The sequence below is a fragment of the Salvia splendens genome, chromosome 6 (assembly GCF_004379255.2).
Source record: "Salvia splendens isolate huo1 chromosome 6, SspV2, whole genome shotgun sequence".
NCBI lineage: Eukaryota > Viridiplantae > Streptophyta > Magnoliopsida > Lamiales > Lamiaceae > Salvia > Salvia splendens.
The window spans coordinates 26268342-26339868 of NC_056037.1; the positions used below are offsets into that span (position 1 = coordinate 26268342).

The window sequence follows — 71527 nt, forward strand, 5'->3', positions numbered from 1 at the left end:
TCTAACAGTGAACAAATGATAAAAGAAATAAAGTAGGGGCATGCATTCCTATAAGTATGTGAATTTCTCGAGTCTTATTAGTACGTTGTTTGTTTTCAAAAGGCTATCTCCGTGAGTTAAGGGTGGAGTCAGGAAAATTCAAGTTAAAGAAACTAAACGATTAAGGTGAGCTTTCTTATACTAAAAATACAAATCGCATATTATGAAAACACGAACACATGTTCGTGATTTTTAAAGATGTTGTCTTGCCATAAATGTTTTTGTACGATGCCTATCTGTTTGGCTAAGGTCAAAGGAATTATGAATGATGATATAAGTCGAATTCGGGTCCCAGTGAGGGTGGTGTCCCCGCTCGGACTAGTGTACACAAGCTACCTCTGACATGTTGAGCAGAGCAGGTGACCGAGGAAGGTGGCCACTTTCCCGGCACAAGGATAGACATGATGGGCAGAGAAGGTGACCGTGCGAGAACACCATCTCGACGGCACAATGTGATCAGATATGGCTAAGTACAGGAAAAAGGACCCAATGTGATATTTTTAGTAAGCTCGGGTCTTTTCAACAACACCCCGAGTGTTACTGTGATGATGGCTTGACAATATTTTCAAATTTATATGTGTAATTTTCGGCAATGTGTTCACTGAGTACTTTTTGTACTCAGCCATGCATATATTTCTAAATGTGCAGGTTGAGCAGCGAAGTGGTGGAGGAAGTGCTATTGAGACAAGAAATTTAATTCAGTCAGATTTTGACTCTCGGAGGTTCATGTCTTCATACATGGAACCGCGTTCATTTGTTTCCGTTGTGCATCTTAAAAGACTCAGGTCTATTTTGTTCAAAACTCTGATTTTATTTCGAGTTTTTCCCATTTGTTTGGAGCTATGGTCGAGTTGTGTTGTTTTTCCCCTTTCTTCCCCGCTTCTTTAGTCCTCCCCTAGTCGCGATCAACCGTGTTTTCTATCCTTAGAAAATGCGGTCGTGACAGAGCCTCTATTTTATGTTTACAAATATTTATGTTTAGGGGAGTTGATACGCTTGGATTTTACACTGTTTTAAGGCGCCCTTATTTGGTCCATTTTGAGTGTCAAGGTTGCATTACATGTCCATTATTTGCATATTTTATCAATTTTGGTATTTTGACGTGTTTTGTGAGAAATGTACAAAATATAGCTGAAAATAAGCATAAAAGGTCAAAATATGGAAGCTAGAGAAGAAGCGTAACCCAGCGGCCTGTTGGACCCAATCCAGTGGTCGCTGATACGAATCCAGAGAGTTCTGACTCTTTTCAGCAGCCCGCTGGGCCCGGTTGCGCGCTGCAGTCTCTGTTCAAACCTTTTTTTCTGGCGATTATGAAATCCGATCAAGGATTTCTATACACTATTCTCTTATACTTCGCAAGTGCTTTGCGATGGTACTTTGAACATCTCAATCGGAGTTCTGTGGAGAAAGTAATGACCATTGTACGAAGGTCGTGCAATATTGTCAAGTGCTGAATTTAGGCATAAATTCAAGGAATGAAAGAAACTATTATCTTGTGAAGCCAAATCTATTCCTTAACCTATGAAGCATGAAATTTACCATGTTTAAACATTTTTCAAGCCTATATATTCCCCATAACCTAATTCATAATATTCACCAATTTATAGCCTTCCTTTAGAGTGTCCACTATGGGTGGACACGGGCTCGCTATAGGGGAGGACAGGGGCAACCGGGGCGGGGGTGGGGGGTAGGATGAGTCCGCACCGGGAATGGGAAGTGGTCAGTCCAAGGCGGCAATCGCCGCGTTAATTTTTTAATTTTTTTCAATTTTTTCCATTTTTTTATAAATACCCCAGATTTCACTCTCATTCACACACATCTACGCCCTTTGTCACTCTCTATATTTTGGTTGTCTCAATATGCAAGGTGGAGATAGCGATTCTCCCAGGATCGGAGACTCGGGATACGACAACTATCCTCATTCCCAGCCCTGGAGATCGAGTCCCACTCCCTCTCCATCCCCGTCGTGGAAACATTCACCCCAATATCGGGGTCAGCCCTCCTCTCATCAGAGGAACATGGGTCGTCCCTAATCGGCGTTCGCAGATTACCGACCCAACATAAACGCGATTTACTATCTTTGTCCTGATACTCCTTCTCACAACTTTCAACCCACTCAATCTCATCTGTCTAATTTTGATACATTCGCGTTCGAGCATCTGATGGATATGAGTCCTGGCGTACCGGAGACCCCGTCTTCCGTCCCAGTCCAGGGACATGTTGAGGTGCAAATTCCCACGCGAGTCGACAATGGAAGCCGAGGCAGCGGCGGCGGCCGCCCTAGGAGAGGAGATGGTGTCGGGTCAGTGGGAGAGGCAGCGATGAGGGTGACTGCGAGGGTAGCGATGTTGGGTCGTCCGTGTTTTACTCACTAGAGGAGTCCATTGCCGTCGCAAAAGCCTGGGACTCCATCACGTCGGATGTCGTGGTTGGCACGAATCAGACAGAGCTAGGCTTCTGGAACCGCGTTGTAGTGGCCTACAATGACTTAAAGCCAAGGCACGTCACGATCAATAGCCCGAACCAGCTCCGCAAAAGTTCGGGAGGATTTTGAAAGCTGTCAAGGCTTTTGTGGGCATATACCAGAACAACCTCCGCACAGTTGAGAGCGGCCGCAGCGAAGCTGACATAAAGGCGTTTTCGATAAAGATGTATCACGCAGCTGGGACCCTAAGTTCAACTCCAGTGAAGAATTTCTCGTTCTTCAGGACTCCCCGACGTTCGGGGCCATCTGCGAGCAAGAGCGTGTTCCTAGAGCGAAGCGGACAAGACTCGGCGTAGCCGGGAGCTACAGCAGCAGCGGCTCACGCTTTATCGACCTCAACGATGAGGTTTTGGAGAAGCCCCCTCCACACTAACCTTGCGCCAACGTCCCCAGGGCTAGCAGACGACTATCCGAGACGCTAGAGCTTCCTCTAGCCTCTCTGCGGCCCCGTCTGGATCACCCACGATGATGAGTACCCCGGTCTCAGTGTTAAACAAGAACCTGGAGGTGCAGATGATGAAGCAACTTCAGCAGAACAGTGTCTTGTACCAGACCGCGACCGACCTGGTCACCAAGGGGTGTTCTTCGAGCTCATATAGAGGCTGAGTGAGTAACTGGGGTTGATGGGGAGGGGGGGTGGGGGAGGGCGACGGCGACTGCGATGAACTGGAGAGGAAGCGGCGGATTCTGATGACGCCACCGAGTAGGCGGTGGCTGTGTTTTTTAGGTGTTTTTATAAAATTTTCGTTGTATAATTTTCCCCTATCTATAATACAATGAAGATTTGGTTTGAATTTTTCTTTATGTTAAATTATGTGTTTTTTCTAATTATTATCTTCCGATAATGTTTAATCAAATTTAACAAAAATATTCCAACAATTGATAAAATATTGTGATTTGTGGCTATAGACATATCTATTATAGGGTTGGACAACTGTTTTTGTGGCTATGGTCAACTTTTTCTTGTTGTGGACAACTTTTGGTGGTTGTGCTACCATCCATGTCCACTCCATAGTAGACACTCTTAGGGAGCCTCCAAGACTCCTCCCTCTCTACTCTATATTTTAATTATTCCATCATTCTTGGAGATTGAAGCAAGGCAAGATAAGCATGAAGACTTCAAGATTTAACCTTGGGTTTTGTTTGTTTATTCCATGGCTCGTACTTTAATTATTGTTTTAATTCATCTGTCTATGGATTGCTAAACAGTACTCCCTTCGTTTTTTAAAAATGGCAACTATTTCCATTTTGGGTCGTTCTTTAAAAATAGAAACTTTAGAATCTTTCTATTTTAGGACATGGACCCCACAATCCACTAACTATACTTTCACTATTTTTTCTCTTCATCTCTCTTACGTTACTCATTTTTCTTTTCATCTCTCTTACTTTACCAATTTTTCTCACTTACTTTACGAATTGTGCATTAAAACTCGTGCCATTTCAAATGTTTCTATTTTTAGAAAACGGAGGGAGTATAATTTTGAGGATTGATAGTAATTGACCTTCATGTAGTTCTTTTTATGTTTAATGTTCAGAACTCGTTGCACTTGATTATTCCGAGCTTTTGTTCGATTAATTGGCTGTTACCTTGATTATTGTCAATCTCTGATTGGTGATAGCTTTGATTGGTTTATCTGATGTGTTCGTACAATAATTGTGACATGAGTATTGATGCATGATAGGGAGAAATTGTGGTAAAACTTGAGTTAGTGAAATCATTATCCTTGAAATTCATCTATTTGTCCGATTCTATCTTATTTATTTTTGTATTTTGTTTCTTTTACTTTATTTATTTTTGTTTAGTTTAAAACCCAAAATAATTGTGTCTTTAGATATTATATGACGCTTAGTACATGATAGCCAGTTGCAATTCTTTTTCCTGAGTTCGATATCTCGGTACCGACCTTTTGCTATACTATTTCTGCCTTATATACTTTTTTTTCTGTCTTATATACTTGCAAGTATTTATAATGCTTAAAAATAGTGCATCATAACACTCAAACGAGAAGCGCGTAAAAATGTGAGTAAAATAACATAGAGAAGGAAAAAATGTGGTTTAAGTATGAGAGATGGAGAAAATCTATACATATATAAAGGGGGAGTTTTGGGGGTATTTATGGAATAACAATTAGAGTTTTAAGGGTATTTATGGAATAAGGATTTAGCTTTGTGAAATGAAAAGTTTTTTTTGAAGGTTATAAGACATTATAGATTTTTAATAAAATTATGAATGTGAAAAGTTTTATTTTTATGGGAAGGGACTTGAAAAGACTAGAAGATGAAGAAATATATTATGGGAAGGGATTTTGAAGAGACTGGGAAGCAAGCAATAGTCGTTTCTCAAAGTTATTTTTATTTTTATTTATTTGTTTGTTTTTTTATTATTAATAATTAAAGAAATGAAAAGGTTTTTATATAGATCAATATGAAACAAATCTTTTTTTACTATAGTAAATAAAAAGAATCTATTTAGCAATACTATTAAAAAATATGGTTTTGATTAATTTAATTTGACATACGTGTGAAGTGTTCCTCTATAAATTTTCTTGAATTTCTTGAATATTGTTGGGCATCTAACAAAAGCGTTCAAAGAAATTAATTAAGACAAAAAATTTAAACATGGGACGTTAGTGGGTCATGGGAAGTCTTTGCCTCTTCACCTCTTTTGTAACTCTCATTCCATTACCATCGTTTTGCGGTTTATGGTGTATTAATTTTATGGCCTCCCATGTCTTTGTTTTATGGCTATAAAAAGACATAGAGTTGTAGATGAATTACATAACAATAAAAGCATACTCGATTTTTGGAGCTTTATCAAGATTGTCGGTGTCTAGCGGGTTGGAGATGCTTCAACACACTAGGAGGAAGTCGTTTTATATCTGTGAACAATACATTAATCCGAGAGCAATAGATGCGACGTAATTTTAAGCCATATAGATATTACTTAAATTTTTAAAATTTTAATTAATATAAAAATAAATTAATGTTCATGCAAATAATATAAATAAAAGATCATTTTTAAAGTTGTGGATTAATTGAATGAAATGAGAACTACGAATCACAAACTGCACATTTTTATTAGACTATTAAAATTATAAAAGTAAATAAATTTTGAATTATATATATCACATTTCATTGAAACGTTTTTACATTTCTATAACAGATAGAGTAGCATATTATTAAAAACACATATGCAATTAAATACTAATACACCATTAATGTGAATTAACCATGAAAAACTCTTTTATATATGTATATAGATTTGCACAATTTTTTTAAAAAAAATAGAATGGCATCATGTTTTTTTAATTAAAATTGCACTTTCTTGATATGAGCATATAATCAGATTTACATCCAAGATTCAGGTAAAAAAAACCTCTACTATTAGTAAGGATTATCAAGTAGGCTGACCCATTGTAAGATATCGAATAAAGATCTAAAACCCTCAAAATAGAATAAGTGATCAACAAAGTAAAATTGAACTGGGGCGGATGGAGAATTTTATTGATATTTGGCTAATTTGTTGGTCATGATGAGTATATTTTAAAGTTAAAGGTTTATGATTTAGGTTTCAAGGTTTGGGTTTTTAGTGTATAGTGTCACTATATTGCAATGAAATGAAGCTCGACTAAGAAGTGTCTCACTAGTGCAATCTTAAATTATTGCAACGTAAACTTGCTCCTGCAGTTATAACTAAACGGTTAATTCATATTTTCACTGAATTAAAATGCTTTTTAATTTTAAGTCTAATATTCAAAAGTCAACACAAATAAGTGTTGAAATTTTAATGTGATCGTATTGACATTTTAAAGAAAATTTAGCATTTAAACGCACTCTTGTGGCCATGTAGGGTTATTTTGATTGAAAAAGTATAATCCAAAGTAAGAGGATGTCGAATATTCTTTTGTTTATCATTTCACAAATTTTATTTCGCATAATGAAATAAATATGAAGAAATTAAAATGATCTGTGCATCGTACGGACGTGATACTAGTATGAATAAAGTATAAGAGAGAAACTTTTCATTTTAAAAAAATATGACTCTTTTTTTCTGGACATCATAAATAGTGGACTGGAGGGAGAAACGTTTTGTCCTTAGTGATCAAGCCATTGTGAGATATAGGAGACCTAAATTTGAAACTTAGTGTCAATATTTATTTCAGTTTCACCATATCTTTCTTTGGTTTTCTTATTTTTTCACCATATCTTTCTTTGATTTTCTTATTTTCGTGTGTTTTTAAAATTTAATTTTATAGTACTGAATTTTTTTCTAATTTTACTCTTTTATATTTTCAATTTGTTAAATAGCGATTTGATTTTTTTAGTGTTTTTATTATTATTTTATTGTTATATTGATTTAATTTTTAATATCAATTAAGCTAATAAATTTAATTAATTGATAATATTGGCGTGATTGACGTTTTTCCTCGGACTGGGGTTTTAGGGCATCAGTAACCCCGTCCCCATTTCCGGCCCCAAGTCCCCTCCACGTCATCATTCCTCTACAGTTGCGGCCCAGGCCACAACTGCTGTAACCCTGCAGGTTGCGGCCCGGGCCGCAACTAATAAATGACACTATTCACAACTCCAACCCTAATAAATGAAGACTATCACAACCCTGTGATAGTCCTCACGAACACGGGCCATCGAGGGTAGATCCCGTCTGCCAGATAGTACCCCATACTATACCGACGGTGGTTGGCCGTGAACTCTACGTTCGGTGCTCGCCCAGCACACAAGTCGTTGAACAATGGAGACTCGTTCAACACATTGAGGTCGTTGTTGGACCCCGCGACACCAAAGTAGGCATGCCAGATCCACAATCTGCAATCGGCAACGGCCTCCAACACAATCGTGGGATGTGTGCCCTTGTGCCCGCTAGTGTATTGTCCTCTCCAAGCCGTTGGACAATTCTTCCACTGCCAGTGCATACAGTCGATGCTTCCAAGCATCCCCGGGAAGCCGTGGGCCCGCTCGTGCATGTCGACCAACTTGCTAACGTCGTCGGTCGTTGGCTTTCTCAAGTACGTATCCTTGAATGCTTCGACGACTGCCCGACAGAATCTAGCGAGGGACTCCCGTCCAGTAGGCTCGCTTACATGGAGATACTCATCGAACATATCTGATGTAGTTCCGTAAGCGAGTTGACGAATGGCAGACGTGCATTTCTGCAACGTCGATATACTTTCCCGGCCCACAGCATCGGTAGTTTGGCAGAAATACGGGTCACGAGCTACAACGGCGTTGACAATGCGTATGAACAAAGGCCTCCGCATCCGGAACCGGCGACGGAACATCTGATCACTCCATCGCGGATCTCTAGAGAAATAATCAGTGAAAAGCCGCAAGGCAGCTTGTTCACGGTCTCGGTGAATATACATCCGGGTACGTGGTACCCGGGTTCGTTGTTCGTTCGCAGCTTGGAAGCGTTCAACTTCGTTGTTCATTTCTTCTTGGATTGCCGGTACCGCCTCTCCTAACACTCGGGTCAATTGATCTTCGAATATTCTTTGACGAGGAGGCATTTTTTCGAATTTTAGGAAGAGATTTGAAGTTGAATGTGAAGTTGAATGTGTATGAAAATGGTGTAGTATTTATAGAAAAAAATTTCGAATTTAAAATAAAAAAAAATATATTTGGTTGCGGCCCGGCCCGTCACCGTGCAACGCTGGGCCGGGACGCGGGACTTGCGGCCCGTCTCCGTGCAACCCCGTCCCGGGCCGGGACGCGGGACGCTCCCCAGGCCGGTCACGCGTCACCGGGACGGTCCTGAGCCGTGCCGCACTTCCGTGTAATGCATGGGACGGGCCGGGACTCGCAATTTGCGGCCCGGCCCCAAGCGTTACGCATGCTCTTAGGGTTTAAAGAATTCTCTCACACCCATTTCTCCAATCTCCTTCACTCTTTATCATGTTTGCTAAGTGTTTGATCTGAAAATCTGGAATTTCGACAAACAGTATGTGGGCGATTCGAAGAACCTCCATTCATCTCAAGTAATTCACCAATTTCTCAATTTTCTCCCCATACATATAACTGTTTTTATTTATCAGAGGGAGGGAGTTAGCACCTGAAATTCTAGTTTATTTGAATTCTGATGTGGTTAGTTTGGTGAAATTTCTCATTTTTCTGAATGAAGCAGTAAAAATTTTATGCATTTCTCGGAGAAACTTTTTGCCATTGCTGCGTTCTTGTTCAATTGCTGCTATTTTTGTGCCCCAATTAAAAATTGAAGCATTCAAATTTTATGTGAATTTTTTCCCTTTCCAGAAGCCGCGCTTTAAATTCAAGCACCTCCCGAGTTAGATATGTGAATTCGGAGATATCAGGTTGTTGCTTTGAGAGTTGCAATGGTGAATCTCGAGGGAAATTATTGGATGCATCAATGTGCTCAAAAAGATTGTGCAACACATTTGTTCCTTCAAAATCGTGCTTGAAAGCTCACACCTTTTGTTCCCATGCTGGTGCTGAGCATGATGATGTTTTTCCTGTGCTTCGAGCTCAACAAGGTGCAGTCGAGGAGGCTGCATCTGGAGTTGAGATGGATGATGCGTTGATTCTCGAGCCAGAGATTACACTGGGTGAGAGTCTTGTTGATGATACCGAGGCTGATGTCGGGAAAGAGAAAACTCATAAAATTAAAGCCCCTTCTGGCATGACTAGGGCTATACTTGCTGATACGAGATTACCGGTGAGCAGGGCTTTGGAGAAGTGGGTTGAAGCTGGGAATGAGGTGACCCTTGCAGAAGTATCAACAAACATATTGTATTTTCGGAAAAGGAGAATGTTCAGCCAGGCCTTGCAGGTTCCTGTTCTCGTTTTCGTGCTATTTTCATTGACAACAATGTGCTCTTGGTAGTCAACTACTGGTTTTTATAGGGCTGTTCAAAGATTCTATAGTCTTTCTTTGAGAATATTCGTTTCCCCATATTTCTCAGCCGCTGCTGTTAACTTCTACTTGTCTTGTACAATGAAGTTTGTTTTATGGCTAAGATCTTGCCTACCATCATATATTTGTTAAGTCTTAGTGCTTAATTTCATACTAGTTGGATAAGATTTTCTACATATTACTTACTTGACCTAGCTTTCACTTGGATATTCCTTACTGAATGTAAGCAGTCTAATAAAGCCAAAGATTAGAGAATTTTGATGCGAGTTTTTGGTTGGGATATAAGGCCATCCGATTAGCTTCGCTTTCTTTCTGCAACAAAAAAAGACGGTTTTACTTTTAGTTTTCAGTAGGGAAATGTGGCAGTTTGATTATCTGATCTTAAATTTTTGAACCTAGAATCATAGTTTCTTTTTATGCGTGTCACGGTGAATTTTCTACATATTACTTACATGACCTGGCTTGCATTTTCTATGTCCTTGTGGTTTGAAGGAGCTGTCTCATTTTCACTTCTTATACTGCAGCTCTCCGAGTGGTTGGAGTCAAGCAAGATTACTGAGTTAACAGAAAGCAATTATGCTTCTCGTGTTGATTTAATAGCCAAGGTGCGTGGGATAGTCGAGGCAGAAAAGTACATTCAGCAGATTATTCCCAAATCTCTAAGAACTGAAGTTGTCTACCGAACTCTATTGGCAGCTTGTGTCACTGCAGTTGATGTGAACAAGGCTGAGGAGCTTTTCAGTAAAATGAAGGAGTTGTTCCCCATTTCATGCTTTTCGTGTGACCAGTTGCTACTTCTGTACAAGAGGACGAACCGGAACAAAATCGCTGATGTCTTGTCATTGATGAAGAGAGAAAATATCAAACTGTCCAGTTTCACTTACAAGATTTTGATTGACGCGAAGTGGCAGTCTGGTCATATTAGTGGGATTGAGCGGCTTTTAGAAGAAATGAAGTCCGACGGTTTAGAACCTAGTATGCACATTCTGGCGTCTGTGGCCAAGTCTTATCTCGACAGCGGCCTGAAAGCTAAGGCCGAGGCTGTATTGAAGGATATGGAAGGGGGCGATTTGACTGAGAATCGTTGGGCTTGTCGGTTTCTGCTTCCCATTTACGGTTCCCTTGGAAGGGCAGACGAAGTTGAGAGAATCTGGAGAGAATGTGAGTCCAATCCCGATATGGCGGAGTGCATAGCTGGCATCCAAGCATGGGGGCGGCTCAACAGAATCGAAGATGCTGAGGCGGTCTTCAGCAAATTGCTGAGAGTTGTGAGGAGGCCCTCTTCAAAGCATTATTCTCTGATGCTAAACATGTATGCAGACAACAAGATGCTGGATAAAGGGGAGGAGGTCGTGAAACGTATGACCGAGAGCGGCGTCACGATCACGCCACCGGCCTGGCACGCGCTTGTGAACCTCTATGCTCGAGGTGGAGAAGTGGGAAGAGCCGAATCGATTCTTCAGAAGGGCCTTGGCGGTAGAAGGGGAATGCATCTTCTTGGTGCTTTCTTGAGTATCTTGGATGCCTATGCAGAAAAAGGGGATGTGCAAAATGCAGAGAGGATGTTTCTCAAGATGAAACGGACCGGCTTCACGTCGTCAGCCAGGCCTTATCGGTCCCTCCTCTATGCGTACATCAACGCTAAAGTGCCGGCGTATGGGTTGAGGGAGAGGATGAAGTCTGATAACATAATCCCAGATCAAAAACTAGCTGGTTTATTGGCTCGAGCAAGTAAATTGGATGGTTTAGGAGTGAACAAGGACATTTGATGGTTGTAAAATATGACTAGTGAATGAATAACTATGAGATCGTTTACTTATTACTATAGCCAAATTTGAGTTTCAGGATTTCATTGTAATCAGCTAGGAGGTTGCCTTATTTATTTATTATGTTTCATTGTTTGGTGTGTTTAGAGCATTTACAATGGGGCGGAGGATATAGCCTGCCCGATACCCCCATCCTCCGTGGACGATCGGCCGATTTTTGCATCATCCGGCCTATCATCCGCCCCATTGCGGGGGTCAGGACAATAGGTCCAGAGGATAGCACGCTTTTTCATTTTTTTATTTTTTTTATTTCTTTTATATATCACTACATTTTTACTTCATTTCACACCTTTCACTCCACTGTCTTCCCCCATCTCAATTTCTCTTCAAATTGAAGAATGAGTCCCGACACTTGTTTTTTTATTTCCACTCTTCCTATTGTAGTAACTTATTTTTTTTAATCAAGTAAATGAATGGTTTGCCTTTAATTTGTGGTGTTTTTATATTTATTTTGCTAATTAACATAATTGCAAGCATAAAAATTAAAAACTAAATACAATATTATACTCCCTTCATCCCAAGTTACTTGAGTCGTATTCCATTTTGGGTTATCCAAAGTTACTTGAGTCATTTCTTTTTTTTTTCTGAAAACAAAACATCAAATGTCACCTACTTTATTTATTCTTTTACTTTACTCTCTGTTTTTTCTCTTACTTTATTCTCTTATCTACTTTATTTAACTCACTAATACAACTTTCTTAAATCCCGTACCGAAAAGAAACGCTTCAAGTAACGTGGGACGGATGGAGTAGTTAACAAAGATAGGGCGGGCTATAAGGCACCCCATTGCAAGTGAATGGGGCGGAGGATAAAATGCTAACGTGACGGATTATAGGGTGGGCTATAGGTGCCCCATTGTGGATGCTCTTACTCTATTTCTATAATTCATAACTAGTTCCAATTATATTTAGGCCATTCACAATGGTGGAAGATAAACCTGCTTTATAAATTAGTCCATCTCCATTTTATTCCCACCACGCCACATTGTATCTTCCAACTCATACCCCTAGAATAGCGGAAGGGATTACCTCATACATTTGCATACTATATTTTATAATATACCATTAAATAGTTGACAAGTGGATCCTAATTAATGCTTAAAAAAGTTATTTCTAAAAATTATTTCCTTCACTTTCTTGCTACCATATTTAATCAAAATAATTTTGTTAACTCTTAAAATAATATTATAGGTCAAATTTTACTTTTTTAAAAAGATTTATATAAAAGAGTGTACATTTACGTATTCTAAAAAATATAAAAATGTCAAAATTTCCCTTTTATTTTTTATTTTATTTTATTATGATTATTTACTTTTTAAAAAGATTTATATAAAAAGAACGTCTCTCTTATATAAAATAAACTAAAGCTTGACCAAATTTTATGTTTTATATAGCTATTATCTTAATATAAATAATATAAATATATATTCTATAAAAATAATTGTAAAATTTTATTAAGTTAAAAAAGTTGACATAATTAGTTGACTATATTTTTTTAAATCCGGTCTCATTATACTAGAATCAACCAATTATGTCAAACTTTTTTTTAATTAATTAAAATTTTGCAATTATTTTTATGGAGTACTATATTTTGTATATTATTTTGTATTTCGACAATAGCTATATAAAATATGAAATTTGGTCAAATTCTAGTATATTACATTTTTATATAAAATCGACATCATTTACAGATATTAAAAATTATATAATCTCAATAAAATTAGAAAATAAATAGTAATAAATAAATTTTTAAATTTTTTGGAATACATGAATATTTAATCTTTTTATATAAATATTATGAAGTAAATAAAGTTTGACTTATTAAATATTTTTAACAACAGTTACGTAACTTCTTTGATTAAATATAATAAGCAAAAGTGCATGAAATAACAAAACTACTTTGATTAAAATATGGTAATAAGAAAGTGAAGGAAATAATTTTTAGTAATAACTTTTTTACCATAAAATGGGATACACTTGTCAAATATTTAGTAGTGTATTATAAAATGTAGTATGCAAATATATGAGGTGATCCCTTCCGCTAGACTAGTCCGCCCTATAAATCTGTCTATCTCCATTTTTCACGTCACCACTATTTGTATCTTTTTAAAAATTTTATGTTATCAAATGAATTAAAAACAAAAATGAAACAAATTAAAAGCAAAACCAAAACATACTTATTTTTTTTAAATTACAACGCAAAAAAATACCTAGAACATGGGTGTTCCATCGGGTTTTGTCGGGCTAGGCCAACTGCCGAGATTCATTTTTAGAGAGAGAAATATGTAGATGAGAAAAAGAGAATGGACTTAGGGGTAAAATGAAGAAAAAAAGAGTGTATTTATAGAGGGTATAATAAACAAAAAAAATCACAAATCGTTTTTGATCAGCAGTTTTATCGTCGGTTGGCCCGCAATAGGCGCCTATCGACAGTCGATCTCTTAGAAACGAAATCTATTTCCTTTTTGGCCCGTCACCTAAAACTTGAAACTTTATATTTTAGAAAATCTCTTTCTCTTTAATAAGGTGTGATCCATTCTCCACCAACTCACTTTTCTTTCTATCTTTCTCTTAAAACTCGTGCCGTTTCAAAAGTTCCTATTTTTAGGAGACGGAAGAGTATTAAAAAATTTTTATATTCCCAACCAATGACATTTATGTTATTATCCCCAAAACTTTCCTTTTATGTATGTTAGATTTTATAAAACTCCCTCCGTCCCGGCTAAAATGACACATTTCTTAGCCGGCACGGGATTTTAGGAGTTATTGGTTAATGTATTTAATTGGAGAGAGAAAATGTAGGTGTAAGTATTAAAATAGAGAGATAAAGAGAGATGAATATTTTAATTGGAGTGGGAAAAAGTGGTTGGATGTATTAATTGGAGAGAGAAAGTTTCCAAAAAAGGAAATGTCACATCTTACTTGGGACAAACTAAAATGGAAAACGTGTCATCTTAAGTGGGACGGGGGGAGTAATTATGAGTGAAATGAGTTAATGTCACCATTCCTTCTTCTTTCAGAGGGTTTATCCGAAAGAGAATTCACTATATATCATGATCGTAAATATTTGAACTGATTTGGTTGTTGTTCAAGAACTATTGTTTGGGTAGTTCTTATCATCCATGTATAGCGTTTGATCTAAGATTTAATTCGTCTGTGTTTCATTAATGACATACTATTATGATTGGTACATTGAAAAGCATATTTTGAGCATGTGCAAGGACAGAATTGTTTGTATACAATATACTCTACAATCCACTTTTAACCCAAGGCGAGAAGAAGCAGTTTTATCGCATTGGTGTTTGTTTATGCATTCATAAGATGTTTCTCAAACATTTAAATGTATAAGAAGCAAATATATCTAATTCTTCTACATAGTAGACTAGTTGTGAACAAGGTTCACAAAAGGTGACGCAGTCGGTCCTTTGTAGAAGAGAAATAGAATTTCACAACCTAGATTGACTACCTGTCGTGAAAAGTTGCAGTGTCGGTCCGCATGTTTTCTTACCTTAGGAAATAAACGACACTGATGTGGTATAGCACTGAAGGATCTAAGAGTTGAGATAAATCTTTCTTGCTATTACTAAAAGACGAGGTCTCGGTGATTGTTATTTCTTAATCATTGTTGACATAAAGTTGAGCATACGATATTGATTATGCACTACTTTGATTTATCAAATGTTGCAGATTTTTCGTAATTCAAGAATCCTGTATCTTGGGTAGTGGTGATCAATGTCTAGAGATACTAATATTGTTATTGCAATGAATTATGTGCTGGGTGAGTCCAGTTTGGTAATATCCTCAAGAGTTGTTGAAAAATGTTTTATTATTCAAAAACTCGGCCGGTTGGAATTTATTCCAGAATAATAAATAAAGATTTTGAATTAGACAACCCTTGAAAAAAATATATTAATTAATTAAAGTCAAATAGCAGATTTAAATTAATTAATGGATATTCATATCTTAAACATGAGAAATAATAAATTAAAGAGGTAAAACTCAGATTACTCGTAATTTGAGATTGGACTGGCAGTCAATATTATTATACTATAGTGGATGATAATAATATTCTATTGGACTTGTTGGGGTTCAATTTAATTAGTAAAACTCCAACAGGTTTGGCTCAAGTCCAACCTCCATGAATCCCTAATCTGGCCCATCATAACTCTATATAAGATGATATTAGAAAGGAGATTTAATGTAAATTAACACATAATTTTCGTGCTCCCCTCTGGGAGTGGACGAAAAATCGGTATTTGACAGAACTGATACTCTGTCTTCTTTTTAGTCAAACCCTTTTTTATTCTAACAAGTTTTTCCCACCCAAAAGTCATTATCTGAGTTCGGGGTACAGATTAGAATGTTCGTGGTTGATTATGAAGAACATCACGTGGAGAAGGCGCAAGCAATCGTCGATTCTTCGGAGAATCTGTTCGGTAATCCTGAACCGTAGAATATCATGAATTAGGGTTTTAATTCCTTAAGCATGATTTATGTGTGTTCTTATATGCAATTGTTTGTTTAACATGTGAATCACTTAATACCATAATCAAATAAATATAAAAATACCAAAAATTAAAGGCAAACTCTATTGTTAGTATTTATTTTTTATTTTTTTATATTTTATGTTTGCGTCGGAATTCATTCTTGAATTTAGGGGAAAATTGAGATGGGGAAGAGAGTGGAATGAAAGATGTGAAATGAAGTAAAAAAAATGGTGATATATATTGAAGAAAATATAAAAAAATATAAAAAAAGGAAAATGTGTTGCATCGTCCGGACCTATCGTCCGGACCCCCGCAATGGGGCGGAAGATATGCTGGAGGATGCGAAAATTGGCTGATAGGGCGCGGACGATGGATAGGGTGCGGAGGATAGGAGGAGCATCGTCTGCCCACCTACAGTGGCGGACGATAGGGCGGAGGATGCATCGGGCGGGCTATCCTCCGCCCCACTGTGGATGCTCTAATAATAAAAGATAGTCAAGATATAAACAAAGATGATGAAAATCTATCATATAGTTACAAATGATGACTTTTATCCCACATTGAAAGAAAGAGCAACACATCCAAGAACATGTAGCTATAAAAGAGGTCCAGAGCTTTTGTCCTAGCGACAATGAGCTTAGACATTATTGTATGAGGTGCCGAGTTCGAGCCCTCTTGACATCAGTTGCAATTTCCTCCTTTATATAGAGGTTAATTTTTTAAACAAATGTAGCTTTAAAAGAGAATCATCCAATACACTCTCTTCCAACTCAAACGCTCAAGTTCAACATTAAGTGTAAATTGTTACTATAAGTTGTGACTTGTAGTCTCGTTGAAATAAAGACTAAAAAAATTAAATAAAAATTGAACCGCCGAACTGGCAGTTTTGAACCTCCTCATGAACCGCCGATTTTTGAACCGGAACCGGAACCGCCTAGAACCTTGGCGCACCGGTTCAGATTCAATGAAATTTTGAACCGTGAACCGCCGATTCCGGAAAATTATTGAACCATGTGCATGCCTAGTTGTCCCACTTATTGAATTGCGTACAAATCAACGCAGAAAATAGTCACTAAGCTCGCAAGTGAATACCCATGGTAATTATCAAAAAAAATTTGTAAAATATTCTTTTGCACATGGAGTAGTATTATTATTTACAAAATTCTATCTTGTAGATTTATATAATAATAATAATAAATTAAATATTCTACGTGTTGACTTATCTAATAGTTTTGTCTTTGTTTTTCAGTTTAGATTTCTATTGTTTTGCATAATAATCTTTTTTAGTTATATTATTATGTACTTCTATAGTATATTATAGATTTGTATTATATGATGAAATAGAATATTCTACATATTGACTTATTTGGTAAAAATTGAAATTTTTGATAAGTAAATATTTATACTCCGATAAAGATTTAATGTTTAAATATATCATATAATATAAAGTAAGATCAAATGTAAATATATCATATAATATACTCATTTTGTCCATTGTTAAGTGATTTATATACTTTTTTGGATGTCCCAAGCTAAATAAGTCATTTCATTTTTTAATACTCTTTCTTACTTTTTCTTTCATTTTTAAAATTTGTGCCCAACAATAATATGACAGTTAGTGAAGGATGGATGAAGCTAATAAGTAAAATGAATCGAAAGTCATTCTTATTATATTAAAAAAAATATGAAGAAGTATTTATTACACATCTTTTAATCTTTCTCACAATTTATCCATATTTATTGCAATTTTCTATCACATATGTTCTAGTATCTTTTGGCGAAACTAACATCGAAAAATATCCAAGATTTAATGTCCCCAACATAAAATTCGGCTTCGCCATTGGGTCCACCTCCCAACGGAAATTATTTTATAAAAGAAAGAAAAAAAAAGTAAAAAGAAAAAAAAGATAAAACACTTGAAAAAAAATGAAGAAAAATGAAGAAAAAAGAAATTATATGTTTGGTACCGTTTAATTGAAGTTTCTAAAAATACTTTTCCCGGCCAAAAAGGTACACCTAGATTATTTTTATCGCGAGGTACAAAAATACTAAAAATAAAAATAAAAACACTATTTTTATGCAAAACTAAAAATGTCACGTGTTTATAAGTTTACTCTATTTAAAATAACCCTTTTTGTTTTCCCAAATTGTCGAAAACCAGTTAAATGAACGGAGTAATAGCAGTAAGAGCATCTGCAACGGCGGACGTCCGACCGGCATGCCGGAAGTCCGTTCGGGGCGTCCGCCATTATGCAGCAGGGAGGCGGACGCGGACGTGCGTTGCGAACACCGGAGTTCTGCGGTATTCTGGGGACGTTCGTAGTGACGTCCGCCATTGCGGTGCCACGATGGACGTCCCGATTTTTAATTAAAAAAAAAACTCTATATATACGGCTCGTTGAACTTCATTTCATTCGCACCACTTGTTTTAACGAGTTTCTCTCTCTCTACTTTTATTTCTTTTGAAGATAAATGGAGCACCACGATAGTGATTCCCCCGCCACGTGCGAGTCACAAACGCCAACTTTTCCCATTAGAGTTGGGGGAAATGCCGGCGGAAGTGCACCGATGTCCGGGATGATGCCCGGAATGGCGCCGATGATGACCCAACCCCAAATGGCGGACGAAGATCAACGCCTCCGGGGAGTACAGCAGCAGTGCCGTTCCCACGAACTCCCTAACGCCGAGGCAGAGTTTCCGACCCCTCAATCGTCTTCCCGCTGCCGTCCCCCTGTTGGGCAAAAGACTGCGATGCGGATGGCAAGGGGAAGCGCCAGCGGGTCCCCGAGGTCCAATCGGCACCTCCTTCCCAGATCGATCCCGAGCTCCTCTCACTCGCCCGCATACAGCAGCATGAGACCCTGATACACACCATGGAGAAGTGGTATGCAGCGACTGACCCCTTATACAAGTTGATGCTGAAGGATGTCATCGACAGTATGCAGCGCGATTTGGGGATGCCATCCCTGCCCGTGAGTGATGTCGGGACCGGCCACGGGCATGACGGGACTGGCGGCGGGGATGACGAGGAGTGAGACGGGGGCCGCATTTGTCGAAGCTTGAGGTTGTTTTTTTAACTAAGTATTTTTTTGTAATAATTATGTTTTTTTTGTTTTAAATAAAGTGGTTGCATTTTCTCCGTATTCATGTCGAAATTTTAATTCCGTAAATAGTTTAATTCTGTAAATTGTTTAATTTGGTGAATTTGTGAATTTTTATTATTGTGGATGTCCTTCGGGATGTCCGCCATTGTGCAGTGGGATGTCCTTATGACGTGGCGGTGCAATGGGATGTCCTTATGATGTGGCAGGATGTGTTTTCGGGAAGTCTGTCGGGATGTCCGTGCTCTTGCCAACGGCGGGCATCCGTCCGGGCGGAACCACTTTTACTCCATGCTCTTAGGCAAGAGCACAACACCCACATCCGTGCTCTTCCGCAAGGACAAGCTCAAGGGTCCCACCATTCTATTATTCAATTTAAATAAAAACAATTCCATAAAATTAAAATGCATTAAAAATATCCGGAATACTATTACAAATTACAAAAAAAAATAAAAATTACATAATTAAAACCCTAAAATTTAAAAAAGTACATAATTAAAATCCTAAAAATTAAAAATTACATAATTTAATTCATAAAATTAAAAAAATCCACTACTCGTGGCCGAATTTCACCCAAATGTGTTTGATTAGGTCTTCTTGTAGCTCAATGTGGGCTCGGGTATCGCGCATTGTGTTCCTTGTTTCTATCCTCTCGCCCACCGTCGTATGCACACCTCGGCGTGGGGAGACCTCGCGGTTGAGCTTCCGGCTTCATCCTCGTCGTAAAAGCTAGCCGCCATCGGTCCTTCGTCAGCTATAATCATGTTGTGCAAGATAATACACGTGTACATGATGTCAGTGATATTTTTCACGTACCACAGCCGAGACGGGGCCTTCACAATATTGAATCGGGCTTGAAGGACCCCAAAAGCTCTTTCGACGTCTTTCCGAGCGGACTCTTGACGTTGCGCAAAAAGAACCCGTCTCGGAGGAGGGGCGGGGGTATTCGCGGCGACATATGCTTCATAGGCGGCACAATATTGTTCGTAGTATTCTTGTTCTTCGCGCTCCGCTTCCGCAATGAGATGGGTGAAATCCATTTGAGAGAGTTTGAGTGAGAAAGGAAGATGTAGATAAGTTGTATGAAAAAATATGAATGAGAGATGAATGGGAGATGATTTGATGTGAATAATGGATGATGAATGTGTGTATTTATAGATGATTTTGGGAATAAAAATAAAATAAAAAATACCAGAAAAACGGTAAAAAAACGGCCATATTTTTGGGAATCTGAAAATATTTTTTTTTTAAATTTTTGGTATTATTTTCGATTTAAAAAAATGAATTTCCAACGAAAATGCCGTTGGCTAAACAGGAGCCGCCAGGTCAGCTGCTCACTGGCACGGACGTGCTCTTAACTAAGAGCAGCGCCGCGCCAGCGCCAACGGACGGACGACCTTCTGCTCACCGCTGCGGATGGATTCTGCTCACCGCTACGGATGCTCTAAAAGAATGAACAAATTTCCACAAGCTTTATTTTATTTATAATAATCTGTGTATCTAGGTTTTCAGGAACTGAAAATCACAACAGCATCGCACGACTTAAAATAGCTCATTTCGCCTTCGAATCGAAACCCTTTTATATTTTTCAATACAGTGAAAAACCGCTTCGTGGTAAAGATTTTTCCTTGCTTGTGTGATTGTCTTCCGAAATTCATTTTCTAGTGGAGTTCTCTCGTGGGTCACTTGGAAAAACCCCTAATTTATAGAAATTTATCGGCTGACTTTACTAATTTTGCCCAATTTTATCTGGAGTTGTTCCCAATTGTTGTTGAAACCATAATCTGTGCTGAATTTCTCCTAAAACCTATTGTTTTTTTCCGCCCAATTTTCATCTGATGTCTTAAATTCGATACCTTTTTTTTTCACGGGCGGAATTGGGTGAATTCGTTGGGATTATTTTGGGTCTGGCTTGATTTTGATGTGAATTTCTGTGTGAAAATGGGGAATCATAGCAACAGCAACAGTAGTACTCAAGAAGATGGGATTAAGAACTCATCAACGGTTTCTAAAGGGAGTGGGGGTTTAGGTGGACCCACCAGGTCATGGGGCACCACCGTCTCCGGCGGTCAATCCAAGTCAACTAGCGGTAGTGTGGGGTCGCCTTCGAGCCGGAGTGAGGCTGCTATGGCTACTACTGTCAGCGATAGTGCGATAATGCGGATGAACAATCTTGATATCCAAGGAGATGATGCAGGGTCTCAGGGGGCTGCTGGGTGAGACGTTGACCCCTCTTACTTTTTGTTTGTGGTTTGTAGATTTTTGCATTGAATTTTGTTGGTTATTGGCAGTTTGAATTGGTTGCTGTTTTTTTAGGCTAGGGTTCAAGTGAATAGGGTGATCTTGCTTGTTTGGGAGTGTTATTCAAGGTGGAGATAAGGCTATTTATGTGATTTTGATGCGATGTAGGACTACTTCGTTAGTATGAGATTTCTAGTGTTTGGGGAACTTAATCATGTGAAATAATGTTATTGTCCTAGCTGGTGGTAGTTTTGGTGGGATGAAGTAAGACAATGAACTGATAGACATTGTTATTTATAAGATAACACCGAGCACAGTTTGTAATCCATGGCATTCTCTATTTGAGATGTCATATTAAACATCCATAACATGAGTTTGAAGGACTACTGGATCTAAAGGCCATTTTGTGAATTTGATGCTGTTACTCAAAGATGATTGTTATGTGTCGATTATGTAAATAAGGTTTCAATCGTGTTAGCTGATGGTCGTTTTGGTGGGATGAGGTAAGAATATTTGTAAGACAAGGAACTGATAGACATTGTATAACAGGCGTAGTCTGAGATGCATGCCCTTTTTAATTGGAGATATCTTATTAAAATCCAGAAAATGAGTTTGAAAGCCTGCTATAGTTCTGTTTATCTCTCTGCAATTGTAACTTTCTGTAATTTTAACAGGAACAGGAAGAAAAAGAGAGGACAGCGTGCAGTTGGAGGTGATAAGAGTGGTCGTGGGCTTCGTCAGTTCAGCATGAAAGGTTGCTATTTATTTACATCTCCTTCTTTTGCGTACTTAATAAGTATGATTACTGAAAGTTAGCTAGTATGCTTAGAATATTAAGTTTAAGGCGTATTCTCCTGCGCTCGTGCACACACACGAACACATATATGTATATACGAGATTGCTTAAAAATAACTAATTTTATTAATAACATATATCCATTTTAAGCCATTTGATTTTTTTAGCCAGTACACTAGAAATTGCCATGTGGCAATAAATAATTTCAATCATTATATAAATTTAATAAGAAAGGGTATTTATGTAATCTAAATTTCTATTTGTTTATGGAAAGTATGGAAGTAATCTAAGTTACGCTTTCTATAATTTCCGGTATGCAATGATTTTATTCCCTTTTGATATTATTTTCTTAATTAATATTATTATAACAATACCTTATTTCGTTCACAGATATATTTGGATCATAACAATATGTAATCTGCATTACACATAAGCTCGCCTCGTTTTTGAAAATTTTAGACATGATTGTTATTTTTGGTTATTTCTGAATCAGACTCCCTCTGTCCCGCCATAAGCGAGGCGCATGTTTTGGACACGGGATTTATGAAATTGGTATTTAAAGAGTTAAATGGAGAGAGTAAAGTGTGAGAGAAAAAAAGTAGAGGAGTAAGAGAGAACAAAGTAGGTAAGCGAATAAAGTAAGAGTGAGGAAATATATTATTTTTGCTAAAAAGGGAAATGACTCACTTATGGTGGGACCACCCAAAAAAGAAAAGTGACTCGCTTATGGTGGCCGGAGGGAGTACTTTTACCAATAATTATTTCTCAACTAGGTAAATGTCGATTTTGCCTAATTTTCAATAGATATGACATTAAGTTCTTAATTAATACTCCCTCCGTCCCACCACAAGTGATCAATTTCCTTTTTGAGCTAAAAAAAATATCTGCAACCCTCTCTTACTTTATTCTCTCTTTATCTCTCTTACTTCCTTTCATACTTTACTCTCTCCACCTTAACTCAATATATATCATTTTCTTAAATCCCATGTCCAAAAGAAATCCATCACTTGTAGTGGGACGGAGGTAGTATTAGTATAGCATTTTCTTATTTCGTCACAAGAGTATTTGCATCAAAACAATATATAATTTGCGTTACACAAACTCGTTAAGCTTTGTATACACTAACATATTGCATTGCAACATTAGACATTCTGCATTACATATACTTTGTTATTGCATTAATCATGAACTTACTATCATTATAACATATAATATATACGGTATTACATAGAATCTGATATTTGGATAGAAAAACACATCGAATTTCATCCATGTCATATAAATGAAACAAACATGTGAGTTATATAAAGTATGCAGTACACGGGAATTGATATTGCATTAGTACATGATATTTTCTGAGAAGAGAAGATCCAACAGACGCATATGAGTGATACAAAGCATGCAATATATACACCAACACATTACAGTACAACGTTATAAAGTATGCATGACGTATGAACTTTTATCAATTTTTGGTATAGATTTGATATAATTAATGCCGCCTTAAATATAGGGATTTCCATATATGATTCCACCGATTTTTTCAAGGTGGAAAAATTGACCCCTGGAATGCAATACTCTTAATGGTGTAATCTATATAACACCGATACGCCACCCTGTTGCCGTATCACGTATCGGATACGTATCCGATACCGATACGCAACGGATACACCGTCGATACGTATCCTGGGCGTATCCGCGAGCTGGGCCGTATTGGGCCGGGAAACCTCAGATTCGATACGTATCCTTCGGCGTATCCGCGAGCTGGGCCGTATTGGGCCTTCATCCTCCTCTATCTGCAAAGATCTGAGGTTCTCCTCTTCGAAATCAACGTCCATCTCTGTCGAAGAACTTCGCAACTTTCAATTTACGAACTTCAATCCGATTTGGGAACAAAATTGACAGTTAATCGGATATGAAGAAGAAGAAGAAGAAGAAGAAAGGGGAGGCGCCGCTATTGCCTCAACTAGGGATTGAAGAAAATTGGAAATGGGAGAATGAATTGGGCAAGAAGTAGTCACGATGGAAAAGGAGTATATTTGGGGCTCATTTTTTGGGCCAATTTATTACTCCATTAACTTTGTCTAATTTTGTAACTATAAATAAATATTTTGATCAATATTATTGGTAATATGGATAAGTATAACCAAAAAATCGATGTGGTGTAATCGACCATAAAAGAAATTGACTTTAGCTTTTAATATTTTGTAATTTTATTATTTTTATTTGTATAATAACATTAGAATATCTATTTTGTAATTTATTATGCACTATTATTATTTATTAAAAAAATAGTTAAAACGTATCCGCGTATCGGGTTGTTTGGGAAAGAGCCGTATCCGCGTATCCGTATCCTTCGGATACTGATACGCGTATCCGTATCCGTGCCGCACATGCAATTCGTATAGGGGAAATCTAGGCCATCTAATTCAAGATCCAAGGGACCATATTAGTGGTATGTTATTACTCTAAGGGTGGAAGGACACTAGTGCTCCCCTATATATAATATACACACACACATACATACTGTATTTAGAGTTTTGTCCAAATTGCTGAGGATACCTTGTTTGACTTATTACTGTTCCCACAATTGGATCAGATACAGCGACTTCCTTTTTTCTATTCTGAAAGTTTAGATGTAAGATAAATTGAAAGGGGCATGGGCCAAATGTGTAGGATTAACGCAACTTAATATACACAATGAAGAATTTTGGTTTTTCTTATTCATTATCTTTGTGGAAAGTTCTGCGACTTCTTCATGACTTTGTGCTTTGAAATAGTGAATTGTAAGTGTCTTGGAATATGCTATCAGTAAAAATTACATGGTATTAACTTTTCATTCTTGTGGATAGTTTGCGAGAAAGTGGAAAGCAAAGGAAGAACTACATATAACGAGGTTTGATCTTTTCTATTCAATCTTTGGTTAGTAAATACCGTTCGTTTCGTTCCCTATTGCTTATGCTACAGAAGCACCATTTTTCTTAATTAATAGTAGCTACTATTTGTTTTCTTTCTTAACAATTCTGGATCCACTTTTTGATATCGGTTTATTGTATTGAGTCCAATATTAAGTATGCAGATGTTTAATATCTAATCTGACTTAAAATATGTAATGCTAGGTGGCTGATGAGCTCGTTGCCGAATTTTCTGATCCCAACAATAGTCTTGCATCTCCAGATCAGGTACTTAATCATGATCCATATGTGTTTATTGGTTTTGAAACCTATACTTGATTCCGATTGTGAAATATAGTCGCAGCAACAATATGATGAGAAAAACATTCGCCGGAGGGTTTATGATGCTTTGAATGTGCTGATGGCAATGGATATAATCTCTAAAGATAAAAAGGATATCCAGTGGAAGGGTCTTCCCCGGACTAGTTTGGACGACATTGAAGAACTGAAGGTTAGTGTTCTCTGTTCCTTTTACCATCCTTCTCTCATTCCACGTCCCGTTTATCATGTCAAAGCCAGAGTAATTTTCTACTCCTGTGAATCCAATCTCAGTTGGTGTTTGATTGATTGCAGACTGAACGCCTTGGAGTTCGAAGCCGAATTGAAAAGAAAGCAGCATATCTGGAAGAATTGGAGGAACAAGTAAGTGGCTATGATTCATGGTGTGTGTATAATATATTCTTGAGTAGTCCTATAACTAATTCTTTAATGCCCTATGTTCTGTTACAGTATGTTGGCCTTCAAAACCTCATACAGCGCAATAAGCAACTATATGGTTCAGGAAACACTCCGACTGGTGGAGTTGCATTGCCTTTTATATTGGTCCAGGTAGAGTTAAGTGATGTTTTGCAGAGATTTTCTTGCTTGCGATTTACAATAAAGACAACTGAAACTGGTGTTAGAGTGATAGTTATCTTTATAGGTATCGTACATGCATTCGAACATTACTAGTGAGCATATTTTGGAAGTGTAGCTATATCAGTTTCCGCCAAAATCCCTTCCAACCACTGAGTCAAAGAAAAGTTACATTCTTTGTTCGGTCTAAGTTTAACTCATATTTACGACTTTTAGGGAGGCATCACTTGAACTCAAACTAACCCGTAATGGTGTTTCCTGAAAGACTAAACTACTGCACTTGAACTATACTCGACCGAGCTGCATTATCTTTTCTTTCAAACCCATGAGGATGCTTGTAGTTTTTTTCCCCTAAAACTGCTAGATGATGCAGATGTTTGTACCTCCAAAAGGTGTGTTTTTCTAAGCGAATCTAATGCTTCTCATTGATTTGGTAAAACTGTAGACTCGTCCTCATGCTACCGTGGAGGTGGAAATATCAGAAGACATGCAACTGGTGCATTTTGATTTCAATAGGTAAGGAGACTCAATTATGTCACTATTGTTGGGCGGTGTGAAGTCACATTTTGGTAATTATATCTCAACTGCAGCACTCCCTTTGAGCTACACGACGATAACTATGTCCTCAAGGCAATGAAATTCGCTGAAAAGTCAAGAAACAATGGCACCGCCCAAAATATCCCTTCAGATGGAGGCGAGAGCTGCAGCATGGTGACTAGCTACCGAACTCAAGGACCTCATCCTTCCGGGTCAAGCATCTCAAGTAGGCCTCCCAACTCATCCCCACTTCCCGGAATACTGAAGGCACGTGTGAAGCACGAGCAGCATTAGGGTTGAACTCCGACGCTGAATCTTCCAGTAATATCCTCGTCACATCTGTACATATATACTACATGAAATGGGATCAGAGCAGGTGGGCGGGTTATAGCCTACCATCGCCTACAGGAACTTTTTTGCATGGCGCTGAATGGAGCGGAAAGTAGGATTTTTTGTATCCCTCAGGTAAGTATGTGTATCTTGATTACTTGGTAGATCATCTTATACATAGGCGTCTAAAATTATGCTCCCCTTTGTCTTCGTTGTGTAGAAGATGAACTTCAACTCTAGGCAAACCATATTTCTTGACTTCCTATTTTGCATAACTTCTTATTTTGCTTAGATTCAAGAATTGCTATATTTTTGCAACTTTTTTTGGCTACACTTAGCCGAAAACAGGCATTTTGGGTTGCTTGCTTCAATGATTTTAAGAAGCCATTCCCTAGGAAATAGAGTGCTCCCATTTACTATCTTATTTTTACCGGTTTTGACCCGGCCCAAGTCTAAGCCCAATTCTATAAGGAAGCAGATGCTTTCTACTTCTCCCTCCGTCCCTTTGTAGTAGAGACATTTCTTTTCGCCACGAGATTTTAGAAAAATCGTTTTAAGTGAGTTAAATAAAGAGAGAATAGTAGAAAGGAAAAAAAGTAGAGAAATAAAGAGTGAATAAAGTTCGAGAGAAGAAATGTATTATTTTTTGCTAAGAAAGGAAATGACTTAGTTACTAACTCGAAAACACCCCGAAAGGAATATGACTTAGCTACAGTGTATTGGAGGGAGGGAGTAGTAGAGAATTTAGACTAGGAACACCATTGAAAGCATGACGTAATAGTTCACGATTGTTGTACTACCTTGCCATTTCAGTTCGTGCTACAATAAGAGTCACATTTTGTCATTTTGATCTGTCTTGCAGTAAGAGTCTTATTTACTTTTACCATAAATGACATGTAGGTCACACATTGCATTAATCCACTTAACTCATATTTTATTATAATATTAGACTCATATTCTATTAACTTTTCTAACCTACTATTATAGAATGGAGTAGGTAGTAATATTCATGATGGTAGCAAGGGAAAACGTTCAAAATTTATATGGCAAAATTGCATTTGAAGTTATTAGCTTTAGCCAACTTATAATTATGAAACCTTGGGACATTGTTTTTGTCCATTTATAGATACTTTTTCTCCTCTTCTACTTCACTCCCTCTGTCCCAGCCTAAGCGGACGTTTAATTTCGTATCGGATTTGGGAAAATCATGATAAATAGTTAAAGTGGAGATAAAATTAAGAAATGTCCAAGGTAGTTGGGACATTTCTTTTGAGCACGAGATTTAAGAAATTGATTTGTTAAAGGTTAAAGTGGAGAGAGTAAAGTAAGAGAGAAAAAAATAAGAGAGATGAAGAGAGAGCAAAGTAAGAGAGGGAATAAAGTTTTTACCAAAAAATGAAATGACTAAACTAACTCGGGACAAACCAAAAAAGAATACGAGTCAATTACCTTGGAACAAAGGGAGTACTATTATTTATGTGCCTTACTACTATTTAAATATTAAAACCCCTATCTTCAATTAGTCTATTTTTATAGAATGGGAGGAATATTATTGGTGAGATGAAAAAAATGTTAATAGTTGAAGGAATGATATTAACTTCTCAAGTTTTCTCTATCAACGAAAATATAATCAATACCCCCATCAATCTGCCATTTAACTTCTCAAGTTTTTCCTGTCTATCACCGAAAATAAAATCAATACTCCATCCGTCCGCTATTTATAGTTCCATTTTGACTCGGCATGAATTTTAATAAATTGTTTGACTTTGTGAAAGAAAAAATGATAAAATGAATTAGTAGAATGTTAATTACACTCTTATATATTAGTTTTATAATAGAATGTGAGTGTAATGATTTAGTTGAATGGTGGGTCCACTTACCTAAAATTAGAGGTGTGCATTCGGGTTTCGGTTCGGTTTTTTGCCAAAATCAAAAAATTGAATTTAGTTCAAAATCCAAACTGAACCGAACCCGAAAAATCGAAACCAAAAAATCGAAAACCGAACTTAAAAAACCGAAAAATCAGAAGAAAAAAAATCCAAAAACTAGAAAAAATAAATATTAATATATATATGTAATTTATTTTATTTTATATATACTAATAGAATATTTATATATAATATAAAATTAATAATACATATAATATATATTATATAGTAGAATATATTAAAAGAATATATATTATATATAATATAATATATTAAATTAATAGAATATATATATAATTCGGTTTTTCGGTTTTTTTCTTCACCCGAACCGAACCGAAAAACTGAAATTTTTGTATTTTCAAAACCGAACCGAAAAACCGAAAAATCGAACCGAATTTTAAAATTTCGGTTTGGTTCAGTTCGGATATTCAGTTTCTGGTTTTTTGCTCACCCCTACCTAAAATGGAATAAAGTAAATGGAACTTTAAAGCAGAGACAACCTACAAAGACAAATGAGACTATAAATGCGGACAAAGTGAGTATCATGCTTTTTTCACAAAGAATAAAACGTATTATTGCAAAACGTTATTTAATTACTCCCCAAATCCCATTCTAAGTGACACTTTCTGGGATATCCCACTCAAAATGACACATTTCTAAATATAGAAACTCTCTGCTTTTTCCTTCTAGCATAGTACTTTATTCTTTCAACTTTACTAAAAAACAACACTATATAAAATCTCGTGCCGAATTAAAAATGCTCCGTCCCACCGCAAGTGATGGTTTCTTTTGGGCACGAGATTTAAGAAAATGACATATATTGAGTTAAAGTGGAGAAAATAAAGTATGAGAGAGTAAAAAGTAAGAGAGAATGAAGTAAGAAAGAGTGAATAAAGTAGGAGATAGAGAATAAAGTAAGAAATTGTGAAAAGTTTTGCATTTTGTTAGAAAAGAAAATTGATCACTTGTAGTAGGACAACCGAAAATGAAAAGTTGATCACTTGTGGTGGGACGGAAGGGAGTATTGTTCTTTGTTTCTATTATTATGAGTCATAATTTACAATTTTAGCCCACTTTTATTGTAAATAGTAGGCAGACCTCATATTCTACTAACTCATTTCACAAATATTATATTATAAAATTAATATTCCTCCTGTCCCATTAAAAATAAAATATTTTTCCTTTTGTGTTGTCCAACTAAAAATGAAACGTTCGCAAAATGAAAACGACATCTCTACTTTTCTCGCTTTCTCTCTCTTCACTTAACTCACTAAATATCACTACATAAAACCATCTTCTGAAAAATGAAAAATAAATGTTTCAGATTTATTTGAAACTAAGAAAAGTATATAAAAATGAGTTACACATTCCACAATTTTTTTGCATATGTTTTTCTTTCTACGGATTAATTTTGTAAAAGACACGCCGAACCTCAAATGAGAATCTTAATACCAGACATATAAAATATAATATAGTAATCCCTCCGTCCCACAATAACTGTCATCTTATTGTAGGCACGAGTTTTAAGAAAGGTAAAGAAAAATTGATTGGAAAAGTTAGTGGAATGTGAGACACATTCTTTTATATTGGTTTTATAATACAATGTGAGTGAAATGAGTTAGTGAAATGTGAGACCCATTCTTTTATATTGGTTTTATAATAAAATGTGAGTGAAATGAGTAGGTGGAATGTGAGACCTATTACCATTTATGCTAAAAATGAAGTGTGACAATTATTATGGGACGGAGCGAAATGAAAAAAAAAATGACAATTATTGTGTGACGGAGAGAGTATTAGCATAAAAAATAAATACTCCATCCGTTCCTAATGTGAATCTTAAGGATTCAAGACACATATGTTTGCTCCGGACTTGCTCTTGTAAATATTTCAATAACCCAAACAAACCCAACAAGAAATGAAACAATAAAAATGGTGGAAAAGGGAGAAGGTGAAGGTGTTATGATTTAGATAGATGCTTGGAACCTATGGACCTTCTACAAAACAATGAAGACAACCCAAGGCAACTTTCACCAAAGCAAGAATCTAATGGCTCCACAAAACTAGCAACACAAGAACTAGAATTGCATACCTTAACATTCAATCTAAGCCCGACAATAGATTAAAATGCAACCACAAGGGATTTTGATAAATCTTCAAAGATGAAGAGGAATGCTCACAATGGAGTCTTTGGTAGGTTTACAAAAATGTTCAAAGCTGCCAAAGAAAAACCCTAACATGTCTATTTATACTAGAAGTGAAAAAGGAAAAAAAATCAATTCTTGGTAAAAAAGACACATCCCGGACAAAATGCCCGACCGGGCGTTTCCCTAGGTTCATTTCGCCCGCCCGAGCGAAGTTTCTGGACAAAAACTGATCTCTCGACAAAAACGCCCGACTGGGTGTTTTGCATGAGGAAAAACGCCCGCCCGCGCGTTTTGTTCTGCGTTGCGCAACTTTCTTAAAGCGATCATAACTTCCTCATCCGGACTCCGATTGAGGCATGCAAGATATCCACGTGAAGCTCTTTTGACGATGGAGACAATGGAAGTCTTAGGAGAGAATTTGGACTTTATCTTAAAAGGCAAATTCTGGTTTGAATCAGACCTCCAAATCTGGATTGGCTCCTTGCCATGTCTCCACCTTGTTCTCGGACCCCAATCAACCCATGGCCCTCAATGTCGTTGTATCCTATGATTGTGAATACCCGATTCACATCATCCTCTCCTTCTTTGCGAAAGGATTTGTCCTCAAATCCGGTTCTTCGATCCTTCTTTGGGACACCCGGATTCACATCAGTTCCACTTCAAGTAAACCCATTATAATTGAACATGAGATTTTACGTAGTACTCCCTCCGTCCCACCAGAAGTGATCAACTTTCTATTTTGAGTTGTCCCACCAGAAGTGATCAATTTCCTTTTTTAGCTAAAAACAAAACTTCAACCACCTCTTACTTTGTTCCATTTCTCTTACTTTATTCTCTCTTTCTTACTTTATTCTATCTTTATCTCTTTTACTTTTTCCTCTCTCATACTTTACTCTCTACTTTAATTTAATATATCATTTTCTTAATTTTCGTGTCTAAAAAAATCCATCACTTGTAATGGGAAGAAGTGAATATTATTTTATAAGTAAAATAAAAAAATAAAAAGAAAATAGAAAGAGTGATATTTATATATTTAGAAATGTACGTTTATAATAAACAAATAAAAAAGGAAAATGTGTTTAAGACTTATAATGCGACGAAAAAGAGCATATAAGAGCATCCGCAGCGGTGCTCTCCCGGAAGGACGGCGTCCGTACCGCTAGCGCGACGGGGTGCTTTCCGCCGCTGTGCTCTTGCCGCTGGCACGACGCTGCTCGATGCATCGAGCACGTCCGTGCCGCTGAGCAGCTAACGTGGCGTCACCGGATTGGTCAACGGCAAAGCCGTTGGCATTTTCATTTTTTTTAAAAAAGTCAGATTTAATTAAAAAAATCCAAATTAAATAAAAAAAATATTTTCCCACTTCCCAATAAATTATATCCGTTTTCTCCCAACTTTTAATTTATTTTTCAATTTTTTCCCCAAAATTCACATTTTCATCTATAAATACCCCCTCTTCCACACAAAAATTTCACACCACGCTACACAATTATCATCTAAATTCTCTCATCTTCTCTTATCAATTCTCAATCTTTCACTCTTACAAAAAAAATGTCCGGCTCCGGCGATCACCTCTCTGACTCACGCGGTTAGAACCACGAATGGTTCGGCTCACAACTATTCCCTAGTCCGGAAACGCAATTCTCGGCCCCTCCTCAAACCCAATGGTCTCAAGTTTCGGTGGCTACAGGCCTTACCCGGTGGACGACCAAGATGCCCCCAATGGGCGATACGGGTGGGCACCCAAACCCAGATCGGGAGGGAGCGGCGACTCTCAAACTCCTCATCTTCCTACTCCTCGTGGTGTCCACACCCCGTGCACTCCGGCGGAGATGGATCAATTATTCAAAGCCTATGTGATTATCTCCGAAGATCCGGAGGTTGGCACGAACCAAAGTGGGGATAGGTTTTGGTGGCGCGTCTCTCGCCGGTACAATGAAAACCGATCGGCTGGAACCATCAAGCTCAATGAGAGTATGGTGCGCAATGCCATATTCAGAGCCAACGAAGAAATCCAAAAGTTCCAGGGGTATTACCTACAGGAAGAGCGGTCGGCGGGAAGCGACAGGAGCGAGCTCGACATCATCAGTGCCGCCTTGGTGACCTACCAATCCCTAAATTACAAACCATTCAAGTACCTCAGCGCTTGGCAGGAGGTGCGTGTGCATCCGAAGTATAGGTCAAATATGACCCCCGAGCAACTTGATTCACATTTGACAATGATATGGGGTCTCCGAAGAACATTGGGGATATGGTCGGAGGACTAGTCTTCCACGGGATATTTTTAGCCTTTAATTATGTATTTTTTATTTTTTAGGATTTTAATTATGTATTTTTATTTTTTTGGATTTTAATTATGTAATTTTTAATTTTTAGGATATTAAGTTTGTAATTTTTATTTTTTAAGATTTAATTATGTAATTTTTATATTTTAATATATTTTTAGTAATTGAAGTATTTAAATTAAATAATAGAATGGTGACAACTTTGAGCATATAATTGCGGAAGAGTATGAATGTGAGTGTTATGCTCTTAGAGAAGTAAATGAAGTAAAAAAGTAATAAAAGTGGGTCCAGGTGTACATCCGTGTTTTTGCCAAATATCAGGAAGGTGGATGCTCTAAGAATCATCCCATTAGTACTAGAAATAAGTGGGTGGAAACATAGCCACGTAGCCGAAGCAGGTGACGTCAGTGACTACAGATATGATGACGCCAGCGGTAAAAGTTCATTCCATAAATCTTCGCCGCGTGGCAATGGCTTAATATCTTGGGGGACCATATGCCACGTTCAGCCGCCTACGGACCACATTATTAATGGACGTTAATATAGTACTCCTTCGTCTTAACTAAATCGAGATAAAATTTTTAGACACGGAAATTGAGAAATTGTGTTGAAAAATAAGAAAGGTAAATAAATTAAGAAAAATAAAGAGAGAGTAAAATAAATGATGAAATAAAGTAAGAATGATTTGATGTTTTATTTTTTTAAAAAAGAAAATGACTCAACTTAGTTAGGACATCCCAAAAAAGAATACAACTCAACTTAGTTGGGACAGACGAAGTACTTTTCACTTGTCATGTAAAAATATACTTACTCCATCCCTTCAAAATTAACAAAATTGTATATAATACGGGTTTTAATGTGGAATTTGTAATGTATGAGAGAAATAAAAAAATGTAAGAGACAGGGAGAAAAAAATAATGGAAGTAGTGTTTGAGGATTATGAGATCCACATTATTAGTTGTGTGTATGTTTGTTTAAAATGTTCCTTATTTAGACTTTATCAAATGGACGGTCCAAAATGGAAAAACTAGTTTTGTATTTTGGGAACAGAGGGTATCATATTTATCACTTTGGGATATTCCTTAATAATAAGTCAATTCTACGTAACGAATTTTTTTTCCTCTAATAAGATGAGTATCATTCTCCACTTACAATGCCCTAAACACTTTCTTTCTATCTCTTTATAATTTTACTAATTGTGTATTAAAACACGTACCATTTCAAATATTGTCTATTTTTGAGGATAAAGGCAGTAGTACGTCATTATTTTTACTGAGCATGTAGAGCCAATTAGTAGCTTTATTTATATAAAAAAATGAGTTTTTACTCACTCCCTCCATCCGCTATTAGGAATACTGGTTTATCATTTCAGTTTTTCCGCCATTAGCAGTCTCGGTTCACTTTTAGTATATATGGGTAGGTAGACTTCACAGTTTATTACTTCCTCCGTCCCATAGAAATATGCCATTTATAGTTGACAAAAGTTTTAATGCGTAATCAATAAGAGAAAAAGTAGTTGAAATTATGTTGGGAATGGTGAGACTCATAAATGATAAAGTAGACTATTTCTGTAGGACGGATGAAAAAGAAAATATGATATGTTTCTACTAGAGAGGAGTATATAACAATAGATTTCACATTTCATCTCCTTTTTCCACCAATATTTCTTTATATTTTTTAAAATTCATGTCAAAACATGAAACTCCTATTGGTGGACGAAGGGGTACTATTTTTATACTCTCGTACAAATTTATTTTCCTTCACTAATACACCACATAATAACTAAGTATCTAAAGAAGCGGCGGCGCAAGGCAAATGAAATATGTGGTCCTTCCATTTCAAGAAACAAGAAAAAAGAAAGAAAATGGAAAAAGTAAATAAATAAATGAAGATAGACAACTTGCGTCTACTTCCCACATCACTTTCTCCTTCAATAGTTTCAAATCCAAACTTACCATATATCATCCAAATCCAACACCCTCTCCCCTCTCCTAACTTCAAAAACAAAATGGAAAAAATCCCCAAAAAGGCACACAAAATCAAGAAAAAACAGCCACTAAAGGTTGTGTACATCACAAACCCTATCAAGTTCGAGACAAGTGCCTTGGAATTCCGGGCACTCGTGCAAGAACTCACCGGGCAAGACGCTCACGTGGCCTACGGCCGAGGAGAGGCCGTGAAAGCGCAAAATGTTATTGCAGCAGCGGAGGAGGAAGAGGAGGAGGAAGCGACAAAGTCGGGCCAGTTTAGTGGCGAAGTGACCGAGCAGGAAGAGTTCGATCTACCAAACGGCGACAGTTTTGTTTCGTCGCTCATGATCGAGGGCATCGCCTCGAACCTGTTTGATATGCTTGAAGATCTAGATGAAATGTAATAGTATAATCTAGATTGAAAGCATGGAATTTTTCTTGGGTTTTTCTTGTAATTATTTGTTTATTTTGTCAAATATATTGTTGTTGGATTTTCTTTATTTTATTAGGCTGCAAGAAATCTTGATTTTCTTCACAATTTTTGTTAATTTGTTTGGTTGTGGTGTAACAAGAAATGAATTTAGGTAGCTAATTGGCCTTGTTCTTAACCAAATTCAGTCATTTCTTTGAGATTCTTGCAATGCTATCCTCATATTTTATGATGTACTATGTCAATGCCTCGATTATGAAGATGCTAATAAGGATGAACGTGTGGCCGTGTGGGGTACCTAACTTCATAATCTGGTGTCGAGAGGGACGGAGTCAGAATTTTTATGTAAGTGGGGCAAAATTCTATACAAATACATTTTAAGGTTTTGAGAAGGGGCATTTATAAAGGTATTTAAAAATAAAATAAAAATAGTGATCAAAATAACACAAATAATTTTTTTTGAGGTGGGGCATTTGCCCCTTGTAGAGTGCATATAGATCCGTCCCTAGGTGTCGAGTGAGTGACTTTTGTTAGAGTGTCCACAATGGACGAGCCGCGGCGGCTATAGCAAGGCAGAGGGGAGCCGCGATGGTCGGGGCGGAGCCATGTGGCGTGCGGCGGACAGGACGGAGGTTCCGCGGAGGTCATTTTCCCTATTTTTTTAAATTTTTTTATTTCTTTAATTTTTATCTATAAATACCTATTCCCAATTTTTTTTCATTTCATTCCAATCTCTAATAATTTTTGTCCAATTAATTTTATTTCAATCCAATTAAAATATACCAATAATTGATAAAATAATGTTATTTGTGACTGTGGCATGTCTGTTATTGGGCTGGACAAGTTTTTGTTATTATGGACAAATTTTTGTGGCCATGTTGATTGGATAGACAAGTTTTTGTAGCTGTGACGTGACTATCCTGCCTCTATTGTGGACACTCTTACACTCTTGTATTTGGGATTGTTATCTTAAATATGTTGTCTTGTGTTTTGGGCTTTATCGCTTTTGGGTCACTCATTTGTATGTTGCTTTATTTTCCCATTTGCTGGGCATAGAGATGACCCACTAAGGTTCATATCTTTAATTGTGATTTTTTGGTGTTTGTTCTTATTTTGGGATTGGAGATAATACTTTCTACGTCCCGGACAATTAAGTTGAGTCAAAACTTTTGAACATGGAAATTAAAAAATTATGTTAAAAGTAGGAGAAATGAATAGAGTAACAAAGAAAAAGATAGAGTAAAGTAAGTGATGTAATAAAGTAAGAGTGATTGAATGTTATTTTTTTGTAAAAAAAAGAAAAGACTAAACTTAGTTGAGACATTCCAAAAAAGGATACAACTCAACTTAGTTGGATGAAGGGACTATTATTATTCTTCTGTGGGCGTAGCCACTTTTGAACTTGGTACTCCCTCTGTCCCGTAAAATTTATCTCATTTTACTATTTTTTAATTCGTCCCACAAAGTTTAGAGCTGACAATTTTTGATACGACACGGACCGACTCAAAATTAACACGACACGAACACGCACGTTCAGAATTTGGGTCCTTATAGGGTGGACCCAATAAGAACACGAAGATAACGGGTTGGGTCGGGTCGTGTTTGGGTTATACGTTTAAGAAAAAAAATTTCTTTTTTATTAATTAAAAAAATATTAAACTTTAGTTTTTAATTATTTTGTTGATTAAAAATATTATACTTTAATTTTAATTAATTAAAAAATATTATACTTTAATTTTAATTAATTAAAAAATACTATACTTTAATTTTATTAATTAAAAAATATTAATTAAATTTTTTAAATTATTTAATTTTCTTATATAGATTTAATATTACTATACTTTAATTTTATTATTTTGATTAAGAAAATAATTATTTTAATTTGGTAATTTTTTATTTTATCGTATAATATCATGTTTAAATCGTATAATAACATCATGTTTTAGTCGTTACCGTGTCGTGTCAAGCTAACTTACTATCATTAATAGAGAGTTGACTTTTTTTCTGGGTACACGATAACACGCACAAACCTGACACGAACCCGTTGGGTTGGGACACGATAAGAACCCGATGATTTCGGGTTGGGTTGGGTTGGGACACGATTAGGTTGGGTCGATAATGAGTTGAAACGATAACGACCCAACTCGCACGATTTGACAGCCCTAACAAAGTTTGTTCCAAGACATTAAATACACTCCCCAATCTCTTCAATATGAGACCCTTATTCCACTACACACATCCATTTAATACAAAGTTAAACAATTTCTTGAAATATGTGTGGATCAAATTGAGAAAAACTTTGTGGGTCGGAGAGAATATTAGGGATTAGTCAAATCCTCGATTCTCAAGTGTGTTTGAGGAGAAAAAACTAATTCAATCATTTAAAGTTCACAAAACAAGTCTAGTCTACATTATTGTTTCCCTTACTTTACTATTTCTCTACTTTAATTATATATTATTTTTTTAAAACGAGTTCTCAAAACAAAACACCTCTACTATAATGGGACGAAGGGACTGAGTATTACAGGAAGTAAAAGAAGAAAAGAACAGGTCACCAGTCTCATTGATTTGGGGGTGGAAATACCCGAATATTAAATTTTTTTAACACCTAAAACAACACAAACTATTTGCATCTTACTCTCAAAGTTCCTAAGTTCTCCAAATTGAGGATTTTTTTTAATTTAGAGAGAGAAAAACAATCAGGCACCAAGAATCAGCTTAAGAGATGGTACCATATAGCTTGAAAATTGTTCTAACCAAAATTCAATGTTGAAAATGTCAACGTGAACCCTTTCTTGGCAAGGTATGGATCATGCCATCATCATACCACTTTGAGAAACCTTTCTCAAGGGCATCCCGCATCCACGCGTGCCTGCAGCACCCGATTGCTTCCCCAACGGTTAGCCAGCTCCTCTGCCGGTGGCTCTTTTCAGGCCAGGAGTCGAGCTCCTCCTTCACGTGCAAGGCATACGTAGCTGCTCGACACAGTCCTTGCGGGCTGTATTCATCCTGGAGTGTTTTGCTCTTGAAAGGATAACATCCAAGAAAATGCTGACACAAAAGAACAAGCGTGATAGAGTGACATGAATTAACAAGGTAGACTCCACAGCTGAAGAAAGTGTTCTAAGCATACATCCAATTAGATGCACTTCCTTGTCCGACCAAGGTGCTGATTCAATTAAATCGGACAGCTTTGCATAACACCAAGTCGTAGGAATGTAATTAATTAAACAATAAACAGATAGATGTATAGATTACCACTAGATCGCCTCGAACTCCAGCCTCTTCCATGGCTTCCCTTTCGGCTGCCTCCTCGGCCGTTTCATCATTCTCCCACCCACCCTATAGAAAATAATAGGAAAAAGAAAAGGTGGGGCATTATTCATATAAGGGTTAAATGACCGAAAAATGCAAAATTTACACATGTATGTAATGTAATGTTTTACATTCATCTCATATAAGAATAGGTCATGAAAATTCAAAATCATGTATGTCATTGTGTCGCACCTTGTATTACTAAACCATAACTTAACAAAAAATCTTGCTTCAGTTCGAGTTATAAAAATGCACCATCTATGATCTGTATACCTAAGCGCACTAAAATCATAAACACGTCCAATCAAATTATAGAAGAAAACTACCTTCCTATTAGGATGAGATAATTACAGAGGGACAGGATGTTATACCACTGACAAAGATAAAATGAAGAACCAAGTACTCCCTCCGTCCCAATCAAGATGTCCATATTCTTGAGTGGCACGGGATTTTAGGAGGAGTTGTTAGGTGGCATAAGTAGAGAGAAAAAAGGAAGTTGAATATTTTAATGAGGGAGGAAACATTAGCTCGAGGAGTTTATTAGAATACCTCAACACTCAAATTGGTGTCAAACAAGGGAGTGACACTTCCAAGAGACGCCTTGTTGTATGTTATGGAAAGTAGTGCAACCCTGAAATCGTTAGCTTGAAACCTCGAGTTTTGGTATAAGAAGGAGCTTAAACTAACTTCTGAAAGATGGATGAAACTGAAGCCAAACATGGAAAGAATGTAAGAGAATATTCCCCAAGATAGTATCCGAAAATGTGAGCCTATTGGTATTCGTGAATGGTCACATTGGCAGATTAGTGAGATTAGAGAGATAAGAATAGGCTGTCTCATTCCACATAGTAGAAATTGCGTATATTGAAGGAGAAAATTTGCTACATTAGTTAGAAATTAAAAATGCAATTTATCCAAAATAAATTCTTATGAAAGCATTCAGTTAACGCCTAATTCAGAAGGATCAAAACTATGTCCTTATCCAGTCTCCATTTTTCTTTATGCTTTAGGTTAAACCTTAATGGTCACAGGTATACCAAGTTACCAACATTAAATCGTTTTCAAGGATATGCTTCCTAGCCAAGGTAATGTATGACATGAACTTAACTCATTTTATCAACGGCAACATAAGACTGCAACCAACTGAGGAGCAGTGGACGAACAAAACATGCTTTACGCAGTCTGCTTCCATTGACATAGTTCAAAGATCCGAACCTTTGGAAACAGAAGACCAGGTCCACCAGTCGAGTTGATCATTAATACTTCAACGATATTCTCAGTTATGCCACCATCATCATTTTTCACTGTCTTATATCTGAAGGGAATACACCTGGTAAATCACAATTTTGATCAGCACAGACAGAATATGGTGAATGCCTTTTAAAATACACAAAACAACATATCAGATTAAGCAAGGCGAACGAGACACCAAACAAGGCTCAAAAGGTATAGTAATTTAAGCCCACCAATAAACCCTGATATTATTCCACTGTGAACCTCGACTGGAACAAGGCACCATACCATTACGGAAGCTCAAATTAAAATTTCAGAGCTTTCTCTCAAGCCATCAAACAAAAATCATCCCCTTTCAAGCAGAATCAACACTTGGTTGCAAAACACCCAAAAATCGAATAAAGTGGCTCAAAAGCAGAATCTAATATATACACTACATAAACAATTAAAAGGGAATGCCATCACCCATAGCGAGAAAGGAAAGTTCTAGTAACCAATCAAGCAAAACTAACAGACAAATTCACATATAAATTTATCAAGATTGCACATTTTCATTCTAATAAAGCAAAACCTAGCAGCCACAACCCCCAATTTCTGATATGATCCAAGTAACAAGATCCAAACACAAAATTTCCCACATTCCTCAGTTAACAAAACTAACTCCATTTTCTCCACATTCCCCCAATTGGAAACGCTTTATACAATCCCTAGTGCAAAAAAAAAAAAAATCACACATCATAAAAATTAAAGATGAAAAATACATAAATTGAAAAAATGAAATATATGCATATATATGTATACCCAGCAATAAGACGGTAGCCATCCTCGTAACGCTGCTGCTGCCGACCAGTTCGAGCCACCAATTCAGACATCTAACCGCGAAACGGAACAATTGATGAGAAATCCCTAAAACTTGTGTGTGTGTATATGCGAATCAGAAGCTGCCCTCTCGATTGATGAAAACGAAGCAATAAATCCTTGCTCAAATTGGGCTCTAAAATATCTGCATTACTCCTCTTCTACTCGATTTCTCAACCCTAAAAAATCCCCGTCGCATTATTTTCATCAAGGGTTTAAAAAAAAATTCAATTTTTAATGTTGGTTCACCGTGAAGGGCAGCGAAATAATAGGAACAAGTGGGCTAATTTCATGCCTTGATTAAGGGATTGAAATTATGTATTTACGGGGTCTAACACATTTGTTTAAGTCAGGTGTGTAGAAAGTTTCGCCAGGTTCAGGAAGAAAGAAGGACGGTTGCATGGCGAATGGAATCGGCGATAAAAGTGAGCAATATGGAGAAAAATGACTAGACGGAGGAAGCAGCCAAGCTGAAGGGCAGAACTGAGATTTTTGCGAAGGCTTCTAGAAGATCCTCCGCGCCTATATAAGAGCAAGAGCATGCAGTCAGAAAGAGACTTTTTTTTGGGGGGAGACGCTGGGGTTTTAGGCTCTTTTAGCTCACTTACTTCTACACACTTGGGGGATGTCCGGGGAGTTGTAGGAGATTTCGGGTTTCACTTTCTGTTAGTTGCTGGGTAACACCGTCCTTGCGTAGGGCGAAGATATAAATTACCGCTTTCATTTCATTTCCGTTGCTGTGAATTTCACCGAGCTTCGCTGTTAGAAGCTCGGCTCTGTTTTTCTATCGAATTAACCAGGTTTTATGCAATTTCTGTTTTCTGATATGGCGATGTTTATTTTGAGTATGAATGATGTTTATTTCTGAGTTCGTCGTCATTTACTCGATTGGGTGCTTTTCGCATTTGCTTGTTGAATAGGAGTAGAATCGTTGACGATTGTTGTTGATCGGGATAGATTTGCTGAATTGGAGTTTATGGAGTTGATTTTGGTTGTAGTTGGGTTCAGATTGCTTGGATCCGGAGTGGATTGAGCATCCGACGCGTGGATCTGAACAGAGTAGTCGTAGTTGGATGCCTCATTTCCGTATTTTTATTTCCTTCCGTCTAGTATATGTAGATCTGTTTAACTTCCGGCTAATCGCAAGTTTCCGACGTCCGAACTTTTACATTCTGTTTGAATCTGGAAATCTGCTCTGTTTTTCTTCATGTTCACGTTTGAATCAGGTAAGGAGTGCATATCGTTGTTAGTTAAATTCGTAGTTTGCTATCTGCAGCTTTTCATCCGTACTTGCTGTTTCTGGAAAATGGTCCCCACTATTTACTCGCTTTCTGTCTAGCTATATTAGGTAGTCGTTTATTCGGTCGAGGAAGTTAGTTAGACATCTCGTAGTTACAAATATATTCCAAGCCTGCATGATGTTTACAGTTTCCTAGGTCTAGTGTTAGATATAATTCCTGAGTCTAGTAATAGTCCCACCTCAGCCTAAGTTTGCGTGGCAGCAGCCATTCACCTTTCCAGAGTCTTCTAAATGCTTTCTTACGCGTCCATCTTTGTAGGATCGATCCCTGCTTCCCTGTACTAATTCATAGTATAGCGGGTTGAGGGTTTTGAATGCGGAATCTGTGTGTCCAACGACTGAGACTTCTGAGGTCCTCCGAGTTCCTAGACCTTATGATCTAGCGGATTCTCGGGTTTGAGGAGCTTGACCTAGCATAAAAGCACACACAGTATTTCTATCTGCACATCAAATGGTGCCGTTGCTGGGGATGGATGACGTAGTTTATGATTGTGTTTAGAGATTTTGGTGTATATAGTTTTGATTTGTTTTTCTTTCTCTTTATTTTCAGTTTATGAGCAGAGGCTCACGGCTTGGACACTGGGGTAACTCATCTAGGTGGAGGAACGATCGGTTCGCTTGGCAGGTCAAGGACACAGTATCTACGGTCACCACCAGATCGGGATTATCTACGGGAGATCCATTTCCGTTTGGTTCGGGAAGTGACGACGATTGGAGTTCGTCAGGAAGGGAGGATCCTAAGTCATCTTCAGAAACAAATACAGAGGAGGCAGAGATCAGAGACATGGCACACGTAGTCGACCCAGATCCGGAGATCGGTTCGCTCACTGCCCATTTAGATGGTGAGCCAGCCTAGGCCATAGTTATGAATCCGCGTCAGAGGGCCATCGATATTAAAACAAATGTGTTAGGCATTCTACCGACGTTCTCTGGACGTAGGAACGAGTGTCCATACGAGTTCTTAAATGAATTTAGCAAGTTGTGCAGTATTTAGAAAAGGCCTAACGACACAACAGAGGAGGATTATCGCCTACGTGCAATTCCATTTGCCCTGAAGGGAGAGGCTAACACATGGCTACTGAGGCTACCTCCAGATTCGATTCGTACATGGAGAGATTTCAAGTTGGAATTTCTAGATTACTTTTTCCCTTCAAACAAGACCAACGCTCTGAAGAAGGAAATCATGGAGTGTAAGTAGGAGTACGATGAGTCTCTTAGTCAGTATTGGTCGCGGTTTAAAGGATTGTTGGATGCTTGCCCGAACCATAGAATGATCGAGGCAGAGATTTACTATTTGTTTTATGAAGGAGCCAACCCTGAGTCAAATGATTTGATGAATTCCTCGAGTGGAGGAAATTTTATGAAGAAGAAGGGAAGTGAAGCGAGAGAGATCTTGGGGAAGTTGATAGAGGCCAAAAAGGCGTACGACAGCCCGAGGAATGTTATGAGGAGAGGGTCAGCAAATGCGCTGAGAGAGCAGGATGACGAAAGAGTCGAGGCAAGAATAGATAGGCTTGAGAAAGCACTTTTGAATGCAATCGAGAAGACTAAACCACTAGCCTCACAAGAAAAAGAAAAGCCTCCAGGTCTAGCAGAAGCTCCACCCCAGCAATATTATGGTCCTCAAGAAGGAGATTACCAGGCCCAAGTTAATGCGATGGGGAGTTGGAACCCAGATGGAAGTTGGAATCCAGGGAGACAGAAGGATGCACCATGGAGAAACCATCCCAATTTTAGATGGTCTGACAACGATCCGAACCAGCCACCCCCACAACAGAACGCTCAGTTGGCACATCAACCAGAAAGGCAGACTAACTGGTCGGGAAGAAATCAGGAGGGGCAGAACAACTGGAGCAACCAGAATCCAGGAGATCATTCGAATTGGGGAAACAGGAGTCAAAACCAACAGGGGAACTCATATGTACCGCCACATCAAAGGAGTTACCCAGGAAATTATCAAAATTCCCAACCTTCTTACCAGGGGAACCAAGGGCTGGGAAATCAGTACAACAACAGTTCAGGAAGTAAGGGGAATTTTCGCTAGAACCGAGGAAGTGGACTGAACCAGGGTTCGGGACCGAGTCCCAGCCAACCCATTTCTAAGCCACCAAAGAATATTGATGATATGGTGCATGACCTAGTCAGTTCGCAACAACATATGCAGAACAACTTGCAATCTAACAATGGCGTGGTGCATAAGCAGAAGGCAGCAATGGACATGTTGGCCAAACAATTGTCCCAGATTGCGACTTCCTTGAGCGAGATGCGAGGGAACGAAGGAAGGATTCCTGCCTCAGTAAGGCCACCCGACAGAGCTAATATCAGCCAAATCGCTTTGAGATCTGGTCGTGGTTACGAAGGTCCAGTGATGAGGAAGGATGAAGAAACACCTCCCGTGAAGGGCAATGAGGGGAAGGATCTAGTTCCTGAGTCTGAAAAATTGAAAGCAAGGAGTTCCGGGCGAAGAGATGACCTTCGGGAAGGTGATATGGAGAAACCATTACCAAGTATGGCTGAACCATTTTTCCTAGACCCAGAGCCAGAAGTGGAGGACGAGGTAGTGAGAAAATGAACGTGTGAGTTTACAGCTGAAGGATCTACCAGACCAAGGAAACAATTGAAACCATTTCCGCACCGATGAGAGGCTGAGAGGAAGAAAGATGAACCGGTGGATTTTATGAATATCTTTGGAAAGTTGGAGATAAACCTACTGTTCTTATAGGCTTTGAAATTGCCCGTCTTCAGCTAATTCATCAAGGAGTTCATAGCTGGAAAGACAAGGCCTAGTGGGAAGATTTTGATTGGAGAGAACGTATCAGCAGTGATTCAGAAACACAAGATGCCTTCGAAACGCACTGACCCAAGTATGTTCACCTTACCCATTTCCATTGGTGACGTCAGAATTGAGCATGCTATGTGTGATTTAGGGGCATCGATAAATGTTTTACCACTTTCCATATATAAAAAGCTGGTAGGAGTGGGAATGGTGGACACAAAAGTGGTGATCCAATTGGCGGATAGGTCCTACATTTGTCCCGAGGGAGTTTTAGAAAATGTTATAGTCAAAGTGCATGATTTTCTGTATCCGGCCGATTTCCATGTTATTAGAATGAGTGATAATGAATCTGCTGAGTCTAGCGGCGTGCTCTTAGGGAGACCTTTTCTGTGTACCGCTAAGACCATTATCGATGTGTTTGATGGGACAATATGCCTGGACTATAATGGGAAAAAAATATACATTTAACATATGAAGCAACGAAGAAACCGTTAGATGTTGAAAATTTGCATGCTATCGATGTTATTAACCCCCTGGTCCAAGAATATCTTGAGACCGAGTTAATGCAGGAACAGATCGAAAATTCAGAGTTAAGTCACTCTATTGACAGAGAGGTAGCTGGTTGGTGTGAGCCAATGCATACGAAGGAATTAACGGATGAGGAGCTAGCCGAAGCTATATCAGAATCCTATAGAAATCCAAAGTCAGCTAGGACAAAGGAATTAGCCCAGGTGGCTAGTATGTAAAGTTCCTCTGGGTCTGGGACGGGAATGACAACAGATGCTACAAAAAAGAATCCCTTGCCCCAGGAAACAAGTACCCCCAAGAAGGAACTGAAAACTCTCCCGCCAGGCCTTAAGTATGCCTATCTAGAAGAAAATGAGACTTTCCCGGTCATCGTCAACAGCAACTTGACCAAGGAACAAGAAAGAGACCTACTTGAGGTAATTAGAAGAAATAAGAAGGCAATAGGATGGACTATCTCAGACCTAGTAGGGATTAGTCCGGATCTTTGCATGCTTCATATCAGGTTGGAAGAAGGAGCTAAGGCATGTAGAGATCCACAACGTAAGCTAAATCCAAACATGAGGGAGGAAGTTCTGAAAGAAGTTTTGAAGCTGCTTTCCCTAGGCATCATTTACTCCATACCAGACAGTGAATGGGTCAGTCCGGTTCACATGGTACCTAAAAAGTCAGGAATTCAGGTAGTTAAGAATGACAAAAATGAATTGGTGCCCACTCGACTTGTCACTGGGTGGAGGATGTGTATCGATTACAGGAATCTGAATGAAGCAACCAGAAAGGATCATTTTCCCCTACCCTTCATTGGTCAGATGTTAGAAAGGCTGGCTGGTAAGCAATATTTTTGTTTCCTTAACGGATACAGTGGATACTTCCAGATCTATGTAGATCCCGAAGACCAAGAGAAGACTACATTTACGTGCCCTTTTGGCACGTATGTTTATAGAAGGATGCCGTTTGGGCTATGCAATGCGCCAGACACTTTTCAACGTTGCATGATGAGTATCTTCTCGGATCTACTGGAGGATTGTATCGAGATTTTCATGGATGATTTCACCGTATATGAGAACTCTTTCGAGTCCTGTTTAGCTAGCCTGGACGTAGTATTGAGGAGATGCCAGGAAAAGAATTTGGTTCTAAACTTCAAAAAATGTCACTTCATGGTGCCCGAGGGAATTGTCTTGGGGCATGTAGTCTCGGAGAAAGGCATACAGGTGGACCAAGCAAAGGTCGATGTGATTTCGAAATTGTCGTACCCTACGAATCAGAAAGAAGTTAGGGGATTCCTAGGGCATGCAGGTTTCTATAAAAGATCCATAAGGGACTTCGCGAAGATTGCCCAACCGCTCACCCATTTGGTGCATAATGAAGTTTATTTCGTCTTCGACGAAGAGTGTAAAAAGGCTTTTCAACTATTGAAAGATAAATTAGTATCTGCCCCTATCATCAGGGCACCCCGACTGGAGTCTGCCGTTTGAAATAATGTGTGATGCAAGCGACTACGCAGTGGGGGCTATACTAGGTCAAAGGGCCGATGGAAAAAGTTACGTGATCTTTTATGCTTCGAAGACACTCAACCAGGCCCAGAAAAACTATGACACCACGGAATTGGAAATGCTGACAGTCCTTTATTCATTTGAGAAGTTTCTGCCATACTTACTGGGGTCGAGAGTGATAGTTTTTACCGACCACGCGGCTATCAAATACTTGCTGGCGAAGAAAGAATCCAAGCCAAGGTTAATCCGTTGGGTCTTACTTTTTCAAGAGTTTGATTGGGAAGTTAGAGACAAAAAGGGGACAGAGAATAAAGTGGCTGACCATCTGAGTCGGATTTTCCAGGGAGAAACGGAGGAAGCTATACCTGACGAGTTTCCAGAAGAACATTTATATTGCATGAAGGATCTCCTAGACCTATAGTTGGGAGAAAATAATGGCGATAACAGGTCCAGGGGATGCTGAGAAAGGGAAGTGTCAGCTGAACGCTGAACCATGGTTCGCAGACCTGGCAAATTACTTGGTCACATGAGAGGTGCCCAGTTCACAAGAAATTTCCCGGGCCCAGAGGATGAAGCTTAAAAGTGAGGTGAAGTATTATTTCTGGGACGATCCTTATTTATGGAGGATGGGAGCTGACCAGGTAATCAGGAGATGTATCCCCGAATGGGAACAGAGGGATGTGCTTAATCATTGCCATGCATTGGCGTGTGGAGGTCATATTGGGCCGAGAAAGACTGCGAGAAAAGTCCTAGACAGTGGATTTTATTGGCCTACATTACACAATGACTCTTTTGAATTCTGCCAGAACTGTGAGAGGTGCCAGCAAACTGGAGGAATTTCAAGGAGAGATGAGATGCCGCAAGTCCCAGTAATCGTCTGCGAAATCTTTGACGTCTGGGGGATGGATTTCATGGGTCCATTTCCATCTTCATACGGGAATACATACATCCTTGTGGCTATAGATTATGTTTCAAAGTGGATAGAAGCCAAGGCTACCACGTCTTGTGAAGCCAAAGAGGTGGCTAAGTTTCTTAGAGCTAACATTTTCAACAGGTACGGTGTGCCCCGAGCTATTATATCTGATCAAGGGACGCATTTCCGTAACCGAACCATAGAAGCTCTGATGAGGAAATACGGAGTCACCCACAGGTTTTCAACTCCGTATCATCCTCAGTCTAATTGACAGACATAAATCTCAAATAGGGAGATCAAGGTAATATTGGAGAAGACGGTGAATCCGTCAAGGAAGGATTGGAGTAAGAGGCTTGGTGATGCATTATGAGCTTACATGACTGCATACTAAACGCCTATTGGGATGTCGCCCTATAGGTTGGTGTTTGGCAAGATGTGCCACCTGCCCGTGGGAGTGGAGCACAAAGCATATTGAGCGGTGAAGGAGATCAATATGAGACCCCAGTCTTGTGGGGAAGAGAGGAAATTGCAACTTCAAGAGCTGGAAGAGTTAAAGCTGGAGTCATATGAGTCCGCAATGTGGTACAAAGAGAAAACAAGGCTCTGGCATGACAAAAACCTTCGGGTCAAGGAACTACAAGTAGGTCAGAAGGTCCTCCTTTTCCAATCTAGGATCGAGCTGATGCCTGGGAAGCTAAAGTCCAAATGGATCGGCCATACACAATTGTTGGCCTTTGAGCAAATGGAGCTGTGGAAATCCAGGGAAGTGCCTCAAACTCTACTCCTTTCCTTGTTAATGGTCATCGAGTAAAGGTTTTTAGGGATAATTCTGAGTTGTGTGTGGTGGAGGAAGTGCCACTACGCGCAATATTATCGCATAATCGGTCTAGTGAGTAAGTGCTCTCGATGAATTCCTGGGTCAGGTAAATGGGGATGTGATAAGTCGTATTCTAGGCCTTGGTTACTGGTCAGTATGATGTGCATAATTGGATTATATCTGCAAAAACAGTTGCTTAAGTGTGCAGGTTGAGTGTTCTAGCCAGTAGGCAAAGCTTCGGATACTTCAGGTGGAAAGGGCGTCAGGATGATGTTATCCTGACCAGTATGCATGCCAAAAAGGCTCGAGATAGAGAAGAAGGATAGCTGGGAAGATCACCCGCAAGCAAGGGGGTAAAAGAGTCATTTCATATTCGAAGTCTACCATAAAAATCAAGGGGGGCCTCCCTATAAAAGGAAGCCACTTGGAGAGAGAAAAAAAGGATGAATTAGTTAGTTAACTCCTACGCTTAGTTAGCAATCTCTCTTCGGTAGATCACTCCTTCAGCATTATCCTTCGTAATTCTCATTCCTCGCCATAGCCATGATCACCTGAGTTCCAGAAACCTCCGGAGTTCCAGACGTTCTCTTTCCAGTCAGCACGATCGTAGTTAGCAGTTCCATCGCTCGGAGTGGCAAAAACAATCTTTATTGCTTTCTTAGTTAATCGCTTTCTGTTTTCTTAAGATTGGATTTGTTGCACTTTAAATATTTGCTTACTTTGAAGTATTAGTTGTGATCCAAATGTCTTATTGAGTATGAAGTTGTTTTCCAACATCGGTTCATGTCTGTTTTCGCTTCTTTCTGCCTAGATAGCTTAGATCTAGCCGTTACGGTAATTTCCAGTGTGGAATCACATGTTTTAACTTCTGTAGTTAATTTCTCTGAGTTTGCAAGTCTAAATAGCTGTTAGATTTTAGATCTTAATTAGTTAAGTGCGAAAACCTAGTTCACGTGATTTCTGTCACCCTGCATGTTGACCAGTAAGCATAATTGCAGTTTCGTTAGTTTAATCTTTTGATTTGGAGTTTAGATTGTAGATCTGTTTTTTTGTGAAGTTGTTAATCTGCATTTCTCGTTCATGGAACCTGAGTTGTTTGATTTGTGTTCAGACTTGTTGCAGAAGACAATGTCCACATCCAAATTTGGGACCACATTTACTTTTTAGTTACTTTTTGCTTTTGTCCTTTACTTTTCCTTACTTTTCAGCTGTTACTTTTCAGATCTGCAGGTCTAGTCGCCTAACTACCTCTTTTCCTCTGATATTCCGTTTAGCCTTTTAGAGTAAACTCGTACCTTCTACATTTATTAGCCAAACATCATGTTCCCCACTCACACGTACACAACCGTCTGTTTAACATCTCTCCCGCCTCCTAGTCAGTAGAGTACTACCTTAAATTCCAGCCTAGATAAGTCTCAACCCAAAGCGTGGTAGCTAACCAAACCTTTCCAGAATATCACCACAATTCCCAAAACGCATTCATCTCTGTGGGATTCGACCCCTACCTTCACTATACTACCCAGTAGAAGAGGGTTGAGGAATTATTGATACCAGGTTCAGGTTTAGCAGGGACTTCCATACTGATCAGTAGGATACACCTGGGCTTGAACGACACCAGACGCAAACCTGCTCTTTCAAATGGCGCCGTTGCCGGGGATGAATGACGTTATTTATTGTTATTGTGTGTGATACTTTGGCGTATATATTGTGGATAATTTTTCTCTTTCTTTTTATTTCAGTTTATGAGAAGCAGTTCGGCTCCTGACCAGTGGAGACCGAAGATCCTTCAGCGAGGATCTATACTCGTAACCACTCGATCCGGCCTGTCGACGGCTTTATCTGACTTAGGTTCGAGTAGTGACGAGGAGCAATACACCATAGAAGGACCAATACCAGAAGATATACCAAGGATAGAGGGAAACCCGAGAAGGATGGCCGCTCAAGGAGAAGAAGATCCTGAGATCGGGACGCTGAACGCACATACCGAGGGAGAACCACCTCAAGCCATAGTTGTGACCCCATGGCAAACTGTCTGTGATGTGAAGCCCCATGTGATCGCAATTCTGCCTACATACTGCGGGAAGAGCTATGAAGGCCCTTACGAGTTCCTTCATGAGTTTTGTAAGATTTGTAGGGAGCAGAGGAGGCCAACAAGGGTAACCGAGGATGACTACAGATTGAAGGCTTTGCCGTTCATTTTGAAAGGGGAGGCAAACACCTAGTTCATGCGCCTGCCCCCGACTCCATTGAGAGTTGGGCTGATTTCAAGTCAGTATTCCTAGGCAAGTTTTTCCCGTCATCCAAGACAAGCGCGCTGAAAAGGGAAATAACTAGTGTGAAGCAAGGGTACGATGAACCTTTGAGCGATTATTGGGCGAGGTATATGAGCCTTTTAGATGCATGTCCAAATCATCGCATGGCGGACATTGAGATACATCATACCTTCTATGAGGGGATGAACATAACAACCAAGGACCTGGCCAATTCGTCGTTGGGAGGAAGCTTCACGCAGCTACGGGTCAGCGAAGCAAAGAGGGTCCTAAGGAAACTACTGAGTGCGAAGAAGGAGTATGACCATTCAAGGGATGGATACAACTGAGAAAGGGTTGCAAGTGCCTCGTCTACTGACCAGGAGCAGAAGCTTGAACAAAAGATGAATTTGAAGATGGATGAGCTGAAGAAGTCACTCCTGAGCGCAATCGAGAAGAATACACCGCCGACTTCCCCAGTTGGGAACTACAAGGGTGCAGAATAGGGAAACCAAGAACCGAGCTATGATCAGCCAAACGACTCGGTCAGTATGGAGCAGGCTAATGTTGCCGAGTATTTTAACTCAAATGGGAATTGGATCCAGGGGAGACAACGAGACGCACCATGGAGGGATCACCTAAATTTTTGATGGGGAGATGGGAACCAAAATCAAAACCAAGGTCAAGGTCAGAACCAATATAACCCCCACTCGAACTAAAACCCCAACCGTGGGCAAGCAAACCCGGACCACCAGTTCAACTGGTCAGGAAGGAACCAACAATCCCAAAACCAAAACCCACAACACCAAAACCCAAACCCTGTCTACATACCACTAGAGAAACTTCCAAAATTACCAAAATCAGCCGAATCAAGCACCCCAACACCATCAGAACCAAAATCATTTCCAAAACCAGAACCAGAACCAATATCACCAAGACCAGTATAACCAATACCCACCTAGCCAGAACCAGCAAAACTTCCAAAATTTCCAGCCCAACCAAAGTTCCCAGTATAACCAGCACCAGGGCCCAAATCAGTCACAATATTCCAACAGGACCAGACGATCCATGGAGGACATGATGGGAGAATTGCTCGCGTCGCAGCAAGGTATCAAGGGTGAGTTGCAATCCCACAATGAAGTAGTGCATGGGATGCAAAATGCCCAAAAGGAACATAAAGCGAACATGGATATGATGAATAGGCAGTTGGCCTAGCTGGCCAGTTCGGTGGGTGATTTGAAAGGAAATGCAGGGAAACTCCCGTCTACAGTCCAAATACCCGAAAAGGCGAATGTGAGTAAGGTTACATTGAGGTCAGGAACTACTTATGATGGATCTCGACCGAAACAACCAAGTGGAGAGCCGAGTGGAATGAAGATAGGGGGCCACACCATCTCAGTGGAAGAGCTTAATAGATCCATACCTCGGATGCAGGACCCATTTTTCTTGGGGAAGACGCCATGTGGAGGAGGTGAACCCGAGAACGTACTGGTCAGGAAGGAACCCCATCAAGAGGTAGAATCCAGAACGGAGGCTCAGTTCCAGAATTTGCCCAAGGAAGATTCCAAGGAGGTTGCTGAGGGACCGGTAGAGGAGAGAAAGGGGGAGAAACCATTCCCTTTCCGCTTTGTTACAAAAAGAAAGAAGGAGAACCCGGTGGATTACTTGTCAATTTTTGGGAAATTGGATGTCACCATACCATTCCTCCAAGCCGTGAAGCTACCCCCTCTTGGGAAATTCATTAAGGAGTTCATAGCCGGGAAAGCCCAGGAGGATGGGAAGATCATGGTGGAAGGGATATCGTCGGCGATTGTACAGGAAAAACTACCACCCAAGAGAGCCGACCCAGGCATGTTCACTCTACCCATAACTGTAGGAGATGTAAAAGTCGAGCATGCAATGTGTGACCTGGGGGCATGTATAAATGTTATGCCATTATCAATCTATAACCGATTGAAGGGAGTTAGATTGTCGAGTACTAGGGTGTTGATCTAACTGGCTGATAGGTCATGCATAAGTCTTGAGGGTGTTTTAGAAAATGTGTTGGTTAGAGTGCATGATTTTACCTACCCTGCTGACTTTTATGTGATTAAAATGAGTGAGTCCGAGGCTAGGGAATCTAGTGGCGTATTGTTAGGGAGACCATTTTTGTGAACGGCCAAGACAACAGTAGACATGATTGAGGGGACAATTTGCATTGATTTCCATGGGGAGAAATTTACTTTTGATATCAATGAGGCCATGAAGAAGCCTATTGATTCTGAAAACTTATGCTATGTTGATGTGATTGACCCTTTAGTCCAAGATTTTCTTGAAACCGAACTATTGCAGGAGAAACTTCAAGCTTTAGATGTGTATGAGCAGGCTGACGTAGAAGCTGCTGCATGGTGCGATCTGATCAGTAGCCAAGGGTTGACTAATGAAGAAATAGAAGGAGCGATCAAGGAATTTTGCCAGAAATCAGAGTTCATTGGCGCCGCAGGGGCTCAGCGACCAGCTAGTAAAGAGGAACCCCGAGGGGGAGAATTAGAAAAAGAAGGAGAAGCTGAAAGAAACCCTCTACCCGAAGACACACTTCCACCCCAAGTCGAGCTGAAGAAACTGCCATCGAATCTGAAGTATGCTTTCCTCGGAGAGGAGAACTCATATCCAGTGATCATCAGCAGCAGCCTTACAAAGGAACAAGAGGCGAGTCTACTGACTGTGCTGAGCAAGAACAAGAAAGCGATTGGATGGAGTCTTACAGATTTGGTGAGGATAAGCCCCGACATCTGCATGCACCATATTAGGCTGGAGGAAGGAGCAAAAGCACATCGAGATGCTCAAAGGAAGGTAAACCCTAACATGCGAGAAGAAATGTTGAAGGAAATCTTGAAATTGTTGTCGCTAGGGATTATCTATTCAGTGTCGGACAGTGAGTAGGTCAGCCCGATCCACATGGTTCAAAAGAAGTCGGGAATCCAAGTCGTTCAAAATGAGAGGAATGAGCTGATCCCAACGAGGCTAGTCACGGGTTGGCGAATGTGCATCGATCACCGAAAGCTGAACAATGCAACGAGGAAGGACCATTTCCCTTTGCCTTTCATCGACCAAATGTTGGAGAGACTAGCTGGTAAGAAGTACTTTTGCTTTTTGGATGGATACAACGGATATTTCCAAATTCACGTGGATCCTGAGGACCAGGACAAGACTACATTCACTTGCCCATTCGGAACCTATGCATACAGACGCATGCCTTTCGGCCTATGCAACGCTCCCGGTACGTTTCAAAGATGTATGATGAGCATATTCTCCGATCTAATTGAGGACTGTATAGAGATATTTATGGATGACTTTACCGTCTACGGAGATTCTTTTGACTCATGCCTTCATCACTTAGACATAGTTCTCGAAAGGTGTCAAGCAAAGAGTTTGGTTTTGAACTTTGAGAAGTGTCATTTTATGGTCACCGAGGGGATTGTTCTAGGACACGTGGTCTCAGAGAGAGGAATCCAGGTGGATCGAGCCAAGGTGGACGTTATATCCAAATTGTCGTTTCCTACTGATCAGAAGGGGATAAGGGGCTTTCTGGGGCACGCCGAATTTTATCGAAGATTTATCAAGGATTTCTCCAAGATCGCCCAACCCCTTACCCGACTTCTTCAGAATGAAGTGGAGTTTGTTTTTAATGAGCAATGCAAGGCTGCTTTCAACCTTCTCAAGGAAAAGCTGATATCTGCACCTATCATACGGGCTCCTGACTGGGACTATCCTTTCGAAGTAATGTGTGACGCCAGCGACTATGCAGTGGGAGCCGTACTGGGTCAGAAGATCGATGGGAAGAGGTACGTAATTTTTTATGCATCTAAGACTCTGAATCAAGCCCAGCGGAATTACGATACCACTAAAAAGGAGATGCTGGCAGTGGTGTATTCTTTCGAGAAGTTCCGGCCATACTTCTTGGGATCCAAGGTCATCGTATATACTGACCATGCAGCGATTAAGTATCTGATTGCCAAGAAAGAATCCAAACCCCGTTTGATCCGATGGATACTCTTGTTACAAGAATTTGATTGGGAGGTGGAAGATAAAAAAAGAGTCGAGAATAAGGTGGCGGACCATTTGAGTAGAATAGTGCAGGATGGAAACAGCGAAGAGGTGCACGACAAGTTTCCAGAGGAGCATTTATGTGAGGTGATTTTTGAGGTCAGGAAAATTGACTGGGAAGAAGTGATGAAGCTTACTGGCCAGTACGATACAGCAAGAGGGAAAGAAAAGGTAGGGCAAGAACCATGGTATGCAGACCTAGCCAACTACCTAGTGACTGGAGAACTTCCAGAAGTGTCGAGTATTACCAAGGCCCAAAGAATGAAGATTAAGAGTGAAGCAAAATACTACTTTTGGGACAACCCCTATCTGTGGAGAGTGGGATCCGATCAAGTGATAAGGAGGTGCATTCCTGACTGGGAGCAAAGGGACGTATTGACACATTGCCACTCTTTGGCATGTGGAGGACACTTCGGTCCTAAGAAGACGGCAAGGAAGATTCTGGATAGCGGCTTTTATTGGCCAACGCTCAACAAGGACCCGTATGAGTTCTGCAGAAGTTGTGAACGCTGTCAACTGACCGGTGGGATATCTGCAAAAGATGAGATGCCCCAAGTTCCGGTAATTGTCTGTGAGTTATTCGACATATGAGGAATGGATTTCATGGGGCCTTTTCCTTCATCCTATGGCAATCTGTATATCCTAGTCGCGGTGGATTACGTTTCCAAATGGATAGAAGCAAAGGCCACGAGTACGTGTGAAGCAAAAGAGGTGGCCAAGTTCTTAAAGAGTCAGATCTTCAGCCGGTTCAGAGTTCCGAGGGCGATCATATCTGATCAAGGTACACACTTTTGTAACCGTACAATTGAAGCCTTGATGAAGAAGTACGGTGTGCATCACAGACTATCAAGCCCCTATACCACCCGAAGCGAACGGGCAGGCAGAGATCTCTAACCGAGAGATAAAGAAGATTCTGGAGAAGACCGTAAATCCGTCCAGGAAAGACTGGAGTATGAGGTTAGAGGATGCTCTATGGGCATATCGCACAGCCTACAAAACCCCCATAGGAATGTCCCCGTACCGAATCGTTTTTGGAAAAATGTGCCACTTACAAGTGGGAATTGAGCACCGAGCATACTGGGCAGTACAACAAGTGAATATGGATGCTACAGCCTGTGAAGAGGAAAGGAAGCTGCAGCTGCAGGAGTTAGAGAAACTCAGATTGGAGTCGTTTGATTCAGCCATGTGGTACAAAGAGCGAACAAAATTGTGGCATGAAAGGAATCTGAGGACAAAAGACCTTCATGTTGGGCAGAAAGTACTACTCTTCCAGTCGAGGTTGAAGCTCATGCCTGGAAAACTCAAGTCGAAATGGACAGGGTCTTATGTCATCACCGCACTCCGTTCTAATGGAGCAGTGGAGATTTCAGGGAGTCTTCCTAACTCTGAACCCTTTTATTGTGAATGGGCATAGGCTGAAGGTTTTTAGGGACAATAGTGATGTGGCTGTAGTGGATGAGATCCCACTGCAACCACATATTCAGGTTTCATACTGACCGATAGGATGGGGATTGGAATTCCACTGGGCTAGCTCCTTTTAGCGTAATGTACATATGCTGGCAAAGTAGAATTCCAATTTTCCTAAGGAAGATGTAAATATGGTACATATGTGGTAGTTAATTAATTTGAACCTTTGCATGCTAGTTAGTTTTAAGAAAAACTAAAAATATTTTTTCGGACCTCAAATATTAATTGGGAGTACGTACTGACCATCAGAATACCATTTTGGTGAAACTCCTATTTTATTTAAGTGTCCTTTTTACTTTATTTCTAATCTAGGAAAATATAGGGGGAAATCATTAAGGGACGAATTTGAATTTGTGGACTTTTTGCAGCTTTTGCAGGGTGGCAGCGGCTGGAAGGGGCGCGTGAGCAGAGAGAGTAGGCACGCCAACCAATCGGGAGCCAGTATTCTCAACCGCCTCTCCCTCGAAACGACGCGATTTGGAACCGCCTAAAACCGGTTGCAAACCCACAACTGCCCTATTCCAACCCATAACCAGCCGTCTTCCCAATTTTTCACTTCACAATTTCACTCTGCAAATTTTTCTCTCTGCAAAATTTCCACCGTCACTCCACAAACATCAACCCCCACTTTATACCCAGAATTTCACAGATCTAAGCCATGGGAAAGAAAGCATGGGCAACAAAAATCAAACCCATTTCAAACCGCCGGGAAGAGGTCCCAGAAACACAACAGCCGCGAGAAGAACCATCGTCCACCCAATTACCGCCGAACCCACAACCATCAGAGCCGGCTCCGCAAGCACCAGCGATGATCTGTTTAGACGCAATGGCAGACTTTCTTAGGCTGCAAGATCCGACCAGAAATTGGGCGGGGAGTTGGCAAATTTCAGCCTAATCGGAGGACAGGGGAGCGTGACCGGAGCAAGCCAGGCAGTAACCGCATCAGAGACAAGCGCACAGCCCACGGCACAACCTCAATCTACCATGCCGACTTCCCCAACGACTCCACAAGAAGAGGAATCTCCCACTGAAGCCGCACCGTCAGAACCCTCGGAACCCTCTCCGAGCCACCAAGAGACAGAGCCCATGGATGTTAATCCTATTGCGGCCTATTACGATTCTGATCCAGAAGAAAGGAAGGAAAGGCTGAGGAAGGAGAAGCAAGGCCAAGAGGGAAGAAGTGCAGCTGAGGAGACGCCGGTCGCAGAAACCGTCCATCACGAAGTGGCTAGAGGGGAGACAGATCTGAATGAGACAGCCAAGAAGCAGGGCCTAATGACCGATGAGGAATTTCAGGCTATTTTAGATGATGTCAATCGGACGGAAGATGACACTGCCATGGTGGCTGAGGGGCTAGACCTCGCATCATGAGCAGTAGGAGAGAGTGAAGAAGCCAAAGAAGGAAACCACTCGGAAAGCCAAGCTATGGAAGAAGAGATTATGCCGGAATCACCCCAGCCAGAAGTAGAGAGGGGTGATACATCTATTGAAGCACAGGAAACGAAAGCAAAAGAAACAGAAGCATGACCCGAAGTACCCAACCCAGTGGCACCTCCGCTGACAAAACCGAAGGCCGTCAAGAGGAAGTTGGTGTTGAAGGGGGAACCTAAGGTTAGTCGGCCAAAGCCGCAAAGGGTATCTCAACGATGCTTAGGAAAGTGGGCAGCTAGTAAGGCGAAGCCGAACACGGAGGCAGATCCCGTGGAGATCTTGAGTGAAGAAGAGAGGACCACTCCCACAAAACCTGGGGAAGAGTCTTTACCTGTTACTGACCTAGAGGATACTGCAATGGAAACCGAAGCGGTCTCTCCAACACTGAGTGGCCAAGGTGAAGAGGCTGAATGGATGGCTGAGGGTCTGGACCTCGCATCCAGGTCAGTAGGCTACAAGGAGACCAGTCCTACTGCCTAGGATCAATTTTCAACACAAGCTGAGAAGGAACCCGAAGAAAAGAAAGACGAGGAAGATGAAGAAGAAGCCCAGCAACAAGAAGCCACGTATAATGAACCATAGTCATTACTGAGTCAGTTCAGCGAGCCCACGAACATCGGAGGGAACAAAGTGATAGCGAATACGCTGCCAGTGAAGATTCGGACTCTGACAGTGATATCTCCCTGGAGGACGAGGAGTACAGTGAGCAGCAGCTTCCGCACGATCATCGGGAGCTAGTACATCCCCCGGTAGAGAGACTGAGGTACCGGCGGTGGACAGTGGACCTTACTGATGATCTGGTGGAGGAGATGAAGCTTTTCGACTCGAAGGAGCTACAAAAAGTTTTCGATAACAAGGATGAAGGGAGTAAGCAAGTGAAGAGCGGAAAGGTACTTCATTTGCCTTCTTTAGATGAGTTGGGTGCCCGCGAGAAGTTTTTCTCTTATTTGCACGCGTTAGGATTCGAATGGTTGTTGGAGAATGGAAATCTGAGTGTCCCGGTTAGATTAGCGAAGGAGTTTTTCACGACCTTTAGGTTTAAGGTCACCACTGATCTAGATAAGGAATGTATCAGTTTTAGGCTGTTTGGCGGAGAGATACGGATGAATCTGATTGAGTGGACCGTGCGTCTGGGAATGTGCAGTTTGGAGGAGGCCATAGGGCCTGAGTGAAGAAGTAGGGAGCGGGGAATTCCCCGCACACATGTGGAATATGAGCCCGAGGTGGCATGGGAGGAGTTAACTCACCCATCCTCTGGAGAATTTGCATCCACTCTCTCTCGCTCAATCCATTTCAATAACCCAACCTACGCCTAGTCCAGCTTCACTTGGACTTCAATTTGTTGGGGCAGTCGAACTCCGCTGTTAGGACATCGATGACGGAGTTATACCTTCTCTGGTGCGCCAAGCACGGAAGGAAATTACATCTAGGTTTTTGGACCGCCTACCAATGCTATCTAATTGCCACCCACCCAGCGAGAAACGTCACTCTCTGCCATATCTTGGGAGTGTTCGTCAGAAACAACATCATCATCACGGAGGCCGAAGACTTATCCGACCAGATCATGGTGGATCCTCCTGGTGTCTTTGATACACCTTTGTTCGTCCGAACGAACACCGTTTACATGAGGCAGGGAGTACCACGTTTCTACGCAATGGGAGAAGAAGCTATACCGACTGGGAGATCTGCAGCACATCCGGGAACACAAGATCAGAAGCAGAGACAGGAAAGGCTAGAGAAGGCAGTGGGAGAGTTGGCGGAAGAGAATCGTAAAGCAAGAGCGGAGTTAAGCTGTTTGGCAACTGTGATGGAAGGAATCTTGAAAGAGTTGGGAACCGGGAAGTTGGTCCGTGACTCTGGACCGAGCGGCCATGGAGGCCGAACTAATGAACCACGAGTATCAGAGGAGGTATTAACCGAGACGAAAGAAGCAGAGCAGAAAGAAGAGGCGGAACAAGAGGAAGGAAACGCCGAAGAGTCGGCAGAATCTGGGAACAAGCAGTCCGAGAATGGGGAGGAGCAACCGGAAGAACCACCTGCACCACAACCTGCCCCGCGAAGGAGCAGGAAGAACAAGTGACCACCACCCCACCTGACCAGTTAGTTTTCTTTTTATTTTCAGTTTTTAGTTTTTCGTATTTTAATTGTGTTTTGTTTTTTTTAGGTAGTATAATCTGTGTAGTACATGCGCAAACCCCTTTCATAACACTTAGCCTACGCAATAGTCTAAGTGTGAGAAGTAAAGGGTTTGCTATTTTTGGCGCATGTGTTTGTGTTTTTTTTTTTGTGTTTTTCTGTTTTTCTTTCTTGTATGCATGTCAACTCACACTTAGCCTATTATATAGTCTAAGTGTGAGGAGTTTGTTGTATATACATGTTTCGTTTTGTTGGTTTCTGTTTAGATTTTTAAACTCTCCCACTTAGCCTATTATATAGTCTAAGTGTGAGAAGCTTTTAGTATAAGTATGTTTTGTTGAGTTTTTGTATTTCTGTGCGTCAACCATACTGGCCATTACCTTTTTCCACTTCACAGCCCCATCCGAGGACAGACATTGTGAAGTGGGAGGGGAGAATGCACTGGCCAGTATGACATTTGTACATATGTGTTATCTGTGTTTAAGTGTTTGCGTAGTGTCTAGGTCTAGTTTTTATTTGATTAGGCTTAAAACTCAACTGTCTTGAGCTGACGATGAGGGGAATTGAGGGAGATAAGACATGCTGGAAAATGGAAACCACCCCCCTTAGTACCTCCTAGCCAGGATAGATGATGCGAGTATGAAAGAAAAGCCCATCCTTAGAGCCAAACACGAAAGCCCTCTTTGAATGTGAGTTAAAAGCCTAAAGTGGAACCACTTTCCACTAATTCAGAAAAGAAAGGAGTGGCTGCCACAAGGTGTCTAGGGTGAAGTGACCGCGTGTAGCAACACTGAAGGCAGTAGGAAACCCCCCCCCCAAAAAAAAATATTATTTTTCCAACCCTTAGAACCCTACTTTCTAGCCAGACATATACCCAGATATAACCCCTAGCCCCTGGAACTGTGTGAGTGCAAGGCATAAGACGAGTAAAGCTCACTGGCCAGAAAGGTGTACAAGAAAGCAGAATCCAACTGGGCAAGAGTAATTGAAGGCTCAAGGAAGAAAATCGACCAGGGAGTCATCCCAGGTCCAAAAAAGAAGGAATAAGGGTGGCAAAGCCACAAGGGAAAAAGAAAAAGAAGAATATGAAGAAAAATGGTCAGAAAAACTTGACCACAAAAAAAAAGAAAGAGAAGGAATAAGGGTGGCGAAGCCACAAGAAGCTACTGACCAGTTGGAGATCAAAGCCAGAAGCGCCAGCCAAGAGAAGCAACAACCAAGAGCCCAAGTGCACACAGTTCCCCCACATCAAATAAAATAGAAGTTTTTGAACCATAGAGCCTTAGGAACATCCACCCAAAACACTACAAACCAATAGCCCCGTTGCAAGCCTTTAAGCCCTTCTGTAGCTGCACGTGAAATCTAAGTCCGAAGCAATTGTGGTTGAGCACTATGAGAGAACAGTCCTAATATTCCCGGAGAGGTATGAGTGACTGAGTGAACCTAGTGTTTGGCCGAAAGTTTGGGCGATCTTGACGAGCGGATATACTGACTGGGAAAGAAAAGGGGGGCGGCGGAAGTTCAAGGCTGTCTAAGGTCGGATTACACCTGATCCCGAGGGGAGGGATGGTTGAAAATATAGCCCAATTACTATGTTAATGTGTCTAAGTGTTTTAGTTTTATTTTATGTGTTTGTCTTTGTTATTTGTTTTTCTTTGCGTCATAGTTAGAGACTAAGGTAGGATAGAGTCGGTCAGGGGAGTAACTAGGATATAATTCGACTTATTTCTTTTTGTTTGTTCTTCACGCTTGATAAGTCGTATTCTAGGCCTTGGTTACTGGTCAGTATGATGTGCATAATTGGATTATATCTGCAAAAACAGTTGCTTAAGTGTGCATGTTGAGTGTTCTAGCCAGTAGGCAAAGCTTCAGATACTTCAGGTGGAAAGGGCGTCAGGATGATGTTATCCTGACCAGTATGCATGCCAAAAAGGCTCGAGATGGAGAAGAAGGATAGCTGGGAAGATCAGCCGCAAGCAAGGGGGCAAAAGAGTCATTTCCTATTCGAAGTCTACCCTAAAAATCAAGGGGGCCTCCCTATAAAAGGAAGCCACTTGGAGAGAGAAGAAAATGATGAATTAGTTAGTTAACTCCTACGCTTAGTTAGCAATCTCTCTTCGGTAGATCACTCCTTCAGCATTTTCCTTCGTAATTCTCATTCCTCGCCATAGCCATGATCACCTGAGTTCCAGAAACCTTCGGAGTTCCAGACGTTCTCTTTCCAGTTAGCACGATCGTAGTTAGCAGTTCCATCGCCCGGAGTGGCAAAAGCAATCTTTATTGCTTTCTTAGTTAATCGATTTCTGTTTTCTTAAGATTGGATTTGTTGCACTTTAAATATTTGCTTACTTTGAAGTATTAGTTGTGATCCAAACGTCTTATTGAGTATGAAGTTGTTTTCCAACATCGGTTCATGTCTGTTTTCGCTTCTTTCTGCCTAGATAGCTTCTATCTAGCTGTTACGGTAATTTCCAGTGTGGAATCGCATGTTTTAACTTCTGTAGTTAATTTCTCTAAGTTTGCAAGTCTAGATAGCTGTTAGATTTTAGATCTGAATTAGTTAAGTGCGAAAACCCAGTTCACGTGATTTCTGCCACCCTGCATGTTGACCAGTAAGCATAATTGCAGTTTCGTTAGTTTAATCTTTTGATTTGGAGTTTAGATTGTAGATCTGTTTTTTTTGTGAAGTTGTTAATCTGCATTTCTCGTTCATGGAACCTGAGTTGTTTGATTTGTGTTCAGACTTGTTGGAGAAGACAATGTCCACATCCAAATTTGGGACCACATTTACTTTTTAGTTACTTTTTGCTTTTGTCCTTTACTTTTCCTTACTTTTCAGCTGTTACTTTTCAGCTCTGCAGGTCTAGTCGCCTAACTACCTCTTTTCCTCTGATATTCTGTTTAGCCTTTTATAGTAAACTCGTACCTTCTACATTTATTAGCCAAACATCATGTTACCCACTCACACGTACACAGCCTTCTGTTTAACATCTCTACCGCCTCCTAGTCAGTAGAGTACTACCTTAAATTCCAGCCTAGATAAGTCTCAACCACAATTTCCAAAACGCATTCATCTCTGTGGGATTCGACTCATACCTTCACTATACTACCCAGTAGAAGAGGGTTGAGGAATTATTGATACCAGGTTCAGGTTTAGCAGGGACTTCCATACTGATCAGTAGGATACACCTGGGCTTGAACGACACCTGACGCAAACCTGCTCTTTCAGGATGCATTTTTCAATCTATACACTGAACCAAGGGATCTCGAGAGTACTCAATTGAAAGTGTAAATAGTTTAATTGTTTTTCAAATAGTAAAAACTCCCAAACAAAGAAAAAAATTCTAATCCTCCAAAAATATTTTCGAAACACCAGACTTCTTAGGGAAATTGTTTTGTCACATGTGAATCCTTGACCTGGGAGTCTGGCGTTTCATTTTTGTTTTTTTCCCTAAATATGGTATTGCGGAGAGTAGCGTTTACACGGGGCAAAGAGATTTTAGTTTGGGAGGGAAGTGGGGAAGTTTCGAATTTCAAATTTTCATTTTATGGGAAGGCGTACGGTTGCTTACATCACACCTGCAACCGCCTGCAAACGTTCCCATCCTTACTCAATATACCTAATTCCCTTATTTTTCCTTTATTTTCCAAAAACCTAATTCTCTCTCACTCTAAAAATCCCCAAATTTTTTCTCGCTATACCCATAGTTGTCTAACCCTAATCGAAAATTTCACCCAAGTTCTTGAGAAATTTGCAGATTCAGGTCATGAAGAACACATCCAAAGTAGGGAACCCCACCACATCCACCGATTCCGATGCGGCGACGTTCATGTCAGATTTGGTGCAGAAATTCAGAAGTATAGAGGAGGCAATGAAGGCATTCACCCTCTTCACGGCAATGATGGAGCAGCACAAACCTTCCGCCGCAACGACCGCAGCATCACCATCGCCGGTGGTTCCGAAAGATTCGACAGCCCAACCCGTGATTGTAAATGCAGAAGTCGAACCGACTACCAGCGCGCCGGTAGGTGAGGAACATGAAGGCGACGGCGGTCCGGCCGTGGAACTCGTGCGCATGGCGGTTGGTAATAGGAGTACGACACAGGTTGTTGAGGGGGAAACCCCTGTTTCTACAGAAGAGGTTGTTGAGGGGGAAACCCCTGTTACTGAAGGTGTAGTGACTAGGGGGAAAACCCTGGGTTATTTGGTGATTCGGAGGGGGAAACCCCTGTTGTTGATGAAAGAATTGCTGAGGGGGAAACCCCAGAAAAGTTCGTGGGCAGTGAAGCCCTTATTTCTGACCGGTTATTTGCTGAGGGGGAAACCCCTTATTACATCGAGGGGGAACCCCTAGTTTGTCTGAAGGGGGAGAGGCCCCCCGTTACTGAGGACGTTTTGGTGCTCAAGGGCAGTGGGCTACAATTGATGGTAGATCTGGTAGAGATTCCAGAGGCCACAGATTCGCCGGTGGATAAAAGGGAGGCCAGACTTAGGGCCAGGAGAAGCTTAAGGGATGAGATCGAAGATCTCACCCTACCCACAGAGGAGGAGTGCCTAGCCCCGGGAACAGAAGGCGGACAAGGGGAGTAGATCCCTGGGTCTAGCAAGAAGGAGGACGAAGCAGAGGAGCGCCGCCTGGCGGAGGAACGCAAAAGAAAAGGCAGGCATGCTGCTACCTCCCGGACCAAGAAGTCCAAGCAGACTACAGCTGACAAATCTGCTGAGGCTCCACTCACAGCCCCTACTAAAGTTCCCTTCGCCAAGGAACGAGTTGGCCCTACTCTGGATAGTGAGTCTGATGAAGAAGAGATGGATGAAAAAAGGAGGAGTTGAATTTTGAGCCAGCAGAAGTCTGGTTGACGAAAGGATTGTTGTAAGCAATAGGGAAGTTCGAGGATCCAAAGATGGCGGCAACGTACAAAGAGCGGTGTGGTTATGGCAAGCTAGCAAAATCCGGGAAATGGTACGATCAGGAAGAGTTACAGGAGATAGACTCTGATGAGGAGTTCCGTCAGTACATCAGTGCAATTGGGTTTGTCTGGCTTTAAAAATATAGTGACGTGGAGGTGCCAACAGCATTGGCCCGGGAGTTTTTCTCAACTTTCCGCCTGAGAACTACCACCGATCTCGACGCGGATTCGATTACTTTCCAACTTTTTACAGAGGAACATGAAATGAGTATCAGAGAATGGTCCCTCCGGTTGGGGTTGTTTACCCGCACAGAAGACGACGAAGGCATTTGGAACGTGCGCGTGGTGGGACCTCCGAAGTACACTCCTGGGTTTTAACCGCAATCTGCTTGGGAATTTGTCACCCATCCTAAAGTGGGGCAATTCAATACTAGCTACTCGAAAGCCTTCCATATCGACAACCGTATCCTGCGTTTTGCTCAGACTTTTATAAGCTATAATTTGATGGGGACCTCCAATTCTGCCCTAACTACTGCTGACCTCTATTTTACATGGTGCATGGCTAAAGGCGTGAGGGTACACCTGGGCTATTGGTTAGCTCAGGCTTGTCACCAGATGGCTGCAAATCCCTCCCGACACATGTACACATGCCACTTTCTCGGAGCTTACCTTCAGCGAAACACAATCATGAAGATAGCAAAATCTACGCCGGAGGTAGTAATGTGCGAGCCGCCCGAGTTCTTCAGCGTTGATTATTTCTTCAACAAGGGCCTGCTCTAAATGCACGGGAAGGATGTTTGCTTTTATGAGGTCGGCATAATGGAACCCCAAGTTAAGCCAGAACAGGATGTTGTCGAAACGGTGGCCAGTGTAGAGTATGATGAGATGAGAAAAGAAATGGGATTGATGCGGAAGGAGCTTGGTGATGTCAGGGACGAGATTAAGGCCCTTAGGGGCAGCTTTACTGAGCTGGCGGGGAGGTCATCCGCGCAGAATGTTCGAATGGCGGAGGCCGTAACCTTGATGATGACGATGACCAAGTGGCTGAAGGAGAACTTTCCCGAGCCCTAGAAGAAATTGCCCGTTGGACCCAGCAGTGTGTCCAAGCCGCCAGGGCAGGGAAGTTCTTCTCTCCAGCAGCCCCCACCAGCGTCCAAGCCCCTGATAGCCCCGTCTGCATCTAAGCCCGTGTCAGCGAAGAAGCCAGTATCGAAACCAAGTGAGAAGGAAGAGGAGAAGCCGGAGTCGCCGGCCAGGAAGAAAGCGAAGGTGACCCGACCCTATGTTCCACCCCAGTTTGGCTCCCGAGGGGGCCAAACCCCGAATTGAAACCCCCCATGACCAAGTAACTTTTAACTTTCAGTTCTTTTTTCTTTTTTTTCTTTCCGTTTTTTATGCGTTTATATGTTTGTTGTTTTGTGTTTGTGTTTGTGTTGTTTTTTTTTCAGCATGCCTTTTGATGTAGATATTTGTGTTTGTGTTATGTGTGTCTTCTCCCACTTAGCCCAATCTTTGGTCTAAGTGTGCGAAGTTTGTGTTGGTTTTGGGCATGTTTTAGTTTTTGTTCTGTTGTAATTTCTCCCACTTAGCCCGTTGCTCGGTCTAAGTGTGAGAAGTTTGTTTTGTTTATGCGCATTTGTTGTTCTGTATGATGTGCGTTTTGTGTTTTGTCGTGGTCTGTTATTACTTCCCTGTTTCCCCCCTTCACTGGGATAGCTCGGGGACAAGCATGAGTGAAGTGAGAGGGGGAGGGAGTAGTACAGTTTGTGTTTAATGTAGATATGAGTCTTTAGGTCTAGTTTTTTTTGTGTCGCATGAGCTAGTGAATATAATAAGGCAAGATTCCCTTAGTGAGAGCAATTGAAGATATGATGCATGTCAACTTTGAGGCCTTTTTCCTTAATAAGCTGAATTCGGTTTGAATGACGTAAGGACGATGGAGGATGCCTTAGATGACCTAGTTGTGAAGCCCCATCATAAATGTGAGTTATAAGCCATACACTTAGAGCTAACTTGTATAAAAATGGGGCCACCACTTGATTGCTTAGGGAGAAGAGTCCGGAGGTATAAGCTGGACGAAGTCCAGGGGAGGAAGAAAATAAAAAATTCGGAGGTATAAGCTGGACAAAGTCCAGGGGAGGAAGAAAATAAAAAATTCGGAGGTATAAGCTGGACGAAGTCCAGGGGAGGAAGAAAATAAAAAATTCGGAGGTATAAGTTGGACAAAGTCAAGGGGAAAAGAAATAAAAGAAAAAAAATGGTAGCAAAAGAAAAATTCCTAAGGGCAGGAAACAATAGTAACCTGACCCAGGAAGTAAAAAGGAGGACTGTAGAAAAGAGAAACTCTCATAACCCGATGCATCAGTGGTGTACCATTGACTTAAGAGTGATTCGATCCTAACATCCCTGGTGAGGAAAGAGCGATCGAGTGAATCCAACAATTGGGAAGTTGATAGGCTATCTTGACGAACTGACGAACCGATTAAGTAGAGGAAGGAAATGGGAGGATTTGGAGACTGTAGACGATCGGATAGACCTTAAGCTTGTGGGGACGGCTGCCTAAAAGTTGGTACTAGTTCGTGCCTTTGTGTTTTTCTTTAAGTGTTTATTTTCTTTTTGTGAGTCTATAGTATGTCTAGGTCTAGGAGTTTGTGTTTTGTTTGTGTTTGTAGAGTCGGTCATAGGATAATCATGCGTTGAAATTCGCCTTATTTCTTTTTTCTTGTCTTTATACTTGAGGACAAGTATGGTTCAAGTGTGAGCAGTTTGATAAGGCTAATTTCATGAATTGATTAAGGGGTTGAAATTATGCATTTACAGGGTCTAACACATTTGTTTAAGCCAGGTGTGTAGAAAGTTTCGCCAGGTCCAGGAAGAAAGAACGACGATTGCATGGAGAAGGGAATCGGCGATAAAAGTGAGCAATATGGAGAAAAATGACTAGACGGAGGAAGCAGCGAAGCTGAAGGGCAGAACTGAGATTTCCACGAAGGCTTCTAGAAGATCCTCCGCACCTATATAAGAGCAAGAGCATGCAGTCAGAAAGAGACTATTTTATTGGGGGGAGACGCTGGGGTTTTTGGCTCTTTTAGCTCACTTACTTCTACACACTTGGGGGGATGTTCGGGGAATTGTAGGGGATTTCGGGTTTCACTTTTTGTTAGTTGCTTGGTAACACCATCCTTGCGTAGGGAGAAGATACAATTTACCGCTTTCATTTCATTTCCGTTGCTGTGAATTTCACCGAGCTTCGCCGTTCGAAGCTCGGCTCTATTTTTCTATCGAATTAACCAAGTTTTATGCAATTTCTATTTTCTGATATGGCAATGTTTATTTTGTGTATGAATGATGTTTATTTCTGAGTTCGTCGTCATTTACTCGATTGGGTGCTTTTCACATTTGCTTGTTGAATTGGAGTAGAATCGTTGACGATTGTTGTTGATCGGGATAGATTTGCTGAATTGGAGTTTATGGAGTTGATTTGTCACGCCCGCATTTCCTAAGGATAGAAAACACGGTTTATCGCGACTAGGGGAGGATTAAAGAAGCGGGGAAGAAAGGGGAAAATAACAGAACTCGACCATAGCCCGAAACAAATGGGAATAGCTCGAATAAAATCAGAGTATCTCAACAATCAACAACTCAAAAGAAACAATATTTAGCGGAAGCATTTCGAGAGTAGAATAATGCTATGTATGAAGACACAACATATTCTTGACATTTGGTAGACATTCCTCACTTTTATGCTCAACACCCACCGCGCTCGTCACCGCTCAACCTGCACATAGGGAAAAATACATGCAGGGCTGAGTACTTGATGTACTCAGTGAACAAATGCCAAAACAATTTTATAACAGTTGTGTATATCATGCCACCATTGAGTGACCTCGGGGTTTTAACTTGAAAAGGCCAGAGACACTAAAAATATTTCAAACACAAACTTTCAACTCATCCTCAAATCCTTTTTCCTCATCATTTCAAACCAACCATTTCTCCTTTATTATTTAAGAAACTGCCATATCTGTTCTTTTAGGGTGCCGTGTAAGGGGGCCACTTTCCACGAGCACGAAAACCGGCCAACCCATTCGATGACTCACGGTTCTCATCGTGTACACTAGTCCGAGTAGGGACGCACCCTTGCTAAGACCCGAATTCGATTAAACTCATAGTAGGGACTCACTCCCCACTAAATAATCATCAACATCAACATCAACATCAACATCAACATCAACATCAACATCAACATCAATCTCATCAACATAAACCTCGTCAACATCAACAACATACTGTGAAACGAGATTGTGGCCGCAAACTCGATCACTAGACCGGCCGACCCAAAAGACGGCTCACGATCCCCATTGGTGTACACTGGCCTGAGTAGGGACTCACTCCCTAGTCAGACCCGAATTCGATTTCAATAGGTCTAGTAGGGACAATTCCTTTGCTAAACAAACAGATAAGCATTTCTCAAAACAAAAACATGGCATGATATTCCCTTTGCTAACTTTATTTTCCTAAAAACGTATTTGAAACATAAATCATTTTTCTGCATAGATCGAGCATCATCACACATCACATCAACAAGTCGAGCAATTCACAACCACTCAAAAAGCTATACAGCGCAATACATGACAATCACTTTCACTTTAAGCACATAAATCACATAATCATGTAATAATCGCAATCCCAGGCATTTCGTCACATAAAATGATGCTCAAACCAATATATTAAATCGAAAGCTCTTGAAAATACTTTAGTTTGAAAGCCCACAAAATACTTAGTTAGAAAGCCCACCTCGATCATTTAATTTTCTGAATTTGAGTTCTCCTCTTCGATCTTACTTTGCTCGCAGAGATAACCCGTTCGATCCGAATTCTATGTGACTTTATAACATTGCTCTCATCCTTCTCGTATCAATCAGGCGGCCGACGTGCCGAGCCAGGCGGCCGACGTGCCGAGCCAGGCGGCCGACGTGCCGAGCCAGACGGCCGAGGTGCCGAGCCAGGTGGCCGAGACACCGAGCCATGCCGAGACGCCGATCCTTTTTCCGAGCTTTTTCCGAACCTTTTCCGGGCCAGGTGAGCCGTTTGCACAGTAAGAGTATGCCAGGAGTTGGAGTGCTGTGTGTGTGTGTCGTGTGCGCGTTTTGAGGTACGTCGTACGCGTGTCGGGTGCGTGCGGGGTGCGTTTCGAACGTGTGGCCTTGTGTGCTTGATTGATAACATGTTGTTAAGTGTGTGTACGTGTAACGTGCTAGATGTTGAAGTCGTCCACGTAGGAATCATGCATTGTCGTTTAAACCTCGTTTACCCTGACTCTAATCATGATTTATTTATCTTTCAAAAGGGTGATCTTTTACGTGGAAAGTGTGGTTGAAGGGAACTATTTTAAAGGCTAAGCAATCGAGGTGGGCTTTTCTACCCTACTTTTATGTGGGCTTTCTTTTTTAAATAAGGACTATGTCCTAAGTATATTTATTTTTGCGAAATATGTTTGTCATGCCATATTTTTTGGGTTGCTATGAGACCTATCTGAAGTGGTTTACCACATATGTTTAATCGAATTCGGGTCTGTTGGGCTGCGAACCCTCAGGCTAGTGTACACGAGACCGGGAGCCATCTGAGAGCAAGTTGGCCGGTCTAGTTGACCTGGGGTGTGGCCACGCCCCTTGTCACCGTTGGATCAGATAGTGTATGATGGTGGGAATAAGGGTGGCAATATCTGAAAATGACTGCGCAGTCGAATTTATGAAATATATTTTGTGTACTTGGATTATTTTCTTACACTTAAAACCCCAAGGTTACACTGATGTGGCATGACAAACTATGATTTTGGCGTGTGTCCACTGAGTGCAATAAGTACTCAGCCCTGCATGTTGTTTTCTTAATGTGCAGGTTGAGCGGCGATGGGGATGACAGATGTTGAGCAGTGAAAGCCAAATGAGTGTTTTACTTGGTCTTTTGGATGGTGTCGTGTCGTCATACCCGGCATCATCTGTCTTTTGGTCTTTTCCGCTGCTTTGTAATCCGATACATTGTTTTTATTTAACTCTGTTTACATTAACTTTAGTAATGTCTTCTTAGTACAATGTTTGAAGTGAACTTCTTTTTAATAAATGTTTTTGGGTCAAATATTCCTGTTCTCCCCTTTCTTCCCCGCTTCTTTATTCCTCCCCTAGTCGCGGTCCACCGTACTTCCTATCCTTAGGAAATGCGGGCGTGACATGATTTTTGTTGTAGTTGGGTTCGGATTGCTTGGATCCGGAGTGGATTGAGCATCCGATGTGTGGATCTGGACAGAGTAGTCGTAGTTGGATGCCTCATTTCCATATTTTTATTTCCTTCCGTCTAGTATATGTATATCTGTTTAACTTCCGGCTAATTGCAAGTTTCCGACGTCCGAACTTTTACATTCTGTTTGAATCTGGAAATCTGCTATGTTTTTCTTCATGTTCACTTTTGAATCAGGTAAGGAATGCATATCGTTGTTAGTTAAATTCGTAGTTTGTTATCCGCAGCTTTTTCATCCGTACTTGTTGTTTCTGGAAAATGGTCCCCACTATTTACTCACTTTCTGTCTAGCTATATTAGGTAGTCGTTTATTCGGTCGAGGAAGTTAGTTAGACATCTCGTAGTTACAAATATATTCCAAGTCTGCATGATGTTTACAGTTTCCTAAGTCTAGTGTTAGATTTAATTCCTGAGTCTAGTAATAGTTCAACCTCA

The 71527-nt window shown here is 40.3% G+C and overlaps 4 protein-coding genes across 8 annotated transcripts; 3 read left to right on the forward strand and 1 right to left on the reverse strand.

The window, feature by feature from the left end:
- The first annotated feature begins 8376 nt into the window (after nucleotides 1–8376).
- On the forward strand, nucleotides 8377–11308 carry LOC121809323 (pentatricopeptide repeat-containing protein At1g80270, mitochondrial-like). Its single transcript, XM_042209891.1, has 3 exons — nucleotides 8377–8517; nucleotides 8792–9326; nucleotides 9935–11308. Exons 1-3 carry the CDS (start codon nucleotides 8483–8485, stop codon nucleotides 11177–11179), a joined length of 1815 nt encoding a protein of 604 aa, XP_042065825.1. The 5' UTR covers nucleotides 8377–8482; the 3' UTR covers nucleotides 11180–11308.
- A 9021-nt stretch (nucleotides 11309–20329) lies between these two features.
- Nucleotides 20330–26826, forward strand: LOC121808584 (transcription factor-like protein DPB). 2 transcript variants are annotated; one of them, XM_042209143.1, is made up of 9 exons: nucleotides 20330–21039; nucleotides 21739–21818; nucleotides 24712–24755; nucleotides 24979–25041; nucleotides 25112–25264; nucleotides 25387–25455; nucleotides 25543–25641; nucleotides 26114–26184; nucleotides 26259–26826. In XM_042209143.1, exons 1-9 carry the CDS (start codon nucleotides 20765–20767, stop codon nucleotides 26497–26499), a joined length of 1095 nt encoding a protein of 364 aa, XP_042065077.1. In that variant the 5' UTR covers nucleotides 20330–20764; the 3' UTR covers nucleotides 26500–26826. The 2 variants fall into 2 exon arrangements, with proteins under 2 accessions (XP_042065077.1, XP_042065078.1); XM_042209144.1 differs by having other exon boundaries at nucleotides 25118–25264.
- A 7936-nt stretch (nucleotides 26827–34762) lies between these two features.
- On the forward strand, nucleotides 34763–35362 carry LOC121807227 (sigma factor binding protein 2, chloroplastic-like). The gene has a single exon (XM_042207444.1). The coding sequence runs from the start codon at nucleotides 34778–34780 to the stop codon at nucleotides 35264–35266; it is 489 nt and encodes a 162-aa protein (XP_042063378.1). The 5' UTR covers nucleotides 34763–34777; the 3' UTR covers nucleotides 35267–35362.
- A 2461-nt stretch (nucleotides 35363–37823) lies between these two features.
- On the reverse strand, nucleotides 37824–41068 carry LOC121810023 (nudix hydrolase 16, mitochondrial-like). 4 transcript variants are annotated; one of them, XM_042210903.1, is made up of 5 exons: nucleotides 40642–41068; nucleotides 40502–40547; nucleotides 39823–39937; nucleotides 38551–38634; nucleotides 37824–38343 (listed from the first exon to the last, which is right to left on the reverse strand). In XM_042210903.1, the coding sequence occupies exons 2-5, from the start codon at nucleotides 40504–40506 to the stop codon at nucleotides 38071–38073; spliced, it is 477 nt and encodes a 158-aa protein (XP_042066837.1). In that variant the 5' UTR covers nucleotides 40507–40547; nucleotides 40642–41068; the 3' UTR covers nucleotides 37824–38070. The 4 variants fall into 4 exon arrangements, with proteins under 4 accessions (XP_042066837.1, XP_042066834.1, XP_042066836.1 ...); XM_042210900.1 differs by having other exon boundaries at nucleotides 39157–39937; nucleotides 40642–41062; XM_042210902.1 differs by lacking the exon at nucleotides 40502–40547 and having other exon boundaries at nucleotides 40642–41063.
- Between the last annotated feature and the right edge of the window lie 30459 nt (nucleotides 41069–71527).

Coding starts and splice junctions, on each gene's coding strand:
- LOC121809323 (XM_042209891.1), top strand. CDS start 8,483: ATGTGGGCGATTCGAAGAACCTCCATTCATCTCAA. Junction 8,518..8,791: donor AGAACCTCCATTCATCTCAA/GTAATTCACCAA, acceptor TTCCCTTTCCAG/AAGCCGCGCTTTAAATTCAA. Junction 9,327..9,934: donor TGTTCAGCCAGGCCTTGCAG/GTTCCTGTTCTC, acceptor CTTATACTGCAG/CTCTCCGAGTGGTTGGAGTC.
- LOC121807227 (XM_042207444.1), top strand. CDS start 34,778: ATGAAGATAGACAACTTGCGTCTACTTCCCACATCACTTTCTCCTTCA.
- LOC121808584 (XM_042209143.1), top strand. CDS start 20,765: ATGGGGAATCATAGCAACAGCAACAGTAGTACTCAAGAAGATGGGATT. Junction 24,756..24,978: donor GAAGAACTACATATAACGAG/GTTTGATCTTTT, acceptor ATGTAATGCTAG/GTGGCTGATGAGCTCGTTGC. Junction 25,042..25,111: donor GTCTTGCATCTCCAGATCAG/GTACTTAATCAT, acceptor TGTGAAATATAG/TCGCAGCAACAATATGATGA.
- LOC121810023 (XM_042210900.1), bottom strand. CDS start 39,447: ATGAGACAGCCTATTCTTATCTCTCTAATCTCACTAATCTGCCAATGT. Junction 38,635..39,156: donor ACACCAATTTGAGTGTTGAG/GTATTCTAATAA, acceptor TATTTTCTATAG/GGTGGGTGGGAGAATGATGA. Junction 38,344..38,550: donor GAGTTCGAGGCGATCTAGTG/GTAATCTATACA, acceptor CTTTTGTGTCAG/CATTTTCTTGGATGTTATCC.